Here is a 70,930-nt window from a genome sequence, read left to right on the forward strand (position 1 = left end):
ATGAATTGGTTGAATATATATATTTTAGTTGAATTATATGTTTGTAAGACGAGTTGATTGGAATAAAATGATTGAGAGCTTGGCTGAAGTTTATGTTCATTGATGAGTATGAGATAGTTGCATTTTGGTTATATGTGTTTGGTTGTAATGACAAAAAATTCATTTAAGTCATAAATGGTTAGTTTCATAAGTGGATTATTGCATGGTATTAGAATAAATAAGTGTTCGGCATTATTATGTGACTTATGTGGTTGTTTTGATATAGATATTCAGTACTATATTAATTAGTATCACTCTCTCTATATATAAATATTTGTATGGTGTATTGACGTGTGATATTAAGTATGAACTTAATTGATATTTTCATTTTAAAATTTTTTAAAGTGAAATGGTAATTTTTTAAAGGAAAATTTCTGTCTTGAAGAATTAGATGTTAAGTATATATATGCATATATGCTCATATATCATAAATGTTAATGAATTCATTTGTTATTATAAAATTAAATGTATACTTATGTATTACAATTGGCTAGATATTCATTTAGGTCTATAGCTCATTTTTGTTAAAATCGCTATATGCTTTAATGTATAATATGACATACTTCATATTTTTTGCATACGAATTATGTGACTGTAAATATGTACGATATGATATGATTTGAAATAAAAGAGTTGTGTTAGTTTATGAATTAAATTTTGACTGGTTTAAGAATCTTGTTCATGTGTACATATATAATTTTTCGGATATGGTGTTTTGTTTGGTAATACCTCTAACCCTATTCCGGCAACGGATACAGGTTAGAGGTGTTACATGCTTCGTAACCCTATTCCGACGATGGATAATGTAACACCCTAAACTCGGTCTAGAAGTTTGGAACGAATCTCGGATGTTACATTGATCACCAAAGTGATTGTAGGAAAGTTTTACAAATAAAATCATCTTAAATACCATTTCAAACATATTTATCATTTTACGAACCAAGAACGTTTAGTCATCTGGATCTTAATCAGAAAAATTATAGATAAATTTAATCTATGAACAAAGCAAGATTTACGAGAGAAATTCAAAAACAGAACTTGTACCACAGTTTTCATAAAAACCCTACAGATCAAAACTGCAAATCAAAATGAAAACTAAAAAGAAAACTGATAAATTATTTTCAATTGGTACTTTCTGAGACCTCCTCATACTGAGTCCAGCTACAGAAACCGAAAGTGTACCTGCAAGGGGAAACACTAAAGGGAGTAAGCTACACAAGCTCAATGTGAGTTCAAACGGCTAACAACAGATTTCAGAAGTGAACCCCAAATGACAGTTCAATAGAAAAACATATTACAGACATATGTAGACAAAAATCAAACACAGAACCAACACCTCAACATACATAACAATCAGAGCACACCAAGTACAAACGGAATACTCAACACCAGTTTGTTATTCAAACAAACAGAATACAATTATATAGTCTTACACCCCAAACAGATGCACATGAATGCAGTCAAGTACTAAAACCCACCCATCTAGTCAACACACCTCTCTGTCCCCCGATTACACCCCATAAGAGCAGTTAGAGCTCAGCCAACCAAACACACCAATTAGGACCTCGAAAGGTCCATCCAACCCTACACACCATGAATGTGTACTAAGCCACTCAGATAATAATACGCAGCAGAGCTAGCGTATATGCAGTACAATGCAATGCAGTAGTCCGCTGTACAGGCATGTTGCAGTTTAAACTGTCAGATCAAATAATAGTACACAGCAAAACTGACATACATACTGTACAGTGCGGTAAACCGTTGTACAAAAAGTTGCAGTAGAGCTGCAAAATCAGATCAGAATCAGTCTCCTTTCTATTCGCAACCAACCCAAAAATTTACTTTATGCAATTGTATGTATGCATGCAATCTCACAGAAACAATGAACACATTAACAATTAGTTAAACAAAACAAATATGCACACACACTCAGCTAACCGAGTTTAGAACCAAACATCTCACACAATCAGTCACAAATAACACATAAGCTGAAGCCTAGATTAGAGCCTTAACTACCCTCACTAAAGCTTAGCCCCGAGTTGAAACATACACCACATTTTCAGATCAAAAACACACACAGAACCAAAATAAGTGCCTTAGGACCACACGGCCGTGTTGGAAAACCTAGACCTTATGGGGGTCAAAATGCCCGTATGGCAGAGGCACATGCCCTTGTGAGCCAGGGACACGGCTGTGTGAACAAATCGTGTAACTCTCTGTCCATTTGTGCTAAAAAAGAGCACAAGGCATACATGACCGTGTGAGGGTCTCACACACCTGTGTGCCCACCAGACATAGTCGTATGTCCAAAACATACGCCCATGTTGGATCCCTAAATCCCCAAATTGGCCACACGGCCGTATGGCACCAAATCACTAAATCCCTAATTCCCAAACACACACGCCCGTATGCCTAAGGGACACGGTTGTGGGACACGGTCTTATGGAAATCGACAAAAATCCCCAAATCGGCCATACGACCGTGTGGTACCAAATTTTACCCGGAAACCTTAATTCCTAACTGCACACGACCGTGTGATCCGTCACACACCCGTGTGCCCACCCCTGTGGTCATGAAACCACCCTAAAATAGCCTCAAAAAATGTGCTTCCACCTTCGTAGCACTTCCCAGCCCTTGAAACTTGATTTTATACCAAATCAAACAAATTCTAAGTGTAAAACAGCGGTACAAAATCATAAACAAACCCTTTGTGAACCCACACATAATTTGTCGATTTTCACAGAGTTCAATAGAGAATTCGCAAATAAGCTAGAAACTCACACCTGATTTGATCAAAAATGTTTAGACACTGACTTGGCGACGAGCAAATGACTCTCCAAAATCCACAAGCAACACCGTTTTCAAAAAGAAAATGAAGAATAACAAAAGAGGAAGAATGAAAAAAAATGTCCAGTCCAATAAAAATAAAATAAATAATTATAAATATTAACTGAAAACAAAACTGCTACTAACCAAAACAAAACAACAAAGAAGATTGATTCTCCAAAGCGCCCACACAAAGACTCGAACTTAGAACCCTCAGGTATACTCGCACTCACTTAACCACTAGACCAGTAAGGCCATTCTGACACCTTAACATGCAACTAACCACAATAGCATACCCTACACTCAAACCCTAACTACAAAACTCAAAACTTCTAACCCCAAATTCGGGGTATTACATCTTTAAACTTTGAAAGATGCTGATATTGTGAAAATATGAAAGTTGATCTATGAAGATCAATTCATTTAAAGCAACTTATCTTGAATATTGGATTGGACAGATCAAACAATCAGTTTCCTTAAATTATGGATCAGGATAGCACAAATCTCCAACAATCCATTTAATATTGGTTTAAAATCTTATTTATGATATTTATTTGGAAAGTTTTAATTTTTAATTTCAAACCCTTATTTTATTTTTACTTTAAGTAAAAAAAATAAAATTATCTATCAATGTTTGTGAATTCGACCATACTTGCTACTATAAATAAAAATTATATTTTTGAGTTGGACACCCATCAATATATCTTTCCATGTCCACCTACTTTTCTTCTTCTTTTTTGAGTAATAAAGTTGGGATGAAACCTCTATAGTCGTTTTCTTTGACCTCTAGCCATTAGGATGATTTTTTAATTAATGTCAATTTCCCATATATGTTTCTCTTTATTCCTTGGACCATGACACCAAAGGTGTGCTGCCACAGAGCATACGACTGAGAGATGAAGTAATCTGAGCTCGAGGGGGTAAGTTGAATGTCTTTAATGGAAATTGTACACGGGGAAGACCGTCGATGGAGTGGTACAAAGTTAATACGAATGGAACCATATTTGATTTATAACTACTTTTACTAATAATTTAAGGTTAAATATAAAATTAGTATTTGAACTTGTCCACTTCTCTCAGATTGATACTTATAGCTTTTTTTCCCAAATTGGTACCTAAACATTTTTTCCGTCAACTAAATCTATACCTGAGTCTAACGCCGTTAAATTTAGGACGTATGGATGAATAATATTGTGACACGTAATGTAAATGACATCATGGTGATGCCATAATCTAAAAAAAATTTAAAATCACTAAAAAAGTATTTTTAAAATTATTTCTTTTTTTTCTCTTTCTTTTTCCAGGTGATGTTTCTTTTTCCCTATTTCCCTTTTTTTCTTTCTTTTTCCGGGTGATGTTTCTTCTTCCCTATTTCCATTTTTCTTTCTTTTTTGTCCTAGTGATGTTTCTTCTCCACAATTTCCTTTTCTCTTCTTTTTCCCTGTGACCTTTCTTTTTCTCTGCTAAACATGTTTGCTTTCAATAGTTGATTTCAATTCCTCTCATTCATCTTCTACTACTATTGTTGCTTCTTTGTTTGATGTAGAAGGTACTAGGTTTGATTCTTGAGCATGGAGGAAGTAGGTTCAAATTTGGATTACAAAAGTCCAGATTACCCAATAAAGTTTCTGGGTAATTGAATTTTTCTATTTGTTTCCTGAAAAAATATGAGAAAGAACAAAAAAAAAAGATTTTTTTTCGTTTACATTACTTTCTTTTTAGCTTTTGGCTTATGGGTTTATTTCTATTTTACATTTTGAGTCTTGGGCTTTCTTTTTTGGATTTCCGCATTCAATTTTTTTTTTCTCTTTTTTCAATTTTTCTCTTTGTTTCTTGAGAAAATATGAGAAAGAAGGAAAAAAATGATAATTGGATTAGGATTTGTAAACTATTAAGACATAATCCAAGTTCCCTACACATTTTTTTCAATAATGCTAACCCTAAATTAAGCTCTTTAGTAGCTTTTGTTATTGGCATATAAAAATATTGTGAAATAATTTTTACATTATTGAAATGTTTAGCCTTCTTCTCCTTTATTAATCTCTGGTATCCGCAGTGTCTGCCATTGTTAACTTTTAAAAACTTTTGATTTTCTAGTTCAAATAATGTTCCCACTTCATTCCAAAAACCATTCTCTACAAAAAAGAAGAAGAAGAAGAATTATATATAAACATATATAATTTAAAAAAAATAGTTTATGGGCATAAAATATATATTGCACTCTGGGTTAAGCTTCGATGTTGCTCAGCATCAACATATAACCAGAAATTATTCATCAACGGAATAGTATTGTAAAAGCTCATGTCTTGCACGGGAAACTCATCGTCCACCATTAAATTATAAAATAAACTAAAAAATTAAATCATGATTGAGGATATAACAAATATGAAGTTAAAATTTAATAGGAGAGGGTTGGTTGATGGTGGCGGGAGAGGAAAACCAAAGGGATTTAAGAGATGTAGGGGTTGGTTGATGGTGGTGATTAGATGATGAGAAAGTGAGGAAAAAATTGGGAGGGGTTTGACAAAAGAAAGAAAGAAGAAAGATGAAGAAGGGTAAAAACAGGCCGAGAAAAAAGAAAAAGAAAGAAAAAGGAAAATAAAAATTAAAACAAAAAGAAAAATAAGTATAAGAGGACGTCACGTGGAGACGTGTGATTGGCCAACACTGTCATGTTAGCAAAAAATTAATGACATTAGACTTGGGTACCAATTTAGTTGACGGGAAAAAAAGATCGAGTATTAATCTGGACAAAAAAATCATAGGTACCAATTTAGGAGAAATGGACAAGTTCGAATACTAATTTTATATTTAACCCAATAATTTATTAACTTAATACAAATTTTAATCTAGTGTTTGGTTTTCTCATTTTAGTATATACTTCACTTCATTACTATAATTTTTATTATACTATTTAATTTAATTATAGATTCGATAATTTATGTATTCATATCATATTTACATATTTTATTGTATCATAATTACATTTGCAATATTTTTCTTTATATATATTTTTTCGATCATATTTTAATCATTATTTGAGTAAATTATATTTAAGGTCATTAAATTATTAGTAAGTTTATGTTTTGGTCGCTCAATTTTAAAAAGTTACAAAATGACCACTGAACTATTTGAATAATTGAGTGACCATTTTATAACTTTTTTAAGCTAAGTAACCAATACATAAACTTATTAATTGTCAGTGACCTTGAATGTAGTTTATCCTTATTATTCTTTGTTCCATCTAAATTTTGTGGCTAATATACTAAAAAGCCCTTAAACTATTACACTTTATTTAAACAAGCTCTTATGCAATATTTGTAATTAAATAAACCCTAACTTATATTTTTACTCATGAAAGACCTTAATTTTAATATTAAAATAAAAATATTTTGAAATTTTAAACTAATTTGCATTTTATGTGAATGTGAATTTGATAGAATAACTTATTAAATAAAAATAAAATAATACTCTTTGAAAGTAAAACAAAAAAATATTTCAAAATTTCTTGAAAGTACATGTATATATAAAACACTTAATCACGTATTTGAAAATTTTGATGACTCTTTTAAATTTTATGTTGATGTTAAAAATGCATAGAATTTCTATTGAATCAACAAGAAAATTTTGATTACTCTTAATCACGGTTGAGAGCTTTTTTCGCCGTATCTAGCCAAATGCACCATCTCATCTCTTCTCAGGTCACCTTTATTTCTTCTTTTTCTTTTTATTCTTCTTCTACTATTAACTAGCCACGTCAATAGCTCGGATCATAAAGCATTTGTTTTAGATGCTTTGGACATAGAATCTACCATGGTTTAGGGATAAAATGGTGCGATTGTTACTCTTGCAGTCGAGTTCGAACCAATGGTCATCGCATTTGGGAGGCTAGGTTGGTAATTGAAAAGGGTAGCTCATTGTGACATTTCCAAAAATAGTTGGGTTGCAATATTTGTTTCTGGTTTTGGGAACACAAGATTGGAAGCTGTGGTTTGGCGACACAACAATGGCAACAATGATGGCATAGATTGAAAGTTGTGGTTTGGATTTTGGCACGGTAAAATCTGGATGAGGAGAGATTGAAAGGTAGGGAAGGAGACAAAAAGAGGTTGATGGTAGAATGAAACATATCACTATCTTTGAAAACAAAGATTGCTGGGATAAAGAGAAAGAAGTATAAATATATTAGGTTATTTATGCAAAATGTAAAAATACTGGGCTATTTATTTAAAAATAGAAAAGGAAGGATGAAAAAAATACTCACACAACTTCTATTTTCCGATAATGTCAATACTTAATTTTTTATTTTTCGAAAATTAGATGACGGAATTGAAATGAGAGTGATAACCATAACCATCCTGGTTATCCCATTCTCACTCTCCCTATTGAAATGGATCTAAAATTTTTCACTTCATTCCTTTTGTTCTCCATTGATTCATAGCTAGTTTACTCCCCCAATCAAACTCTTTTTTTTCTCTTTTCTTTTCTTTTTTCCCTTTGATTTGGGTCTAATTTTCCTCTCAAATTCCTCATTTTCAGCCATGATTTCACTTAAACCTCGTTCGATTCTTCTCATATCAGCCATTTTCCGTGTGGGTTTAATCCTAGTTGGTGAATGGCAAGATACTCATATGGAAGTTCGATACACAGATGTGGATTACCTCGTCTTCTCCGATGCTGCTTCTTTAATGGCTTCCGGTCAATCTCCTTATAAAAGAACCACTTATCGTTATTCACCTTTACTTGCTTTCTTATTAATCCCCAATTCTTTTATTTCTCGTTGTTGGGGCAAATTTCTCTTCTCAGCTTCAGGTATTTTTATTATTATTAATTTTCAGTTTTAATTTTTACCCATTTTTTAGAAATAAGTTTCCGCTAAAACCCATGGTCTTGATCCTCATTTTGTTCCTCAATTTGCAGATTTGTTTGTTGGGTTGTTTATTCGTATCATATTGAAGCAACGCAAGGTGCCTGATGATCTATGCACGTATTCCATGTTGATTTGGCTTTTCAATCCATTTACCTTCACAATTGGAACTCGAGGAAACTGTGAACCTATTGTTTGTGCTATAATTTTGTGGATTATTATCTGTCTTATTAATGGTATATTTATTTTGCTTTTGATACTTTATGTATTAGTTTCCTATAAAATGCTTCTAAAAATTGGGTCCTGTCATCAATGGTGCCTTTGCATTATAGAAAAGATAACTCTTAGGTAAAAGACTTTATTGGTTGCTTGTTAGTGTATTTGGGATAGCTATACTCAGGTTAGTCCGACTTCGAGCTTTTTGGGAAGTTTGGTGTTTGAAAAAGATGATATTTTTATTTGAATTATGTGTCTCTAATGGGTAAAGTACCACAAGACCCCCTGATGAGTATAATGCTCAAAGTATATACAAGGCAGGCTGGAGCCTAAGAAAGAAGAGAAGGTTGGACTACCAGAAGCCATAACCAGTAGCATTCTTTCAACTGGTAGGTTTGTATACTGCTAATTTAGCATGTTTGAATAGGCTATAATTCAATTCCAATCTAACTTATTACCTTTGTTCAATTGACAGGTAGCTTTCTGCAATTTAACATTTGTGTCTTGGAAAGGCAGAGCTGTAAGTCATCTCCCATCCTTTTTCTTCTTCCATGTTTGGGTTTCTTTTGTTTTTGGTACAATGTAAATGCATTTGTTCATTGAATTTGCTTATACAATATCTTCATAAGGGTGAGTTTTTAAACATTTACATCGATAAGTACCAGACTGGAATTACTGTTTTTATAAGTAACTACCGTCAGAGACTAGGTTAAATGTTGACATCAGGTGAAGCTAAAGCAGATGTCTGAAAATGCATAATATGTATAAAGTGGAATTCTTCTTTTACGAAGTGAGATTGAATGGTTAAATCAGTCCGTATTTGTGCTTTTGTATCGAGTGGAATTCTTCTTTTACCATTGTTGATAAATGAGATAGTGGAAGGTGCTTTTGTATGTGTGCACTGTGCAGTTAGGTTCTGTCCACTTTGTACTTTATATCAGTAATGCTCCATAGTTTAGTTTACAGCCTTTATACCAGTTCCTTCTTGTGTTATCTTTAGCAATTGTAGATTAAGGTTACTTCAAATGTTTGCTTATACCATGACTATTATTACAGATCTTTGGAGTCCTAGATTTTGGTCGGGATGCTTGGGTACAGCGAGAGGACTGGATCTGCAATGGAATGATATTTTTTTTTGAATTATGTGTCTCTAAAATGCAATCCAGGGTATAGTACAGGGGGTTTTGTGGTACTTTTACCGTCTCTAATGCAACCTACCCCGTAATTTCAATTGTGGGAAGAATTTACTGAGATAATATTTATATTGGACTGCCTGCTTGATTTCAATTGAGAAAGTTACGAGTTGGGGTATTGAAAGGGAAAGCTTTTATTTTGGTAGGTTTCGTATTTGTTGTTTCTTTATAAGAAATGCAAGTACTGTTTGATTGTTGATGATTCAGCACTATATTAAGACAACTTGCTTTATATCTGTTGGCTTTATTGATTTTCATCTTTGTTTTTACTAGGTAATGTAGTACAAGCTGCGTTTTGGTACGGTCTTATAGTTCACTTCAGAATTTATCCTATAATCTATGCGCTTCCCATCGTTATTTTTCTCGATCCACGCTTTTTTCGATCTGGAACGAAACCATTGCTTAGTGATTGGACTTCCGATCCAGGGAAAGCTCGTCAAATCAATTCAGAATTGATTGATAAATGCGCTGTATGTGATGTATGGAAAAGCACATTCACGAGGTCAAGGATTTTGTTTGGTCTCATTTCCGGGACTGTTTTCCTCTTATGTACTGGTTTCTTCTTCCATTTATACGGATGGGAATTTCTACATGAGGCATTGCTCTACCATCTTACTCGCACGGATGCAAGACATAATTTTTCCATCTATTTCTACCATATCTATCTTAACTATGAACGTGAGCTTTCGGTTCTTGAAAAGCTCGTCTCCTTTTTGCCTCAGTTTATAGTGCAGCTAGTCCTCATTTTATGTTTCGCAAAGGATCTTGTATTCTGCTTCTTTGTACAGACAGTGGCATTTGTAGCATTCAATAAGGTACAGTACGCGAATTTAACTTCCCTAGCTTCATTGCATTGACATTGTCGTTTCATTGTCGATTTGAATCTGCATTTGTATATTTATTCTTGATTTACTTCTTGAACAGGTAATCACGGCACAGTACTTCGTCTGGTTCTTTTGTGTCTTGCCTCTTATTTTGCCATGGAGCAATATGAAGCTTAAATGGAAAGGCCTATGTTGCATTCTTTTGTGGATGGGAGCTCAAACCCATTGGTTATTATGGGGTTACCTGCTTGAGTTTAAAGGCAAAAACGTCTTTCTACAGCTCTGGATGGCGAGTTTATTGTTCCTGGCTGCTAATACTTTCATATTGATCGTGCTTATTCGGCACCATAACTACGGTCCTGTATTTAGACAACATACAGACTTGAAGACAACAAAGACAACATGAAAAAAGTGCGAGTGACTGGAGAGCTTAGATTTCATAACTTTCTTGTAGCATAGCTTGTAAAAACCATCACTGGAGCATCAAATTGAACCATCACTGTAGTATCAAATTGAACATATCCCAATTCCATTTTTTGCATATTTTTGGTGTTTTGAAGGGTTTTCATGAACTATTTTCCTTACAGAAATTGTTGATCAAGTTCTTCCTTAAATTAGTAGTACATTTGCTTACTAATAACACTATGCTAAATTTTGTATTATACTTTTATTTCAAGGAATACATACAATTATGCAAATTTTGGATGAAATGGTTAAATGCTGGTTGAGCCAATTGAAATGAATCAGATTTGCTGGGTTAAGAACTTGTTGGTTTGGATAGAAAGTTAAATTGAATTTGATTTTGATGTTTTAAAGTTTCGATTTTTTTAATCTTGCAGATAGAGAACACAATATCACATTATTCGAAGACATCTACCAAATACAGGAATATTGACTGTAATAATAAGATTCATCAAATTCAAATCGACCAGTCTAATTCACTGTCTACAAAACTGCCCAATTCAATTAATTTGCTTTTAATCTTGGCCGGAGCTAACCGAAGTAACACCGGCGACCCAAACTAATACAATCAAGGCGATGCAAAGTCTCAGCATCAGGATCCCTTTCAATAACAACATCAGAAACAGTGACCTGCAAATCACCTCTATAGCTACTAACCCTCCACGAACTCTAGCTACTTTCCCAAACTGGATATCATCGGCGAAGCATTTAGCCAAATCAGAAATAACTCGAAGCGTAGCGGGTTGACGGGAAGCGAAGAAAGGGGAAGTGAGGTGGTTAAGCCAGAGAATGCAAGTAATAGAATGGGTGCCGTCGTCGAGGGTGAATCTAAGGAATTTGTTGGGTTTATAGTCACGGGAAGTGACTACACCAAGGATTTCAACGCGTGAGATTCGTTTGCCGTTGAGGTAGAAAATGGAGGGGTTATTGGGCCAAGGAGTGATGGAGTGGAGGCTGAAACCTAGGAGCTTTACATGGATGTGCAGCAGTGATAGTGGTTGTTGATCCATAGCAAGAAAAAATAAAAGGGATTTTTGTGGATTGTGGAATATGCTTTCAGCAGGGTTCAAATATAGGGTTAAAAAGTTGGGACTGAGGTTACGTTTGTAAATTGACTTTTTTTTAAATTTTATTACTTTTTATTATTAAAAATTAGTATAATTAACAGAATGATCAAATAGTAATATATAATTTATAAAATTAAATGATCGATTTTTATCAACTTTATACTTTTCGAGCTTTTGAATTTTTAAATTCTTAATCTTGAATTTAAATACAATAAAAGATTATAATTATAATTTAATTTAAAATAATTTGGATAAAATATTAACCCTTTGTCATTAAAAAGTGACATATAGATTGTTTTAAATTAAATTGGTCTTGATAATAATTTTTTTTCTTGAAATGAAGTAGGATAATAAATTAATATCAATCTAATAAAATAATAATTAGATGTTTAGAATTATATTAATCGATTGAATTGATAGGAAAAATAATTATGATATTAATATAAAATTAAAAATTAAATTAATTACCTCACGAATAGATTGAATATGTTAAATCAGTTAGATTAAAAATTGATCCAATTTTTATTTTTAATAATTATTCAATTAAATTGAATAAATCAATCACACTGAAATTCAATAATCTGACCGATTCGACAATCGGCTCAGTTTTGAAACAGAAGCTACTTGGCGTTGGGGATAGCAAGATCCCAAGTGGAGACAAGTTATCCAAACAAACAAACACCACCTAAAGTAACAAAATTTTAGTTTAGGGTATGAATGTCAAACATATAACATCTTCCGGCGTCGTTTATCCCATTGTGTCTCCCCCCCCCAATCTTTCTCACTCTCCTCACACTCTTCAGCTCCCATTTATTTCAATTGGGATTTTGTTAAATTCAATGGAAAATATGAACATGGCATTAGTTTCATCGTCTTCTTCACCTCCAAAGCTTAATCTTTTACCGTACAATAACACTCTGAAAACCCCTACCAAAATCTTCACTTTTCCATCTTCCAAGGTTACCCCTCGCCGTTCCCGAATCTCCAGCTCCACCCACTCTACTCCTCCACGAAGTCTTCACCAAATTGGTATTTTTCTATTTTTCCCTCTTTTTTTGTTTTTTTTTCTTATGGTAAAAATTTGATCCTTTTTTGGGGGTTAATGCAGTTTTCAGAAAATCTATAGACGAAAGGTTTGCGAGCATTTCTTCTTCAAGTAATCAACAAACTTCATCAGTTGGAGTTAACCCTTATCCAACTGTGCCACCGCCGTCCTCTCAAATGTAAATTTTTGTTAATTTCTGCTTTTGAAAATGGAAAAAAAAATGTACTTTTCATTTTGGAATTAAAAAAGTAGTAGTCTTTATGAGGATTGTTTGTTTCATTTTAGTCATTTATCCATTTTTAATCATTTTCATGGATAATGGAATGCTATATTGTTTTTCTCGTATATGAAACTACCGTATTTGAATTTATATCAAACTTTAACAATCAAACTAATTTTTATTGAAATAATGATAATTTATTTACTTGTACTTGAAAGCTAAGAGAAAGTAATGATAAGTCAAATATATTTGCGGGAGTGTTTATGTTTTGTGAACATAATGTTTGTATTTCACAGAGGGTCGCCGCTTTTCTGGATTGGAGTAGGTGTTGGGCTCTCAGCACTCTTTACATGGGTGAGCATAATACCTTTTTTTCCCCTTTTCCTAGTGGTTCTTTTAATGTTATTTTATTAATAATGGAAATGTGTGTGTGTGCTCGCGCTTTTCTTTTGTATATATCATAATGAAGTTAATTGAAATGACAGGTAGCTTCAAGCTTAAAGGTGAGGGTTTTTTCTCATATGAGGTATGGTTGTATCGTTTTGCCTATAAGTTGTATAATCAAGTCTTATGTTATAGTTTTGGAAGTATAATTGCGTATGAAGCAATGAAAATTGGCATGGTGGTTGTTGTCGAGAACAAAGTTGTTTTTAAATTATGGATTCAAGATGTAGAATACAATCCAGTAAGTAAAGAGCTAGTTGTATAAGTTGTGACTTAACTTTTGTGTTATGGCTCGACTCTAAGAGCCCTTTAATGGCGTGATACATAAATTTTGTGCTATAGTAAGTTTCTTGGCTGTCATAAATATAATGAGAGCCTATCACGGTTTGCTACATATCTCTTTCATGGCCTTCGAGTTGTTACTAAGTCGTGCCTTGATATCTCTTTATGTGCTTAAGATGATGAAAATGGCTTAAACTTTGGCACTCAATGAGGCAGGTTGTTGAATAGCTCTTTTATTCATTGATTTATGATATCTAACTTTCGGTTATTCAGAAATATGCAATGCAGCAAGCTTTCAAAACTATGATGGGCCAAATGAATACACAAAATAACCAATTTGCCAATGCTGCTTTTCCTTCGGGATCCCCGTTTCCTTTTCCAACACCTCCGTCACCAGGACCTGTCACGTCCCCTTCTCCATCTTCTTCTCAAAAAAATAGCGTTACGGTTGATGTACCTGCAACAAAAGTTGAAGCAGCCCCAGTGATTGATCCATCAACCAAAGGAAAAAGTGAAACAGAAAAAGCAGAACCAAAGAAATATGGTAAAATAGAACTTTTATTGTTGCCACGTGATATTGTATGATGTGCAACTCTTCCCTTTTTGCGGTAAAATGGAACATTATATGGTCCATTCATGTACATGAAACAATTATAAAACTAACAAAACTGAAGTCTAGTATCAACGAAATTTTCTACTTCAAATAAACCACCCAATTCATTCTAATTGCTAATGTTTTTCTTGAGATTGTTTCGAGACTGATTCAAAGTTCTATTTGCAGCTTTTGTAGATGTTTCTCCAGAAGAAACTGTGCAGAAGAGTGCGTTTGAAGATGTGGCTGAGACAAGTTCATCAAACAATGCTCAAATTCCCAAGGATGTAAGTTTTTTATTAAGCTCTTGCTATGAGACTGTCCTAGTTTTGATTAATTTCTTTAATTTCAAAGCATCTATTGTGGAAAATTAAAATTTTGAATGATGTCTGAAGGTCTCTGATAATGGAACTGCATCAAAGCAGGATGCCAGTGCTTTTGGTGGTTATCAGTCAACTGGTATGTAAAGAGCCAATTGTAACTCTGATCAAATGATAATTTGAAACGAAAGTGTGATGCATTTTGGTTTGTAGTCGTTGTAATAACTGTCTATAGGGAAGGATGAAAAACAGGGAGATTTATGGGTTAATCACAACACTTTTATCTCTTGTTGTTTTCCCATTTTCTAGAAGGGTTAAATCACTTTTTGGGGCTTAAACTTGGCAACTATTTTCATTTTGGGGTGTGGACTTGTTTTTTTGTCCAAATTAGGCCCTAAACTTGGCAATTGTTTTCACATTGGGGCCTGAACTCTTTTTGCCCAAGTTAGACCTTGAACTTGGCAATTATTTTCACATTGGGGCTTGAACTTTTATTTGTCCAAGTTAGTCCTTGATGTTTCCTTGAAAACCCTAAAGTGTAAGTTCCAATGTGAGAACAATTGTCAAGTTCAGGCCCCAATTTTGAAACAATTGCCATGTTCAAGGACTAAATTGGACAAAAAAAGTTTAAGCCCCAATGTGGGAACAATTGCCGAGTTTAGGGCCTTCCTTGGACTCAAAAAAAAGAGCTCAGGTCCCAATATGAGAATAGTTGCCAAGTTCGGGCCCCAAACAGTTATTTAACCATTTCTAAAAATTTTACTAGGACTATGGAGGTAATAAGTAATAACATAATGACTTGAGCATAAAGGGAAAAATGTGTTTTCTCAACATGTTACAGATCAATAAATTTTATAACAATGGGGGATAAAATCAATTGAGTTATGCTATGTATGATAAAATAAAAGAAACATTAATAGGAGGCACCGAGCAGTGTAGGATTTAAGTAACTGCTTAAAGCTACTTGATTGCGTTATGCATATAATTTAATAATGCATGTGCATATTTTGGGAGTGCTTTCTAGTTTCTTTGTACTCTCTCCGTAATATTTAATAAAGCATTTTGTTACATTTGCAGGAAAAGCAGGTCCGGGTTTATCTGTGGATGCTTTAGAGAAAATGTTGGAAGATCCAACGGTGCAGAAGATGGTTTATCCGTAATATAAGCTTCTTTTCCTCGACAATTTTTTTTTATTGCAACCTGTGCTATTTATTACTCTTAAGGAAATATAATCATTTATTTATTCATATACAGATATTTGCCCGAAGAAATGAGGAACCCTGAGACATTTAAATGTAAGTCCATGCTAATGGATTTGGTGCTTGTATGCTTATTATATTAAGGGATAGATTTTTAGTATGTACGTATCAATTGTCTTTCTGTTACGCATATCTTTTGCAGGGATGCTACAAAATCCTCAGTACCGTCAACAACTGCAAGACATGCTGTAAGCTTTGTTCCGACTTCTGCATTTGATTATTTTTTATCAGCTTGTCTTTCTCTTGATTTAGAGTTACAAGAATTGCCTCCAAAAGAATCCGTTCACATGCTTATATGCATGTCTGATTTTTTTTTTTTTTTAAATTAGAAATAATATGGGTGGAAGTTCCGAATGGGACAATAGGATGATGGATTCCTTGAAAAACTTTGATCTCAACAGTCCTGAGGTGAAGCAGCAATTCGGTAAGTGAACCATTTACTGTTCAAATGCTCGAGATAATGTATTAATTGCTCGGCATATGATTTAACTTTTTCTATTCTTTATATGTGAGATATATATAGTTATTAGAGGTAAAAGTACCATAGAGACCCATACTAGGAGTTAGGTTGTATTTTGCTCTTGCCCAAAAACTGGGCAAATTAGTTCTTTTACGTTAATTCAAAAAGCAAATTGGTTTTTTCTGTTAAAAGTTCCATCCATTTGTACTGTTAAAAATTGTGATACGTGACGGGTTATGTGTACCTCATGCTGACGTGCAATGATCAGTTTTTTGAACATTACAAATGGATGAAATTTTTAATAGAAGGACGAGTTTTTTCTTTGATCTAACCTACAGAGATTAATTTGCCCATTTTTTGAATAGAGGGGACAAAATATAATCTGACTCTTAATACAGGGGCCTCCATGGTAGTTTCACTGTTATTAGATGCTCAAATTCTGTCATGCTCGAATATGATCTATTTCTTGAATAGAAGTTTTAATCTCTTCCTTTCCAATTTTCAGACCAGATTGGCCTTACACCTGAAGAAGTAATATCCAAAATCATGGCCAATCCTGAAGTTGCTATGGCATTTCAAAATCCTAGAGTTCAAGCAGCTATCATGGATGTATGTTATCTGGTTTATTATTGATGAATTGTTAATAATCTTGGTCAATGGCATTTCGTTAGAATTAACGTCTTTTCCATTTGCTGCTTTTATAGTGTTCACAAAACCCACTGAGCATTGCAAAATACCAAAATGACAAGGAGGTAATCTAGGCCTTTTTAGTCGCATTTTATGTTGTCCATGTTTATAAGAAGTTCCAATTAATTTGAGCATTGCAAAAATTCCATATTATTATTTAGTTTTTGCTGCCATTTTCTGGTTCTTGATTGTATCTCTCGATATAATTCGTTTTATAAGATATGTTTACGTATTTCAGGTTATGGATGTATTCAACAAAATATCGGAACTCTTCCCTGGAGTGACAGGGCCACCTTGATTTCTGTTGTTCATCGAAGTTACTATTTCCGGAGCATAATGTGCACATTATATTTCAGATGGTCGAGGTGATCAGATCCTAGGGTATAGGAGGAGTCCAAGGCCGAACGTAGATCGTATTTTAGTTTTAGAAGGAACAAATATCGAATGGGGTTGTTCTGATTATTGACCCTTTACTGTAATTTATCAGTTTTGATTACCTGTAGTTGTAGTTGAATGTTTACATTCACAACTGGGCTTATACAGAAAAAGAACTGTACATGTTGCCCTTCATAAATAAAGTTAGTTTCTACATATAGCTAGCACATTGCCTTATAGGATATTATCATTTAAAGATAATTGCATCCTCACGAACATGAAATAAGCTTAAATTATAAAAAACACTAAAATGCTTTCAAAAGTTTAAAATTTGAATATAATCTTTTTACTTTAATTCTGTACTTTTTAAGCCTTAAAATTTTAGTAATTAATTAAGTTAAGCTCGGTTATTTTCAAAATTTTATGTGTGTTATTTTTCACATTATGTTCAGTAAAAATACAATTAATGATCATTTCTATAATTGTATGGATAGTATAGGATTAGTAATCGAATTTAACCAAGCAGATTTAGATATTACCATTTAGGTTAAAATTAAGGTTTCAAAATTTGAAAAAGTACATGTATTAAAATTGACTAACTCTAGAGGTATAATGATTAAAATTGATCAAATTAAAGAAGAGGGACTAATAACAGAATTTAACCTAAACTTGATCATAGTTCTGACAAAATTTCATTGAGAGCCAAAACAATCTTATCGTAACACTGCAAAACTTTAGGTTCATCTTCATCCCTTGCTGCATAATCCAACTGCAAAATTTTAAAAAAACTTATCAAAATCAAAATCAAAAGGATTAAAATAGGAAAAAAAGAAGATTTACAATGGGAAAAAACACAATTTTACCTTACTAACACTATTAAAAAGATTAAAATACAATTTCCTAAGATTTTGCCTTTGATTTCCAGGTTTCGCTTGAATAATAGTATAAATATCTTGTTTCAACAATGACGAACTCTTCCTTAATTCCTTTTGAGCTTCACGCCATGCTTTTAATTCAATCAAATCCTTCACTTGTAATAAACCCTTTGCATGATTTTGAATCCCATTTTTTGCTTCTTCAATTGTTTGGTCTGGTGCCACCATTCTTAAGTCAAGTCCACAAGCAATATTATTTAAAGAAGAAGAAAAAGAAGCAGCCATTGTTGTTATGACCAAGATTCCAACCCTTCTGTTCTTGTAGACAAGCTTTTTTTCAGACATTTCATTGCTTTGTTTCATCATCAGGGTGGGTTTTCCATGGCTGGTGAGTAAGGTTTGTGAAGTGTATGGAACTAGAACTGGTCTTAATGCTATCATTTCTTCAAACTATACCTGCAAATATATACATAAATGTACATACATATATATATGTATATATATTTGCAGATGAGAGCTTTAAGTTATGGATTTGTAAAGGCAAAAATGGGGAAAAGTGAAATAGGAAGAAGCAATAGTTGTAGGGAAGACGGTGGAGGTGACTCTCTTATCCTTTCATGCTTTTGTTTTTGGGTAAATTGCATTTGAGGTCATTAAATTATTAGTAAGATTATATTTTGATTACTTAATTTTAAAAAGTTATAAGATGATCACTGTATAATCATTTAAAAAAAATTTAAAAGTCTAGTTATTTAAATAAAAACTCTCGAATAATTTATTGAACATTTTGTAATTTTTTTAAATTGAGTGAGCAGAATTTAAACTTATTAATAATTTAATTTAATGACCGTGGATGTAGTTAACTATTTTATTTTTAGAAGTTTAACGCGTATATGAATTAATTTCAACAAACATCCTTAAATAATATTATCCAGACTTCAAAAAGTATTTATATAGTATCAATTGGATCATATCATTTCAATAGCTTTATCATTAGCTCGAGAATTAAATGCGAACTCAAATTTAGGTTGGAGTATATTTAGATCACATGAGTTAAAGTTAAAAACAAATTATGTAAATTTGCTTAATTTTGATGCCTTGGAAAAGAAATAGATGATAGAAGAACCTAAACGAGGAATTAGCTAATACAAGGACCCTAATAGATATATAGCATTCGTACTTTAAAAATTCAATTAAACTTTTTTTTTTGAAATTTAAAATCTGAATAATAGTTTAGAGGCATTTGGTTTAATAATTATGTTCTGGTTAAATTGAGACAAATAATTGATTTTAATATTTTAAAAATAATAAAAAAATAATAATAGTTGTAGGGGAGGGGATAGTTTTAAACAGTTTTGTAATTATTTATATAATTAATATTTTAATAATTTAATCGTTATATTTTATGGTCTATTTATATAAATGATGTATGTCAAATTTAATGTAAATTTTAAATTTCTAACCATTTAATTTTATGTAAAAAATTTCAATAGTTAAATATATAATAATATATGAAGTATTTAATTCAATATTCATATAATAGAGATATCGAATTGGTTTAAAAATTTACATGACAATCATATAAATAATTACAGAAATGTGTAAAATTATTTTAATTTTTACACCTATAAATAAATCTCCCCATATTTTTATAATTAAATTTAAATAATTTTTTTACAAATAAATTAATTTAAATTCATTTACTTAAACTTAATTCGGATTAAGTGAGGTGAGATTTATCGAGCGGAACCGATTTTCAATCTGATTCGTCTAATTGCGTCCGTATAGTACAGTAGATACACCTGCACGTAGCATATCACCCAAATCCACCCCACCCCCCCCCCAAAAAAAACACAAAACCCTGTCGACAGGTTTTTTCGCGGGACTCCTCTTTTCTCTATTCTCTTCCGTTTTTTTTTCTTTTTTTCTTTTTAAATTCTCAATACAAGAAAAAAAATGAGAAACAGAGACAAGTCTAAAAGCCAAACCCAATATTCTGGTAAAAATTTCTTCTTTTTTTCTTTTTCAATTTTATTTATATAAAAATTTCAAGCTTCTTATGTTCATTTATTTGGGTATTTGTTAGATTTCACAATTTTTTTTAATAAAAGACCCATCTTTTGGTTATCATAGAATGTTTCATGTTGTTATACAAATTAAGATGGAAAATGGGTTTACTTTTGTAGGGAGGTAACTGAATTTAAAGCTTTTTTTTAAATTCTACTGTTATTTAGGAAAGGTAGAGAATTTAGATGTATTGAAATGTTAATGGTGATTGGAAAAGAAAATTAGGGACCTTTTAGTTTAATTTATTTATTATTAGCTGTTTATTTCTGGTGCTAGTTTGTCAATAAAAATATTGGGAAATTAGAATTTTTGAGCTTAATGAGTGTTATCATTTGATACATTTGTAGTGAGTTTTATTAAAAGGAAGGCTGCATGTGAATCAGTCAATTCATGATGCTGGTTTGTTCAATTATATGTATGAGTATGTAAATGTGTATGTCTATGTTTATTTTGGGTCGTAGAGGGTTGATGGAAACTAAAGAAGAGTTTTTGAATATAGGAACACTTGCTAGGAAATCACAGGAGGGAGTGAACAAACTTCTAAGACGATCCAGTAGACTCAGCTCTTCGGGGAAGAAGGAACAAGATGGATTTTCCCTGGAAAACGATCCAAAAACAAATGAACAAGAAGTTGTACATACAATGGATGTGTGCAATGCTTCAACGGTTGAAGGTTGTCATAGAGATGCCATAGAAAATTCTCAAGCAAAGGAACAAGAAGTTGTACATTCAATGGATGTGTGCAATGCTTCAATGGTTGAAGATTGTCATAGAGAAGCCATAGAAAATTCTCAAGCAAAGGAACAAGAAGTTGTACATTCAATGGATGCACACAATGCTTCACCGGGTGATGATTGTCATAAAGATACTCTTCTCGATGATAGTGAAGAAATGAATGATTCAGATTGGGAAGATGGTCCGATTCTTAAACCAGATCCTGTAGACCGTTCTCCAAATGAACGGATGAAGGGGTTAACTATTGAATTTGATGAGCCATCAGGTTCAACTGGAGGACGGAAGCCTGTTCGTCGAGCCTCTGCTGAAGACAAGGTGAATTACGTTTCTTGTAATGACTTATTAGATGACGGTTCTCTTTGAACTCAAAATATTTCTGCTTTTCCTTATAGGAATTGGCTGAATTTGTCCATAAGGTTCATTTGCTTTGTTTACTTGCGAGGGGCAGATTAATAGACAATGCCTGCGATGATTCTCTTATTCAGGTTGATTTTTCTATGTCTTGTATTATGCCCCCGAGACGATTGTGTGCGTAACAGATTACTATTTCTAAAAATATCTGATCACCTTTACAGGCTTCTTTACTTTCTCTTCTACCTACACACTTACTGAAGATATCGGAAGTCTCGAATATCACTGCAAACGCTTTGACTCCTCTTGTTGCTTGGGTACGTGTATTTTGAGTTGTGTCTAGAGATTACTTATGTAATTAGCTATTTATGTGATTTAGTTGAGACTGATATAAAACTTGCAGTTCCATGATAACTTTCATGTGAGAAACTTAGCTCGTGCGGAAAGATCATTTCGTACTGCTTTGGCTACAGCTCTTGAAACTCATGAGGGAACTCCAGAAGAGGTAGTTTCATGATATCTTGTACTATAATCCATGAGATGACATGGGTTGAATTTCTTTATTATTTGTCATTGTAGGTAAGAAAGTGTGGATAAAGAGTTACCTATCTGGGGATCTTGTTGGTTTTGTTGTATGTTATAGTGTCTCATTTAATTTATGTATGATGGAACCGAATTGCCTGGTGATATTAACTTTGTTTCTGGAGATACGACTGGTCAATTTATGATAAATCTATGTGCTACATGTCACATAAGTGACCCTTACGTGAGCTATGTTGACTAGTACTCACAGGTTGTTTTCTTGTAGATTGCAGCTTTATCGGTGGCATTATTTAGAGCTTTGAAGTTTACGGCACGGTATGATGTCACTATCAAACTTTGTTGTTTTATTTAGCTCAAATGCGTCTGTTTGGTCTTAGATGGTGTTCTCTCTTCCAAGTTGTCGTGCAGTCATTTGTAAAGTTGTTTCAAGTGATGGTTTTTTTTCGTCCGAACTCTTTTCAGGTTTGTGTCCATTTTGGACGTTGCCTCCTTAAAACCCGAGGCTGATAAATATGAACCTTCAAACCAAGCGGCAGAAAGAGTGAGTGGAGGGATATTCAGTACTTCAACACTAATGGTGGATAACCTGAAAAGAGCTTCTATTGCTCCATCTCCATTTCAAACATCCCCATGCAACGAGAAAGATGATTATGGCAAAAGTTCACACAAAAGTAAAGGTGGCTGCTCAACGAGCAACATTGCTCAATCCAGGGGCTCTACTTCTGTTAATGAATCAACTGATGGAAAATCAACCTGTCAGGTGCAACTGGATACATCTCAACAATGTGTTCCTAAAAATTCTCAAGGGTTGAAGAGGAAAGGGGATCTCGAGTTTGAGATGCAGTTGGCAATGGCTATTTCTGCTACTAGTGTTGAGACTCATGAAAACATTCATGACTCATCCAATGGTAATAACTCATTAGAAGCATCTATTCCTACGAAAAGATGGAAAAGGATCGAAAGAGTAGAATCTGCTTCTTGTTCCCAAGGATTTTCTACTGCACTTGGGTCAAGAAAAGTAGGATCACCATTGTTTTGGGCAGAAGTGTACTGTGATGGAGAGAACTTGACCGGGAAATGGGTGCATGTCGATGCTGTGAATGCGATTATAGATGGAGAACAGAAAGTAGAAGACGCAGCTGCTGCATGCAAAACATTGTTGAGATATGTAGTTGCTTTTGCAGGTCATGGTGCTAAAGATGTGACCCGCAGGTTTCAATTCTTTGTCGATCACGTGTTTGTTTTTAACATTCGTATGATGTATGTGACATTTTTAAGAGATCCAGTTTTGAACATTCTTATGATGCATTTATCGTATAGGTATTGCATGAAGTGGTACAAAATAGCACCGAAACGAGTTAATTCAACTTGGTGGGATTCCGTATTAGCACCTTTGAGGCAGTTAGAGTCAGGAGGAACGGGGGGTACAATTAAAGTATCTGAACATCCAGGTGAAAATAGTAGTTTGAACCATGTTATCTTACCCGAGAAGTCAGGTCAAGAAGCTTCCAAAGAGTATGGTAGTAAGATCGAAGTTGAATCTTCTGTGAAGGACTCTTTCGTTGCCACCAGGAACTCTCTTGAAGATATGGAACTGGAAACTCGGGCATTAACTGAGCCCCTTCCTACTAATCAGCAGGTATAGTGATCAGTTGGTCCAATCAATGCAATTCTTGATCTTTCTTTTTTAACTTTTGTCCGATTTTTACAGGCCTATAAAAACCATGCATTGTATGCACTTGAAAGGTGGCTTACAAAGTATCAGATTCTACATCCAAAAGGTCCAATTCTTGGTTTCTGCTCTGGTCATCCGGTATATCCTCGCTCTTGTGTGCAAACTCTCAAGACACGAGAAAGATGGTTGCGCGAAGGACTGCAGATCAAAGGCACCGAGACTCCCATAAAGGTCTGAATCTATGGTTGTAACTGCCCCTACGTAAACTTTCCGATAGTTTAATTTTGTTATTTCAGTTAAATCTGAATAAATCACGATTCGCAATTGATTGTCCTCAGGTATTGGAACAATCTTCAAAACTAAAGAAAGTTCAAGTTTCCGAAGATGTTTGTGATGAAATTGATTCTAAAGAAACTATTGAACTTTACGGGAAGTGGCAGCTCGAGCCACTGCTTCTCCCTCGTGCTGTTAATGGAATTGTGCCAAAGGTGATTGCTAACTGCTATATTTCCGTGATCGGTTTTCTAGGGTGCTTGGATACGTAACGTGAAGCTTTCCTCTTGTTCTAACAATGGATCTTGTTGTTTGATTCTAGAACGAGCATGGACAAGTTGATGTATGGTCCGAGAAGTGCCTTCCACCAGGGACTGTTCATTTAAGATTGCCAAGGGTATTTGTTGTTGCCAAGAGGCTGGAAATTGATTATGCACCGGCTATGGTTGGTTTTGAGTTTAGAAATGGTCGTGCTGTTCCCGTCTATGATGGAATCGTGGTCTGTACAGAGTTCAAGGATGCAATATTAGAGGTAACCACATCGAACTTGCTAAATTCCAAACTCGATCCCCAACTAAAAGTTCTGCTTGCTCCCTTTTTCTCTTAGGCCTATGCCGAAGAAGAAGAAAGAAGAGCAGCCGTAGAGAAGAAACGAACCGAAGCACAAGCTATCTCAAGATGGTATCAACTTCTCTCATCCGTCATAACCAGACAAAAGTTGAACAGCTATTACCGAGACAGTTCGTCATCACAACCATCCGGAAACATCCAAGATAAAAATATTGAGACCAAAACTCCAGTTCAAAGCAGCAAGGACAGTAAACAACCTACAGCCCATCGGAAAGCAAATAACCAAGATACCACGCATACCACTTCATTGGTAGCACTAGAGGTAGGCCACGAACATGTCTTTTTAACCAAAAACGAAAGTTTCGACCCAGAGAACTCAATCCGAACCAAGCGATGCGAGTGTGGATTTTCTATCCAAGTGGAAGAATTATAGCATGTTGGTTTTCACATACAAGTCGACCGGGAAGCTCCCTATTTTGACAACCTTAAAAAACCCGGTATCACTTTCTTATACCGGGCCAATTATGTACTTTGAATGTAGAAATTAGAAATACCAGATTGAAAACTTTAATTGTTTCCTTTAGCTAAGCTGTTGTAAATAAATCATGCAAGGTTTTGGTAGGATTAAGGTATAGTAAAAGTATCATGAAAGACCCTATACGAAAAGTTAAATTATATTTTATTTTTTCTATTAAAAAATAGACAAATCAATCCCAAATTTAAGAACAATCTAATTTTATTAAAAATTTCATCAATTTTTACTATTAAAAATTAATTTTTACTATTAAAAATCAATCTCATGTGTTGGAATGAAACACACAAATGCAACTATCTGATTATTTTGTCAATCACGTCAATTTTTAACATTAAAATAAATAAAATTTTGAACCGATTATTTTGTAAAAAATGGATGAAATATCTATTTTTTACTTGCATCCGTTTTTCAACATGAAGTTTGGAATATTTGTGACAGTATACCTTACCATAGATACCTAGTATGATCAGTTTGAAATTTTGACCCAAATGAAATAAAAGATCACTCACAATCAGTGATTGTTACTAATCAATGGAATGTGGGCCAAAAAGGATGTTCTTGCTCTTTATTGACAAAGACGACCAGACATAACAGGATCAATAAACCAAGACCAGGACTTCGGTCAAAAGCCAACATGTACAAGGTTTCGAAGACAAAAGTTGAAACAACCCAACAACACTAATCATCATTAAACACTAATCATCACATCATCATCATCATCATCATCATCATCCTCAATAACAAGTGGAACAAACTACAATTAATCCTACAACACACACACACACAATAGACAAAGCTAAACAAGCACCATGCAAAGTTCTACATAGTCAAACAGTAAGCACCACTCATAAAAACACACTCTTCTTAATGTCCAACACTCACTTCAGTCAATGGTGAAGTCTTCACCTTAGGAGGACGACCCCGAGGCCTTCCGGAACCGGTCGACAATAACGTTGAATTCCCGGTTATTCCACCTTCAGGTCGAGCCATTTTCCGTGGCCTACCGCGTGGTTTCCCAGTCCCCGGTTTTGAAGAAGTAATGGGAGCATTGGGGTCTTTTGGAGGTCGACCTCTAGGCCTAGCAGGGGTTAAAACCACACCTGGTGGTAATGGAACCTTGGGTTTAGGTGGTCTACCACGACCACGTTTAGGTGGTGCATTAGGGTCAGCTTTCATGTAATTGTTTTTCAAGAAGACAAGTTCCCCTGTTTGTTTCATACGATTAAGGTGGTGTGAAAGGAGAGTAGTGTGACCAGCAGGCAAATCTCCATACTTGGATTCAATGTATTTGGATATTGATGTCTTGTTAGAACCATTCTTGTCGTTCAATGCTTCGATGGCGTTCATAATCAGCTGCATGAACAAAAAATACATTAAGATTTATATCAGTTTTAAGATACAAAGCTCACCATTTTGTGCTAAAAAAAAATCAAAATTTCAAAGTAAAACTACAAATTAAAAAAAAACACAACAAAACCCATTTTTTTAACACAAGAAATCAGAAAAATAATCAGTGAAAAACGAAGAAATTCATGCAAAGAAAATGAATATATATTAAATATGACAGTTTATAAACAAAAAAGAAAAGTATAGTAATCTAAAGTTAGTAAAAGAAGAACAAATAAGGACCAAAATTGATCAAAATCTAACAATTTTGGCGGTTGTATAAAAACGGGTTTCTTTCATTTTTCTTTAAAAAAAAGAGTAAACTTTCATCAAATTTAAAAAAAAAAACACTAAAAACGAAAATTAAAGATAAATTTTTTATCATGGTTAAAAATTTAAGAAACAAAATATAAAAAACTGTTGAGTGAGAGTAGATGAATGTACCTGTGGGTATGAAGGAAGTGAAGGAGGCTTATTGACCTCTTCAGTAGCCATTAATTTTGCCTGCTTTTGCAATTTGCACCTCAAAAAACCCCAAAAAAAAATCAAAGAAGAAAAGGGAAAAAAAAAAAGACGATAATTCCTTCAACGAAGCTTCAAAATTTTAGAAATTTTTCAGAGAGAACAGAAAATAAAGATAAAGATTTAAGCTTTACTACTCTTTCATCACTTTGCCAAAATAAATTAAGTAAAGTTGTAATTTTTTATTTTTGGAAAGAAATGAACGGATAGGATTTGTTTGATAGATGATGATCGAACGGTTTAAAATGATGTCGTTTTGCAAGTATGGTTTTTAATATTTTTAACAACAAAGTGGAGGGAAAAAAATGAAAAAAATTCTAAAATTGGTTTGGGTTTTAAGTTAAAAAAGTTTGGGAAAAATATTGTGAAAGTTCTGGATTATTAGTTAAATTGTATTTTATATCTTTTATTTAAAAAATAAATAAATTAATTTCTGTAAATTAAATTAAAAAATAAATAAATTATTTTATTAAAAAAATTATTTATTTTTAGTTTTCTATTATTAAAGAGCTGATTCTTATACTTCAGTATAATGTACATATGATACATCATGTGTTATTGTATAGTTATTATGTTAGTCACAATAGTTTTTAATTGTACAAATAAATAAAATTTTTCTTTGATCTGGCATACATAAACTACATTACTTATTTTTAAGTAAAGAAAGCAAAATGTAATTTAACTTTTAGTACAAAAGCTTCTGTAATATTTTTATCTTCGAAAGTTTAATTATTTAATTTTAAATTAAAATATTTTTAATCTTCGAAATAAACACTAGTTGGAGTGAAATTAAATGGAAAAAAAATATAATTAGAAATTAGAAAAGAGATAGTGATTTTTTGGGGGAAAAAGAAAATTGTGGTCCCATATCCAAAAATAGAAAGATTATAAATAAGATAATGAATATGAAAATAATATAGTATTTAATACATTTAACAATTTATATATTTTATCATATGATTGATTACAAGTTATGAAATATAATACGATAGATTAATTAAATGTCATTAAAATTTATTCTTTTTAGATTGAATTAAAGGAAAAATAATAATAAAAAGGAGATTTGAATCTATATTTATTGAGTAATAAAATTATAGCCAAATATGTGATTTTGAAATCTTCTACTTTGATTATGAATTAAATGTAATTTAAGAATATATCAATGACTTTTTCCTACCACATTTTATCTTAGAATAAAAATTTTAGGTTTGAAATTAAATTTGAAAAAAAATCATTAAAATGAGAGATTTTTAAGTGATAATAATTAATCATATGTACAAATGAGACATCGATACTCACAAATTATTTAAATTAAACTAAAAAAAATCGAGCTCGAATTAATAATATGAAGTTGAATTTAAACTCAAGTAGCTTAAGCTTTCGTTTGAACCAAATTTAAATTTAATAATACTCGATTTGAACGGCTCTCAAACTTATCAAGCCTTTTATCTTTAATATATATTTTGAAACCAAAATTTCAAAATTAAATATGAAAATTAATAATTAAACTTAATTGAACTCAAAACTTAAAAGTAGAAATCGGATTCACAAGCCCTAAATTTCTAGGTAGTCCTCTTAACTTCATATTACTGACTCAATTACAACCTCAATACCTTTACATAGCAGGATCTTTATAAGCTCTCCAATTCAACTCTTGGGGGAAGAGCATTACCTTATTCAGAAATCCGACAAACTCAACTTTAAGTTTAATCGAACTTCAATATAACGCAGAAAAATAAGATTTCCATTAAGAAAAAGAAGTCTGTTCTTACATAAACTACAACACAAATTCTAATGGTTTTTACTTCTTCAGGAAGTAAGGAAATCTAACATCAAACATCATATGGATCCATCACTTGCCTGCAACCAGTTAAAAACCGTATGTGTAGATATCTACAGTATGAATTTCCACTTTCTTTTTAAAATTATTTCTTCTTAATTAGTTATCTTCATCATCTCCATCTATGTCCTCCGATGGCTTCATATTCATCATAAACCTCCAGCTATCCCCTTCTTCTATTTCCCATTGTTTCTTTAGTTCGTAAATCGCTTTAGATGCTGCCGCCGCAATCGCCGGGTTGTCGTCTTCTGCCAGCCTCTACATCGAAGAAGAAGAAAACATTAACAATTTTGTTTTTTGGGACAACTTTTAAAATTGATATAATAACAACTTTAATCCCTCAATATTTACAAATTATATCAATTTAGTCTTAATTTTAAAAAAAATTAAACTTTCAACATTTCCAGATTGTGTAATTCGATTTTCTTTTTATATTTTTGTTTTTCTTTGTAATATTGAGGGTTAATTTTAAAAGAATGAAAACAATAGGAAAATTATCATATTAGATTTTTGGTTGTTTCCATTTTTTTATATATTCAATCAAATTTAGTTGATAATTTTGTTTTTTTACCTTTTCAGGTGAAAGGGTCACAAAATAAAGCAAAACCGCAAAAAGATCAAATTATACAAAACATGTAAATGTTTAGATTTTTTTAAAAATCAAGATTAAATTGACACAATGTATAAATGTTGTGGGGTAAAGTTACTATTATGTTAATTTTAAAAGCTGCTACCATTGGCAGGCTGGTAACAAGAAAAGAAAAAATTGAATAGTGGAGTGACTAGTGGAGTGACTAACTTTTCATTGTTGGGTAACTAAAAATGAAATTTACTGATAGTTGCCTAATTACTAGTGTAATTTACCCTTTAAAAAATAAACCAAAGGTACCTGTAATGCGCCCATGCCGGCGTTTCCGAGTGTCCACATAGACGGAGCCGCTGCTAGTGCATTAGCCAATGCTTGTCTGCACCAATACGAAAGGTGAAGAAGATTACATAACATGGGAAACATTCCCTAAATAAAAAATTATAAGGGCGTACCTCGTATTGACATCGGGGGAACTCGAACACTCTTGCAACAACGATACACTGCTCTTACCATCCATGGCATCAAGATCTATAAGTGTCATTACTAACAACTCGAGCTGATCCAGAAAGGAAAGAGCGAGTAAATAAACAAACAATAAAGCTTTGCTCAAATCACCAGACGAAGTAATATGAATACGAATACTTAGTTTTGGACCTCTTCGGGGTCGGTGTAGTCGATTCCATCGGCTTCGGAAAGTGCGGATGCTATACTCCAGTAAGCTTCCTATATGTCATGAACATAAATGGTTTTCGATGTTGTGAAAATGCAACTAGTAAAGGAAACAATGGGGAAAGAGCAATTCACAAAAGGACCTGAATAGCACTAATGCGATCGGTAGACACTTCACCATTAAAGAAATCGAGAGTCTTCCCGTTTTTCTCGAGCATCAAATCATTAGCTGATAGTGAACCTTTTTCCCATCGCAATGGGCTGGATAAGACATACACAAACAAAAAAGGGTCAAAATTTAACACTTTAATGCTCAATAATCATTCAATGCAGGGAACTTACAATTTGTACACCTTGCTCACCATCATGTCATGAATGTTTTTCACAAACTGCAGACAACCAACAAACGCATACAAATGTAGAATAGATTACATTCTTTGTCGCAAATACAGGATTTCAGATATAATCCTATAAGATCGAACCTCACCTCCAAAGCCATTAGAGCATCCTCCATAGCACGTTGCTTAGCACGGAAATCGGCACGGCGCAGATCAGCCTGGATGGAAACACCTCATATATTTTATTGCTATAAGTGGAATACTATATTTTTCGAGACATTAAAACTATGTATCAATATTTGAAAAGTACCTCTAATGCACCGTCACTCCAATGTTTATCAGCGGCCTTTTTCAATCTAGATTCGGCCTTGGCTTTTAAGATCTAAAAAGATACAAGGTTCTTTACAACATTAGATCCAAGGATACTGTGATATCTGTCTTAATCCCACGAAAAAGGAATTTACTAACTAAATACACATACAGTGGCAATATGGTGAAGACGTTCGGCCTTTTTCTTCACACCTCGGTCGATTTTTTCTGTATCTTCTCTTGCCCTAGCTACATAGCATAGTCCGTCTCGGTTAAAATGTTAGCTAAATGCATTTCGTGCACTAATTCATTAAGAGCTTACCATCGAGTTTAAGAAATCCTGACCCGAGAATAGCGACATCCTGACGAGCACGAGCATCCAGCCTCATTATTCCACTGAAGGAAACAGGACAATAGCACAACAATAAGCTACCGAATGACCACAAATATTATACCAACATATGATTATCACGGCAAGCTATTTCGACAGATATTAGGGATTGCTTAATACCGAGAAAGCAAAACAATGTCGTTACGAGCCCTTTCATTTACAAATTTTGCATCATTACAAGCGAATCTACAAGCTTCAGCCAAGCCGGGACTTGAATGTATAGTTCTCCCATGCATGCTTGAATGACCAACTTCGCCTTCGGCAATCTGTGCACTGGCTCGAAACAGTACCATACAATAAGTTTAAGATGAACTCGAAAAAGTATCACTATGTTCAAGCATCGAGAATTACGATCTTACCTAGATGCATCCGAGCAATCGGTTTCAGACTTTTGAGTTCTTGAGGACAAGCATATCAGGGAAGATCCTCGAGTGACACCGAAACCACCAGGTTTTTCATATATGTTTCCCAAACGTTCGTTTGGAAACCTCAACTTTGCCATCAAAAGACCTGTATTTCTCAGTCTCCGATGATCAAACCCTCGAGTTATAGGATAGATTTTACCACGATGGTTAGTGTTACCAATAGTCTTAGTCACAACTGACCCATTTGGGACCTTGCTTGAAGTAAATGCCATGGAAGGGATCAACAATGAAAATAAGCCCACCACCAATGAAACACCCTTTGAACAGCTCAAAGCTATAGGCAAAACACAAAATCTAAATCAAGGCCACACAAAAATAATCTTTAAATAGTCTATTCAGCATTAGCTCAATTGACACCATTGGTATTGTAATAATCTTGAAGATATAGATTCAAGGTGCTTAAATGCATGTTTTCCTATTAGTAAAAGTAGGGGGTAAAAGTACCATAAATGCGCCTGTACTAGTACTCAGATTACATTTTATCTTCTCTACTAAAAAAAAATGAACAAATTAATCCATGTTTGTTCGATTAAAGAGTAAACTATCCCTTCTGTTATGTCCATTTCTACTATTAAAAATTGCTCTATGTTTGTCAATACAAGATACACATGATACACCATGTTTCACTTTTTGGTTATTCTGTCAATCATGTAAAAATCAATTTTCTATTTGATCTAATTTGTCATTTTTTAAGTAGAAGGGACAAAATACACTATCACTCTTAGGGCCATTATGTTACTTGTACCGGGAATACTGTAATTGTATCATTTGGCAAATGTCCCAACAGCTCAAGACGAAGATTGAATGAAGCAATCAATAGATCAGAAACAATTAATTTCAATTCTCTAATAATTCAGTTCCAACTATTGTCATCAAGCAATAAAAACACACAAACACATAGAGAAGTCCACAAATTCACTGGAAAAATGAACTCTGTTTTACCAAAAAGGGGAGAAAATTATAAAACAATGAAAACCCACCAAGAAAAAAAAGTATAAAACAGCCATAAATGGACTAAAATGAACTAAAAATAAACAATCAAACCAATAATACAAAGAAAAAAAAGGGTTAATACTGACCTGTTGAAACAAACTGATTTTCACAGGCTGAAACAAAGAGAGAGACAAGCGAAGCACAAAAGTTGGGTTTAAATGTGCGAGAGAGATGAGCAAATGGGCAAGGAATTGGGAAATGAAATGGTAACCACAAGTAAAGCATGTGGCCCCAAAAGATCCAACGATTGCAGCTATTGTGAGATCTTAAAGGAAAAGGACAAATTGTTTATGGTCTTTTTCTGACAATTATTATGGCCTTAGCCAGATGTTATGGATATTGGGTTGCTGGAGCTGGAGGTGCCATTATTAATTTTTTCAATTTTTTAACTTCGCTTATTTTGGGTCAAATTATTTTGCTTTGTTGGTCCAAATGAGAGCATGTTTATCCACACTGGATAAAACACATTGTTTCTCTGGCCACCGTTTTTTTTTCTTCTTCTCCTTCTTCTGCACTATTTTTTTTCCGATTAAAATGTGTTTCTGTAATTTGGTAGTAGCAAATTTAAAATCCAGTTCATCTTTACCTAGATTTTTTTTTATCCTATCCCCTATAACAAAAGTATTATCTTGTAAGCATAAAGATTTGAAGTAGATACTCCAATTATTAAAAATCGAGATAAATAGATTGTTCAATTTTTTAATGGTCGGTATTCAATACATTAGAAATAGATTTAGATAAGCATTTACTTTTTAATTTTGAGTAAATTATACTTATACTCACCTAATTATTAATAAATTTTTTTTTCTCAATCACTAAACTATTTGATTTTTTTTCTTTTTTAGTTATCAACTTTTAAATTATTAACGAAAATATAACTTGTCAACTTTTAAAATTGATGTAATTAGAATTTTAATCTTCAACATTTATATATTATGTTACTTTAGTATTAATTCTTAAAAGTTTAATCCTCAATATTTATACATTATATAATTTGATTTTTTTTACAATTTTATTTTTATTTATAACATTAAGGGTTAATTTTAAAATTTTAATTTTAAAAAGTTTGATTCACGTTTCCACACATATTATTAGCATATCCTAAAATTGCTCCTGATAAGATTTGAAAAATGATGACTCATCATTTTTGCTGAGTTGTAGAATTGATTAGTTTTAGAATTTGTTATTTCAAGTTTCTCCGTACATTCGGGTGTCTTTGTTTCCCATTTTTGAGGCCTTATCATGCTCACAAGCTGCAATTTCATTATGCCCCATATGTGTTCTTGGGATACTCTCCAAAACACAAGGGATATCGCTGCCAAGATGCCAACGGTCGTGTATATGTTTCATGGCATGTTCGATTTGAGGAACATGTATTTTCCTTTAGTCAACCACAGTCCCCATTCCTACCCAAATCACACTCCCATATTGACTCCATCCTCAAACCACACATTCCCCCGCTTACTCTAATTACTACATCATCTCAACCATTCCCTACACCTTCACCTTGGCCAAATATAGACACCAATGGTTCCACCACACCGGATTACTCTACTACTCCCTTTTTGCCTTCTAACTCACCAGATTCACACCTTCGATACCTTCCAACTCACCTCTCCTACCCCCTCATCCTCCACAAAACACTCATCCCATGGTGACTGAAGGGAAAGCTAGAATCTTTAAACTAAAATCATTTCTGAAAGAAGCTTCTAGTGTTCCTAAAGACCCCATAAATATACATGAATCTGTGAAATTTCCTGAGTGGCGTCATGCTATTGAGGAGGAGCTATGTGCTCTCTCGAAAAACCAAACATGGTCTCTCTCAACTCTTCCACCATATCGTAGGCAGTCAGGTGCAAATGGCTTTTCAAAGTAAAAAGAAACCCAGAAGGTTCAGTTGCTCGTTACAAGGTCCGATTGGTTGCTAAAGGATGTTCAAAAAAGATAGGTAATGATTATTCTGAAACATAGAACCCTGTGGTTCACTCTTGCACAATTTGAATAGTACTTGCATTGGCTATGAAGGAAGGTTGGTCTCTATGCCAAGTTGACATTAACAATGCTTTTTTAAACGATGACTTACAAGAGGAGATATACATGACACAACCTCCCGGGTTCGAAATTATTTATGGTAAAGGACAACCTCTTGTGTGTCGTTTGAATAAACTGTTGTATAGCCTTCAAAAAGCCCCTCAAGCATGGTCTGATTAATTACATTGGTACCTCACTAGTCAACTCTGCTCTGTTTCTTTACAGGCTGACAACTCATTACATATTCATAACATATCTACATCACAAACAATACTAATAATATATGTTGATGACACCATTGTTACTAGGTCATGTGCCACTGAAATTGGTGAAGTAATTTCTCATCTGAACCATCAAATTTCTTTAAAAGATCTGGGATCGACTCAATTTTTTCTTAGCATGAAAATCACACAACTCCACAAAGGTGTATTACTTAGTCAAAAAAAATATATTAGTGAGTTATTGCACAGGTTATCCATGGATAATGCATCTTTGGTACCTACTTCTATGACTGTCACTACCAAACTTACTGCTACTAGTGGACTGTTGAGAAGTTAATGTAGTTAGTAGTTAGCAAAATTAGGCAGTTACAAGATTAGTTAGTTAGTTAAACAAATAGTCTATAAATGTAAACATACTCTGTGTATTAAACAAGTAAGTGAGAATTTTTTTCAACATGGTATCAGATGCTATGGTAGTCGTTTTTTCTGGTAGTTTTTGGTTTGTTCTCTAGGGCACTTTTCATTTGTGTCTTCGACGTTTTTTGGATTGCTGGTTATCTTTGTTTTCTTTTTGGGTTCTTTCAGTAACAAAGAAGATGAGTCTCTCTGATTCTGTTCTTGATTTCAATCACCCGTGTTATCTTCATCCATCAGATACTCCGGGTACATTGCTCGTCGCTCATCAGTTGACAGGTGTTGAGAATTACACTGTTTGGAGTCGGACGATGAGAATTGCGTTATTGGCAAAAATAAATTGGGATTTGTGGATGGCACCTGTTCTAAAACCATGGTACCGGAGGATATGGGTCATCAGTGGGAGCGCTGCAATGCGATTGTCCTTTCTTGGATTCTAAATACTGTTAGTAAAGAACTCTCGGCGGGGATTGTTTTTGCGTCCAGTGCGGCAGCAGTTTGGAACGATCTTAGTGAACGATTTCACAAAATTGACGGTTCAAGAATTTATTTCTTGCATCGTGAAATTACTACCTATTCTCAAGGTACGGTCTCAATCTCTGCCTATTTTACCAGATTGAAGTTACTTTGGGACGAATATGATGCCCTTGTACCACCGGTTTCTTGTGATTGTGGTCAGCCTCGACAGAATGATGTTCATGTTGGACAGCAGTGTTTATTCCAGTTTCTTATGGGATTGAATGAGTCATATAGTGCTGTGCGTAGTCAGATTTTATTGATGAGTCCTTTACCGTCTGTTAATCATGCGTACTCGATGATTATGCAAGAAGAGTCGCAGAGAAAGCATAGTTCTAGTAATGTTGGGGATGACTTGGTTCCTTTTTCTTCAGTTCAGATGGTACAGAAAAAACGATTTAATGGTATTTGTGACCACTGCAAAGTTAAGGGACATAAAAGAGAGACTTGTTATAAACTCATCGGTTATCCTGCAGATTTTAAGTTTACAAAGAGGAAAATGAATGTTTCTTCTTCTTCGGCAGTGAATAATGTTTCTACCCCTGACTCTGCTTGTAGTAGTGAAGTACTAGACTCTAGTGGGTCATGTCCGACAGCACCTATGTTTACACAAGATCAATATAACCAGATCATGCGTTTGTTGAATAAAGACCCTGTTGTCGTTGAAGCTGCTACCAGTATAGCAGGTATGGTGGATCTTGGTAACAAATGGATCATTGACAATGGGGCCACTGACCATATACTGTCGGATCTTCATTTCTTGGAATCTCCTGTTGCATGTCCATTAGGGTCACCAAGTGTTAGGCTTCCAAATGGGTCTTCAGTCTCCGTTACTCATACTGGCACTTGCACAATTTTACCTAACCTTTCATTGACAAAAGTTCTTTATGTTCCGAATTTTCGTTACAATTTACTTTCTGTTTCCAAACTTACCACCGATCTTCATTGTATGGTTTCTTTTTATCCTCATTTTTGCCTTATACAGGATCTCTCCAGTGGAAGGATGAGGGGGATTGGTAAAGCACGAGGTAGTCTTTATATCCTGGATCCGTCTCAACAGACTATGGTTTTACCTCCTTCTTTTGTTACAATGGCTTCTACAGATTCATCCATGGCTTCTACAGATTCATCCATTCTTTGGCACCATAGACTTGGTCATGCGTAGGTTTCGAGACTGAACAAGGTTCCTATTTTTTCTTGTACAAAATCTGCTGTTGACAGTATTCATAAGTGTCCTGTTTGTCCACTAGCTAAACAAACCAGACTTCCATTTCCTATTCATAAGTCTCGTGCTAATACTGCTTTTTCTCTTGTGCACATTGATTTGTGGGGACCTTATCGAGTTTCTACTCATAGTGGTCATAGGTTTTTTTTAACGATTGTTGATGATTACACACGAATGACTTGGGTTTATTTGTTGCGCTCTAAGAGTGATGCTCTTATATGTCTCAAACAATTTTTTGTGTTGGTTAAAAATCAATTTTCTACTGTAATCAAAACTGTTCGTAGTGATAATGGGTATGAATTCTTTAAAAATGAATGTACTGAATTTTTTAATATGTCTGGAATTGTTCATCAAAGTTCATGTGTTTATACTCCTCAACAAAATGGAGTTGCTGAACGAAAGCACAGACATTTACTAGAAGTCGCCCGATCCTTAAAATTTCAGTCTCACGTGCCTAGCAAATTTTGGGGTGAGTGCGTTTTAACTGCCTGTTTTTTGATTAATCGTCTTTCTACGCCTATTTTAAGCTGGAAATGTCCTTTTGAGCTATTGTATCATAAGTCACCTGATTTTTCTCGATTAAAGGTCTTTGGTTGTCTAGCTTATGCTACTAATCCTAGCTACCATGATAAATTTTCTCATAAGGCTATTCCATCTGTATTCATGGGTTACTCTCTTGTACAAAAAGGATACTTGCTGTTTAGTCTTGAAACCAAAACCTTTTTTGTTAACCGAGATGTTGTTTTTCATGAAACCATATTTCCTTTTAAGATTCCCACCAAACCGGTTTTGCCTTTTCCTGATGTTGATCCTTCTATTTTTCTACAACTTGAACCTTCCTCTTCCTTGTTTATTCCATCTTCTTCATCCTCTTCATCTTGTGTACCCGAGCCATCTTTTAACCCTTCTATGCCTACTGCTGTTCCTTTACGACGTACTACGAGGTCTGTTAAGCAGCCTCCTTGGATGAAGGACTACGTCTGCTCTAACCAATCGTCCACTTCTTGTGCCACAAGTTTGTTTCCTATAGTTGCTGTTTATTCTTCTTCTCATTTGCCTATTCATACTCAATTGTTTGCTGCTCATGTTTCTTCTTTACTTGAACCCCGTACTTATGATGAGGCCCTTTTGGATCCTCGGTGGGTTGATGCCATGCAAAAAGAGATTCAAGCTTTGGAGGCTAATGGTACATGGGAGATTGTTCCTTTACCGCCTGGCGTTGTTCCCATTGGCTGCAGTGGGTTTACAAAATTAAATATGCTTCTGATGGTTCGGTGGAACGTTTTAAAGCACGACTTGTTGCTAAGGGATATAATCAAAAGGCTGGTATTGACTTTCATGACACTTTTTCTCCGGTCGTTAAACATGTCACGGTTCGGACGGTGATAAGCATGACAGCCATTCATAACTGGCCTCTTTTTCAGATGGACGTATACAATGCGTTCCTTCAAGGAGACCTATTCGAAGAAGTTTATATGGAAATTCCAGTTGGTTTTCGCAGCCAGGGGGAGTCTCATGTATGTCGTCTGCGTAAATCGTTGTATGGTCTGAAGCAAGCGTCCAGGCAGTGGAACTCGAAGCTTACAGAGGCTTTAATACGAGGAGGATATGTACAAAGTAAATACGACTATTCCTTGTTCACAAAGAGGGATGGAGGTAACATGGTTGTTCTACTCATATATGTGGATGATTTATTAATTACAGGCAGCAGTGCTAACATGATAGATGAATTGAAGCAGTTTCTGCATTTGAATTTTAAGATGAAAGACTTGGGTGTATTGAAGTTTTTTCTTGGAATTGAAATAATGAGATCAAATAAAGGGATTATATTGAATCAAAGGAAATATGCTTTGGAGTTGATAGCTGATTTGGGATTAGGAGAAGCGAAGTCAGTATGTACACCGCTGGAACAGAATTTGAAACTCACATCAATTGAGTATGATGAGTCGGTACAAACAAAGGTGGATGGAGATGATTTAGTCACGGATGTTACAATGTATCAAAGGTTATTGAGAAGATTGATATATTTGACAAATACACGACCAGACATAACGTTTGCGGTTCAACATTTGAGTCAGTTCATGCACAGACCAAAAAAATCGCATTTAGAAGCTGCTTTTCGGGTGGTACGATACATAAGGAAAAATCCTGGTCAAGGTATTCTATTATCTGCAGCAAGCAATACACAGTTGATTGCTTTTTGTGACTCTGATTGGGCTTCATGCCCCATGTCTAGGAGATCGGTGACTGGTTTCTGTATAAAAATTGGAGAATTCCTTGTTTCGTGGAAGTCAAAGAAACAGACCACAGTTTCCCGATCATCGGCAGAAGCGGAGTATAGAAGTATGGCAGTGGTTGTAGCAGAGGTTGTATGGTTGAACGGTTTATTGAAAGAAGTTAGTCCCAATCAATTTGATAAATCATTGGTTCTTTCAGACAGTAAAGCAGCGTTGCAAATTGCTGCTAATCCCGTTTTTCATGAGCGGACAAAGCATATAGAGATTGACTGCCATTTTGTAAGAGATAAAATCAAGGATGGAACGATTCAGATGCAGCACATTAGAACAACCGAGCAACTTGCTGATTTGATGACAAAGGCCTTGAGCATCAAACAACATGAGTTTTTAGTATCCAAGTTAGGGGTTAAAGATATATATCAACCCTCAACTTGAGGGGGAGTGTTGAGAAGTTAATGTAGTTAGTAGTTAGCAAAATTAGGCAGTTACAAGATTAGTTAGTTAGTTAAACAAATAGTCTATAAATGTAAACATACTCTGTGTATTAAACAAGTAAGTGAGAATTTTTTTCAACATGGACACTCTTTCACCAATGTTCACATATATCGACAAGCTGTTGATACGCTTCAATATATCTGTTTTGCACGACTTGATATTGCATATATCGTAAATAAAGTTAGTCAATTCATGAATTCACCACGGGATATCCATTGGAAAGCTGCCAAACGAATACTCTGATGTCTCAAAGGCATAATCACTCATGGACTTTACTTTTGCACATCTGGGGTCATGAGTTTAGAGTGCTTTGTTAATGCAGATTGGGCCTCATGTCGTGAGGATTGATGATCCATTTCTGGTTATTCCATTTTTCTGGGGGGAAATCTAGTGAGTTGGTTTTCTAAGAAGCAACAAGTAGTCTCTCACTCGACATCCGAAGCAAAATATCGTAGCTTAGCAAATTTTGTCTCTGAACTTGTGTGGGTGCAGCAACTTCTACATGAATTGAGAGTCATACTAGACGGAAAACCTACTGTTTGGTGTGATAACATCTCCGCCATTTCAATGGCTGCCAATCCTACGCATCATGCTAATGTTAAACATGTGGAAATTGATCTTCACTTTGTTAAGGAGAAAGTCTCAAATGGTCAGCTGGTTGTTAACTTTGTTCCCTCAGAAGAACAACTAGCTGATATTCTGACAAAACCTTTTCCTCCTTTTGTTTTCAGTCAAATCTGCAAGAAACTTGGACTTGCAGATCTGAATGAAATCCTCTGTTAATTTTCTAAAGATGAAAAAACCAGAAGAATGTGAGCAAATTCTAGAATTGCTCCTGATAAGATTTGAGAAAGGATGACTCATCATTTTTGCTTAGTTGTAGAACTGATTAACTGTAAATTTGTTATTTCAGCTAACCAACTTTGTCCTCTTTATCACCAACTAATGTATAAATCTACTACCCTTACTATTAAACAAAACAAACTGCTTAATTGAAATTGAAGCTTTCTCCTTAGGTTTTGCTGTATTATTCTTATTATCCTTGGTTTCTAACTCAAACGAATCTAATAAAATTTCTGATAGTAAATTTCAAAGAATTTTTTAATATTTGAGCCTATCTTATCTTAAAAGTAATTAATTTATAATGTCATTTTCTATTTAACCTTACTTGGATGGAAACTTTATTGCTTTTGTTTGGTGGTAAAACTGTCCTTTTGAATGATGATCTAATTGGTTTATAGATGACAAATGACACTAATACGTGTGTCCATTTTATTCGATAAGGTTATATTGATTTTTAACCTACTATTTTTTTTTTTGCATTGATAGATTAAAAGAAATACAAATGAATGAATGCTATTTTTGGGGTTGAGATTCAACCCTCAATTGTTTTTTTTTCTTTCTCAAAAAATTTGATGGATCGATAAGGCGAGAGTGCTTCGAAATGCATGAATAAGCATAAGTTATGGTCACCAAAGAGCGAACGCATGCATGGTTCCGTGTTACTGAAAAGCAAGCTTATGGCAAGGCTTGGATTAAGGTACCAGCTAGCCCATGGCGTCATGTGCTTGCAATTTACCAACCACTATAAATCTGTCGATAGAGTCGAAAAATAAAATTGATTTCAACCCTCAATAGCTATAACAGTATACAAATATATATAATGCATATATATATATAAAAACCTCACTTTTTAAAAAAATTAAAACAATTTAATCTCAGTTAATGTCGAAAGTAGACAATTAGTAACCATTAATTATGAAATTATTGTTTTCCATCAACCGCATATGATTTTATTAATATAATAAATTTAGATCTCAAAGTTTATACATTCTACCAATTTGGTTCTAATTTAACAAATTTTTCTTATAACATTAGTATAAATATTGAGGTTGGATTTATTGAATGTATTAGAATTAATGTCAAAATAATAAAATATGTAAATATCAAAGGTTAAATTTATTATTATATAAATCAAAATTATGTACAATTGATGGAAGACATTAACATCGTGCTTAATTGTCCTTAATTGCTTACTTTCGGAATCGATAGAGATTAAATTACTCCAATATTTTTTAAAAGAGATGATGCTCAATTTCGAAATTGAAAATGTCTGAAAAATATTTTTACCAGAAAAAAATATAAGTATTTTAAAGAAAAAACAAAATAAAATCTAAATAATATGATGCCCCTTCCCTAGTTCAAAAAATTGAAAGAAAAATACAGTGATAGAGCCAAAAACTTCCAATAGATGGATAAGATTCACTTTTTTTTAGGAATCTATACCCTAGACTAAAAATACAATGAAAGTACATCATATAATTCTTAATTGAAGTAACCTTATTTAAGACAACAATAATAGAAAAAAAATTAAGAAAAATGGGAAATTGTCAAGGGCATTTGGGACCTCCGTCGTTGGTCTTCCAATTGTTATAACAAGGGCAAATTTGCTTGTTGCCATAAGTACCAGGCGGCACACATAGGCACTTAGAACAGCATTTTAAACAAAAGAACATGCATGGCTTCTTATGCGACGTCGCCGAGCATCGGTAACTGCATCTTGGCTTGCAATCTATCCGTCCATGCATACGTAATTTCAGCGAATTAAAACGAGACCCGCTTATGCAGTTCCTTATGGCCCTACGCCCTGAGTTCGAGCAGCTCAGGGGTTCTCTGCTTCATCGATCTCCCCTTCCGACAGTTGATGCTGCTTTAGCTGAGTTGATTACGGAAGAGACCCGGTTAGCCTCGCAGGTGCCTGCATTCAAATTTGTATTTCAAATAAATCATATAACAATAAATTTAACTTTCAATATTTACATCTTTTTGTTAGTGTAATCCTTATTCTTACTTTTAGTTAAATTTGATTATTAAATTTTTTTTAAATTAAATAATTTTTAATGCTAAAATAATAATTTTTTTAACAATGTTTGCTTGAGCAGTCTACTTACGTCTTGCATACCACGTTAATAAATAATTTAATAATTATAAAAATATTTAAAAATAAAAATTCAAGCTTCCATGTTGAAAAAAAATTAACCTTTTAGTCAATATTTTGTTAAAAAACAATAATTCTTTTTGAAAGATTAATGTTTAACTTCAGTTCTTTTTAAAAGGTATGGTTATGCATTAAGTTATTAATCTTTTTCTTTTTATGATACTAGTTAAATGATAAGTATTGTGATTTTTTACCCATTTGAACAAGCATAAGATAATATTCGTTTGAATAAAAGATTGACATTTTAAGTTAACCCTAAATGTGAAATGATTCTTCTAGAAAATTTTTTGAAATATCATCTGTCAAGAGTCGATAAACCTCTCGATAGATCGATATTATTTTCAGTTGGAGTTTTGTCTCCTAACTCTATGGAGAGTTCAAGTGCTAATAGTTGCATGAAGAGATGTCAAGTTCAATAGTGTGAAAACCCGAACGAACATTTATACTTGGTAGGGTTTGAACCCATACACTTATATATGGACATTATTGGGCATACATGCTACAATTTAACAAACCCTACCAACGGCAAATGTGCGCATTTTCTTTATAAGCATGTAGATGCCCAACAATACTATATAAGAGCATGGATTCAAGTCTTACTAATGTAAATATTTATATTTCCATGAACCACGTACAATCCAACCCCACAAGATGCTACCGTTTAATTTTTTTAAACTACCACCTTATCATACAAGAAGAATTTGAAGGCAGAACTCAGACGACATTTCCTAATTTTCTCTAAAAGAAGTCGATCTCTTCTCAACAATAATATACGAGAATTCAAAGTTTTCTCCACAAGCAAAGCTTCTAGTGTATATGTGCATAGGAAATTGGAGGGAAAGAATATATATGGTTTACCTGAAGGACCCAGAAGCCTGCAAAGAAATTTTCAAATTAATGAAATGAAAAAAAAAAGTGATCAATGAGCAAATTGGAAAAAAAAAATGTAGAAATGAAATTTCCTACTCGGTACGTACCTCAGTCATATGGGATAGAGTAATTAAAAGAAGCATAGAAAATAGAAGAATAAATGAACTTCGTGAAGAATCTGCCATTTCTTCTTCTTCTTCTTTTTTCCCACTCAAAAACTCTTTTTAAATCTTAAAAAGAATAATCTTATAATGGAAGGAAAATGAAGTAGAATAATGCTGATATTTATAGGCAAAAAATGTAATTATAAAAAAAAGTTTAATCACGAATTTCAGCCCTTTATTTTATAAGAACTAAAAAATTAATTATTTTACTATAATTTGTCAGAATTCGATTCTCGCGTTTTATAGAAACTAAAAAGTTAATCCAAATTTTTAGTCCTCTCTCATGTGCTTACGGACAATAAGATTAATTTTTTTTTAAAATTTTCATAAAATAAAAGGATTAAAGTAAAAACCTACTTTTTAATTTTTATAAAGTAAAGGTATGAAATTGATAATTAAATAAAAAAGAGAAATTACATTGTTTATGGCGTTAAGTATGGGGTATCTTTCACATGGGAGTTTCATCAAAGCGATATCAGCGGCGTGGCTTTCGTATATTGTTTTTGTTGTTACAAACAGAAACTAGTAATTTTTTTTCTTTGTTTTCCAAATTGACTTATGTTTTTTTCCCATAAAGTTGTTGAAGGTTTACACATTTGGTTATGTATGGACCACTTCGTACTAAGAGTGGTATTGAGTTTTATTCCGTTTCCTTAAAAAAATAATTTTTATATCTTAAATTTAAGAGTAAATTAATTATTTTGTTAAAGGTTTATCTATTTTTATTATTAAAAATCAGTTCTTATATGTTAATATAATGTACACACAATATGTCATATATTACTGTCTAATTATTTCTTCGATCACATTAATTTTTAACAGTATAAATAAATAAATTTTTAATAAATACAACCAATATACTCTTTAAACTGATATACATAAATTAATTTACTTATTTCTTAAAATTATATACAAGTACCTGTTAGTGTTACTCATAGATTTGGATATATTTATAGATTTATCTTTTGTTACAAGCTTTCTCTCGTACAAAGAAATATGATAGAAAAATAATTATAGATTTATCTCTTCTAGTTCCTCACGTCATACATTTATCCATTCATTGGGGGCCCAAAATCATGAGATGATCCAACAAGTTTTGATTAAATAGGAGTTTTGACTAAAAATAGTAATAACAATATTAAGAAAAGTATTTGATATTTTATCAATAAAATTTTTAAATTTTATAAATAATATTTAAAAGATCCTATATAGAACTGTTCATGAATTGGGTTATCCATCTAAGTTTAAATGTTTACCCCAAAATTTGAGAGGGTTTGAAAAAAATGTTAGGCCTAAAAAGTGACTTGAAAAAGAATTAGGTCAGTTTAAAAAGTTTGTCTTGGACTCGAACGTCCAAGGCTTGAGCTCGGCCTAATTTCGCATGTTTATAATATATTGTATTATGTTATATATATTATATAATTTATAACACTTAAACTAAATTTATAATAATATATAATACTATAATGTTAATATTAAAAAAAATCTTAAGATGCCTACATATAAAATTTTAATAAATGAAAAATATATAAATTTATTAAATATTAAATAAAAACATATAAATATTTTTTAAAAAAAATTAAAAAATATAAGCAAACTTAAAATGAGCTTTAGTTAACTATTTACAAATATGAATGAGCTTGCTAAAAATTTAGGCATATATTTCAAGTCGAATTGAGCTTGGACAAGCATAAAGTGTGTAAATATCATGCTTTAAGCTTGACTTGACCTAGTCTATGAACAACTCTAGCGACTTACATTTCATTTAAAATATTAATATTTGAAATCTACTTATGGAGTTAAAATATTCTATTTGTACGATATCAAATGTTAACCTAATTATTATATAAATGATCTATCTAATATTTAAGGTTCTTATTAAGTTGGTGTCACTTTCAACCGGACTTAACTCATTGAGAAATTTACCAAAGACTCTTTATTTTTATAAAGGAATATAAATTATTTTGAGGATAATTTTGTCTTTTATATAAAATTTAGAAAAATTTTAGTATATCATGAGATTCAAACCCAAAATATTATAATTTTTAAAAAGTCAAATTTATCATTTCAACTAAAATGAATGTTAGAGTAACTGATTAAGTCAGTTAATCTATTAGTTGTTAGTTTGTCGACAGTTAGGTTTTTAGCTGTTAATAGCAGACTTTGTTATCATGTATAAAAGTAATAACAACTACTGTACATATTAGATGAATTCAATGATCATCTTTGATTCTTAAAATCTTTGTTATTTTCATTCTTTATATTAGTTTAACATAGTATCAGAGCTCCATTTTCTTTTGGAGTTAATTCTTTGAGTGCATGTGGTTTTCATGGCTCTTCCATCTAGTCTGTTTGTTGTTTAGTTTGCTACACCAGTGATGGCTTCCAACCTTAGTGGTGGGTTTCTTTAAAAATCGATTCTTTTCTACCAAGAAGATCATTATTCTTCTTGATGACAATAATTACCTACTGTGGCATCAAGACTTTTAAGCTTAACCACTTTCTTGATTATCGTATTGTTCCTCCTCCTAAACTAATTCCAGATGCAAATGGTGTGCCTAAAGAGAATCTTGAATTTGCTCTATTTGAGTAACAAGATAGCGATTTTGTCTCATGGCTCTTACTATCGATGAGTCAATGGGTTCTTCCACATCTTAATGGTATGGGTACTAGTGCTCAAATCTGTGCTAACTTGTATGGTAGTATGACTACCTCTCGATCGATGTTTTATAGAAGGGCCTTGCACTCTTAGTGCAAGGGTGATCTTTCAATGAAAGAATTCTTAATGAAAGTCAAGGGTTATTATGACAATCTTTCTAGTTGTGGAAAAGTTATTAGTGAGCATGAACATGTCACTACAATTCTTAATGGATTATCACCTGAGTATGAATATGTTATTACAGTCATAATAACAAGTCAGATACCCTACAATATTCAGGGTGTCACCACCATGCTTCTTGATGTTGAAACACGCTAAGAAGCTACAATAGTTGAGGCTACTAGTTCAACTAATATGGTCACTCATCAACAACACATGGAGTCTTTGTTCACTTCTTGCTGATCATAGGGTCATAGGTTACAAATGGCTGTTTAAGGTGAAAAATAAAGCTGATGGGACTGTAGAAAGGTATAAAGCATGATTGGTAGCTAAAGGGTTTTTTCAACATGCTGGATCTAATTTCCGAAACACCTTTAATCCATTGGTTAGAGCAACAACCATTCGGACTGTACTTGCTATCGTCGTCATGAATAGATAGTCGTTAAGGCAAATTGATGTCAATAATGCATTCCTCAATGGGAATTAAATTGATGAGGTATATATAGATCAACCACCTAGGTTTTAAGTGCTAGTTAACAATGGATAGGGGCTTATTTGCAGGTTGAACAAGGCACTGTATGATCTTCACCAAGCTCATCGTGCATGGTTTCACATTCTAAGATAGTACCTAGTTGATCAACTTGGATTTCATGCTTCGAAAGTTGATCCTTCATTATTCATTTGAGCATCTTCAGGAACTTTCTTGCTGCTCATGGCTTATGTAGATGATATAGTTATCATAGACAATGCAAATGGTGATATAGACAAAGTGGTACATCAGCTTCACAGTAAGTTTGCTTTTAAAGACATAGGGAGACAAATTTTTCTTAGGTGTTGAAGTTCAGCACACATCTCGTGGGTTGTTACTTACTCAGAAGAAGTATATCTCTGATTTACTTCACAAAACAAGAATGGCAGGAGCAACGGCTACACTTACACCTACACCTGTGGTGAGCAATCCTAAACTGTCTGCTTCAGATGGTAGTCCACCATTTTCTAATGTTCATCTTTATCGTAGTGTGGCTGGAATACTTCAGTATATGTGTATTGTATTCGTTGATCTGTCATTTTGTGTTAACAAGCTTAGCCAATGCATGAATTCTCCAAGTGACACTCATTGGACGACAGTTAAACAAGTGTCGAGATATCTCATTGGAACCATGGATCATGGTTTGTACTTCACAAAAGGTTAGTTTGAGTTAGTCTGTTACTCTAACACTGATTGGGCCTCTTCTATTAAAGATCGACATTCCACTACAGGGTATTATGTCTATTTAAGACCTAATCTTGTTGCATAGTGTTCCAAGAAGTAATCAATGGTGTCCAAGTCATCATCAGAAGCAAAATATCACAGTTTGGACAACTATGTCTCTAAGTTGTTGTGGGTAAAACAACAGCTAGCTGAAGTTGGTACGCCAATCTATCAGCACTTCCACAGTCTCAATGGCCCAAACCTTACATATCATGTTAGGGTAAAACATGTAGAAATCAATCATCATTTTGTTCGTGAAAAAGTGCTTGATGGTGTACTGCAGGTTAACTTTGTTCCCTCAATAGAACTAGTGGTTGATGTTCTCACAGATCCCATCACACCCAAATAGTTTGCCTCATTTCGCAATGCTCTTTGAGTTTTATCAGCTGTTGATGACCATGATGTTCAAGTTTCAGAAAACCGAAAGAATGTTAGAGTAATAAATTAAGCTAGTTAACCTGTTAGCTGTTAATTAGTTGACAATTAGGTTGTTAGCTATTGATAACAAACTTTGTTATCATGTATAAAAACAATAGCAGCAACTCTATATATTAGATGAATTCAATGATCATCTTTGATTCTTAAAATTTTTGTTATTTTCATTTTTTGTATTAATTTAACATTGTATACAGAGGCGGATACATGCCAGCCCTAAAATGAAAATTTTCAATTTAAGCCCTTGAATTTTTTTAAAATTTAAATTATTAAAGGTAAAATTGTACTTTGGCCCCCTTAAAATTATAAAAATTTGATTTAATTCTTTAAAAATTATAAAAATATAGACTATAAAAAATTAAAATTTTATTTAGCCCCCTAAAAATTTGTTCTGGCTTCGCCCCTGATTGTATACTATAATTATTGTATTGAAACATATGAAATGATAACTTTTAAAGCTATTAATAGAATTATTATAGCTAATTAATTATCTTCGAAAAAGTTCAATGAACTAATCTTCCATACCTGCAAGTTTTTTAATGGAACGAGTTTATCCTTTTATCTTCTTTATTCCATCTTTTATTTTTTAAGGTTAAATTATAATTTTCATCCTTTTACCGTATTCATTATAATTAATTTAATTAATTAATAGGTATATAATAAATATATATTATTACTAATTAAATTAAATTAATTAAGTGATGATAGCAAAGGGTAATCTATAAAAATAGTCACTTTTGTTTGCCTCAAGTTACATTTTAGTCACTTATGTTTGAAATGTTACGTTTCAGTCACTTATGTTATTATTTTATTACGAAGTGATCACTCTACCATTAAGTTCCGTTATCTCTCTAACGATAATCCTACGTGGTAGTCTAACTAGATTTTAGGTGCCAACTTGGATTTCTAAATGGGATGAAAATAGATTTTTAATTAAAAAATTTAATTAATTAAAATTTTTAAACCTCAACCTTAACTAAAAAAACTGTTCATCTCGTCTTTTTAACTTGCACATTTCATGCCAAACCCAGAAGAAGAATGCACTAATTAAAGAGAGGAAAACATAAAATAAATTCGAATAAAGCCATGCGGGAGATAACCAATATAAATAATATTATAGAAATGATCTTAAAATGGAAGGAATTGCTTTTTTAGGAACTATTAGACAAAAGGGCAGCAATGGAAGTGAAGTGCATCCTTGCAGGAGCTAGTAGGAATTTGTTACAAAGTTTTCAAGTGACAGAAATCAATAACATGCATTATGAATGGTACAAACACAAACTATTTCCAAAATAATACCCAAGATAGGAATAGGATAAATACGCAATGGGTGAGCTGATAACTATTTAAACAAAGGTTTCAAGTTGTACCTATTAGAGTGTCTTAAAGGAATAAGAGAAGGCAAGCAAAGAACAAGGTATTTTTAGGACAGATAACAACACAGCTAACATGATACTCATAGCATTCAGCAAAGCCCCAAAGGTGCATCTTAGCATTCTCTAACTCCAAGGTTTTACATGGCCAAAAAGAATCCAAGGTTTTACCAGCAAAATAAACAAGAAATAGTAGCTCAGTTCTAAATTTCGAATGCATACATTTATTGGGCTTGGTCATTATGTCATAAGCTTTTAGGTCAAGAAAATCACATTTGATTACCAATGGTTATTAGTCACGTCACTACAACTTCCTGCCATTGTTCTTACCTTATTCATCATTTTGTCTCTCAAGAAGGTATGTGAACTGCCATTGTTAACAAAAGAATTGCAACAAAAAAATAAAGGAGAGATTTCCGTCAAAAAATTTTCAGAAACAAAGACAGGAATGGGTGGCAAGGTCTCATATGACCATGGAACAGAAGTGAATAGCTGGCAAATAAGTATAAAGTATCCTAGCAAGAAACTATCATAAAATGATAGCTTGTGCAGAGAAAGAAAATTACCAGAACAAGTCCAATTATATTTGTTGGGTTTCCATAATACACTAGAACTCTGCTATGACCCACTACCATTACTTTTATTTCAATGAAAAAAAAACCATTACATAAAAGAAGAGACGAAAGAAAAATTAAAAAGAGGAGATGAAGAGTTTTTTTAGTTAATGTTTAGGTTTAAAAATTTTAATTAATTAAATTTTTTTAATTAAAAATCTATTTTCATCCCATTTAGAAATCCAAGTTGGCACCTAAAATCTAGTTGGATGCTACGTAGGATTACTGTTAGAGAGATAACGAAACTTAATGGTAGAGTGATCACTTCGTAACAAAATAATAACATAAGCGACTAAAACGTAACATTTCAAATATAAGTGACTAAAATGTAACCTGAGACAAACAAAAGTGACTATTTTTATAGATTACCCTTAACAAATTATTATTTTACCTTTAATTAATTAAATTAAGTTTAAAAGTTAATAAATCCAAATTTGAAGAAAAAATTTGAAAATTAGACATTTTCTTTAAAATTCTAAGAAACCGTCTTTCAAGAAATTCAAAAATTCTAAAGAGCATTATATTAGTTCTAAAATGCAGAATATCAATCCAAGATAAAATCTCGAAGACTTTTGGATCAAAACTCTCTCCAATTTGGTTGAATCAACTCAGTAAAGATAAAATTTGTTTTCTAAGATTAAGTCTAAAACACCCTTTTAAGTAGAATCATTCATCCAATATCAAGCCTCTAAGAGCCTTGGACTTGAATTCTCTTCAAACATTTTCAAAATAAAGTCTCAAATATCTTTGAGTCCAAATCAAATTAAATTCTTGAACAAATATCTCTCCAAACCTATTTTGAATATCAAGTCTCAACCGTATTGACTTTGAAGTCATTAATTTAAGGTTAAGCCTTGAAGACCCTTGAATCCAAATAAAATTAAATTCTTGATCAAACATCTCTCCAAACACATTTTTAAAATCAATTCTCAATAACTCTTGAAAAGAATTACACTCATCCAAGATCAAGTATAATGATCCTTAAACCAAACCTCCATTAAAGAGAAGAATCAAATAATTTATCCAAAAATTAAAACTCAAAATTTATAAATAATAATTTTTTATTCGCTCCAAATCTCCTGAATTGATTTCTTTACTTTACTACTTTCCTTTTATAACGTTAACTAAAAAAAAATCTAATTTGAATTTATCACGATGAAATGAAGTTTTTATATTAACTGTTTTTTAAGAAAAAAATTGCATGGATGATCAAAATTGGCAAGCAGTAGCGGAGCGGGGTGGCAGCGTGCCGGCCCTAAAATGGAATTTTTATTATATATATTCTTTTATCATTTATAAAATTTTAAATTAATAACAATATAAATTATATTTTTATCTCTCAAAAAATAATAAAAATTTAATTTAATTAAAAAATTACAAATATATAAACTATTAAAATAGTAAAATAGTAAAAATATATAATTTAATTCTGACCACTCATTTTTTTTTCTCACTCCTATCACTTTTGACAAGAATAATGGTAGAACATCAGGATAAAGGGTTACTCTGGAGCAATCTAGTGCAGTTTTTAGTGATAATGTCCTTGTGGTGATTAGAGCCATCTTAGAAGTATCATTGAGCTATATATATTGAAGGGCATGATATAATGGTTAGGCCTGCAAGCTCCGATGGAAAATATTCCGTTAAGACTGGATATTTTGTGTTACAAAAGGAAAGAATGGTACATGGGGTTGTTAATTAGGATTCAAAACTTTGGAAGCTTTTTTGGTGTATGCAGCTCCCTCCTAAAATTAAGAATTTTTTGTAGAAGAAGAAAAATTATTGAATCTCTATCTCTAGAATTAGTGAACTTACATCTGCTTGAGTATATTCTTTTTTATTGTTGTTGGGCAGTGAACTTGTTGACACTTGACACATAATGAAGCTGCTATCTGGGTGTCTATTTCTACTCCTAGGATGATGTGTCCTTTTAATTGGGTTCATCATATCTCGCATTCATATTCAATAAAGATGGCTTACCTGCGCCACACCTTGATTGAGGTTTGGGCGTGATGCTACGTTTGTCTAGAGATTTGAGTTCTTTTTTTTATATCATCTCTTTCTTTAATTATACCCGTGTCTTTTCTTTCTTTTTGCTCTTCTGCATGCTTTGTAGTTAACATTTGTGCACTGCTGTCTGGGACTTTGTATTTTAGTTTCTTCATAAATGAATTTTTACTTTTATTTTAATTACCATTACTATTACCCAATAGAAAAATATAACTTAAATTCAATTCGATTTGACTGTCAGTATTTAGATCAAAGAAGAAAACTGTTTAAATTTTAGTTTAAAAATTCATAATATTTAAAACTATTTCATGAAAAAAAACTAAATTGTAAGAGAAGAGAAAGGAAAGCATTCAATTAGTACAAATAAAGAAGACCATATAATCAATGGCGAATCCAGATATATAACTTAGCATTGTCGGCTACATATTTTTTTACTATTAATTTTCATGTATAGTTTTTCAGTAATTAAAGTATACATATATATTTATGATTTGAAATATGAATAAAATTAACCTTTTAACCTTAATAATTATGTTGCGCTTCTAATTTCTAATAAGTAATACCAACATCTCAAAATCCAAAAACTAGTATGGTCTTCTATCATTTGCAGAAGAAGAAACTAAAATTAAAATATAATTTTTACATATAGAAATCATATGATCTAAAATACAAGTAAATAAAAGAGAGAAATTATATATTCTTTTTGGGGATAGAATTTAAATTTTTAAGGAATTTAATGTAATAAAATTCATCTTAAAAGGGGTGCTATGTAAATTTCTAAAAGGTTAGGGGTAGTGGCCTTTGCCTACCCCTTGTATCTGTTATTGCATATAATATCAACTTTAAACAACTCAATGAATTAAATAAAAATTTTAGAATAATTTAATAAATATTTTATAATTTTTTGAAATTAATTTACTTAAATATAATTTTTTTAATAGCTTGATAACCATGAATAAAATTTACCCTAAAGATAAAGTACTGTTTCTAGAACTAGAAGAGCATTAACGTATACGCTTACGTCTAGTTGATATTGATAGCGTGCCAAATGCGCACTTCACTTTTTGTCATTTTCTTTTGACTAAATTTTTTAAAGACTTTTGAAAATCATTAAGCATATCCTTCATTTAAAGGTTTTTTACTTTAATAATATAAAATAAATAAATAAATATTAGAGAAGAAAAATAATATTCACGAAATTAGATAAACACTACGATAAATAATTTGTGTTATAAGATCAATCTGCAGTACCCCTTTCTATTTTAAAGAAAATTATTAGCTATACTTGTATTTTAAACTCAAAATATAATTTTTATAATATACATATAAAAATAAAAAATATATTTTTTACACTTGCCACAGATGTGACCTGTTGATCACGGGCTTGGGTTTTAAAACCCAAAAATTTTTATATCAAACTTTTTTTCAGCTTAAAAAATATATATATATTATTAAAAATGATAGAGTGCCACCTAATATATCAGTGACACCAATAAATAATATTTTTTTATGCGTATACTATTTAAAAAACACATATTTTAAATTTCAAATACTTTGAAATACAGGTGTCGCCGACTGATCCTGCACCTAAAAAGAAATTCCTTTTTAAAGAGGAAAGGGGTGTCGTCGATTGGCTAGGCGACACTAGTTATTTACTGTAGTATTTACCTAGTTTCGTGAATATTAATGCTCTTATCTTATTCTAGTATTTATTTATTTATTTTATATTATTTATGTAAAACCCCTTCATTTAATATTAAGAATATCATATATTTAATTTTAAATAAATTTGTTTCAATATTATTAACTAAAGTCAAGATGGAGTATATACTTTCTAATTTGTTTTAATATTTATTAATCATTTTATATATTTATATTTCCTAATGTATTAAACAATGATGTTTTCACACTTAATGATAAACTTAAAGAAATTTGAAATCTTGAGTTTGAGATACACGTGGATTTTCATTTATATTAATCCTACAGTAATCATTAAGAATTTCAGCAATAGCTATTAGTTTGTTTACTAAAGTTGTAAGTTCAGTATTTATATTTTAAATTGGTAAAATTTGAAAGATTTTTTAAATTTTAAAATTTTAGTTATCAAATGATAATTATTAAGTTAAATTCTATTAGTTCTAAAATTTGATACGATAAATATATTAATATAATATCATGTTAATTTATTATTTTCATATATTACTCATTAAGAATTTAATTAATAGATTAATAGTTATTATTTGTCTCAAGATTAAAATTTTAAAATTTTAAAAAGTACATAAACTTAGAATAATCTAATTGAAAAATATAAATTGTGTTTATAATTATACACATAATATAAAACTAACAGATTTAGCGAGTTAAAACTAAATTTTTAAAACTTAAAAAGTACAACTTTTATAAAATATTGGCACTACTAGCATAAATTAACCTTGAATGAAATGCAATTAGAAATTGGTGGACAAATTCATCACTATCTTTAATTCTCTCTATATAAAAAAACAAAACACCGTGAATTAATGAATAAACCATAATCAAAATGGAAGAAACAACAATTGTGTATGCATCTCTTTCACTGATCTTTCTCCTACTTTGTTCAAAATTATTATTTCAATCCAAAAAATATCCCCAAAACCTCCCCCCATCCCCACCTTCACTCCCCATAATCGGCCACCTCCACCTCCTTAAAACTCCTATCCACCGTTTCTACCACCATCTTTCTCAAAAATACGGCCCTGTCTTCTCCCTCCGCCTTGGATCTCGGCTCTTTGTGGTGGTTTCGTCTTCAGCCGTTGCCGAGGAATGCTTCACCGTAAACGACATAGTTTTAGCCAACCGTCCCAAGTTGATCGCAGGGAAGTACCTCGGCTACAACTACACCACAGTTTCCACCTCGTCTTACGGTGACCATTGGCGCAACTTACGTCGCATCGGCGCTATTGAAATCTTCTCCTCGAGTCGTCTCAACGCCTTTGCCGCTGTTCGGAAAGACGAGGTCCGGCGGTTGTTGGTGAGTTTGTCGCGTGATTCGCGTCGGGAGTTTGTGAAAGTGAAGCTGAAATCCATGCTTAATGACTTGACGTTTAATAACATAATGAGGATGGTTGCCGGGAAAAGGTATTTTGGGGAAGAAGTGACGAATGAAAACGAAGCGAGGGAGTTCAGGGAGGTTATAGAAGGGACGTTTAAGAACGGCGGTACGGCGAATCGTGCGGATTTCTTGCCGGTTTTGAATTGGTTTGGAGGGTACGAAAAGAAGGTAAAAAAGATTGGGAAAAAGTTGGATGGATTGCTGCAAAAGTTGGTCGATGAGCATCGATGGATGAAGCAGGAAAATAACGGTAATGGTAGTATGGTAGATCACCTTCTTAACTTGCAACAATCTGATCCTGATTACTACACTGATGAAATCATCAAAGGGCTTATGCTGGTTAGTTCACTCTTCTTTCTCTTCAAGTTTCATTGTTTTCGAAAGGGTATGAGGCAAAAAATAAATTAAGTCGGAAATAGTTGGTCAAACGGTCTAGTTTTTGTATGGACTTAATTAAGTAGGTTTTTCTCAAATTTCAAGGGCTTTTCAAAGATTAAAAAAAAACCGTTAAATGGGAATTTTGAACTTATAAATTAAAATTGTACTTTATCCCCTCAAAAATGATAAAATTTTAAATTAATCATTTAAAAAAATGATAAAGATATAAGCTATTAAAACGGTAAATTTACATTTTAACTCTTATAATCTTATATAGCTTAATTCTAGGCTATTCTTCGAAAAATTCTCTAGCCTTGTCCCTAATAACATACATGGTGATCATGCAGGTCCTATTACTAGCAGGATCTGATACAACATCAGTGACCTTAGAATGGACAATGACCAATTTATTGAACCACCCAGAAGTATTGAAGAAGGCTCAAGCTGAAATAGACACTGAAATAGGACAAGAAAATTTGATTGATGAAATAGATGTTTCAAAGTTAAAGTATCTTCAAAGTATTATACTAGAGGCTCAAAGATTATACCCTGCAGTCCCTCTTCTACTTCCTCATGTGGCATCTATTGGTTGCACTATAGGTGGATACAATGTGCCGCATGGCACAATCGTGTTAATGAATGCATGGTCCATTCATAGGGACACTCAATTATGGGATGATCCGACAAGTTTTAAGCCAGAAAGGTTTGAGAATGATGATTCTCAGTCTCACAAGATAATGCCATTTGGGTTAGGAAGGAGGGCATGTCCAGGGTCAGGGCTTGCTCAACGAGTAATAGGATTAACCCTTGGCTCATTGATTCAATGTTTTGACTGGGAAAGGGTTGATGGTAAGCAAATTGATATGAATGAAGGTATTGGAGGCACAATGCCTAAAGCTCATCCATTGGAGGCTCTGTGCAAAGCTCGACCGATTGTGGATAAAGCTTTGAAACTTCTATAAATAATTCTTATGTTAGGATTTTGTGCCCTTAGTAAAGTAATGTTTCAAACTTATTGGTTTGATAAAATCTTAAGAGTTAATTATCATCTTTTGTATTGTTGTGCTCAATGGTTTTTGCATGAAAAATAAAAAGAATAAGAAAATATTGACTCATTGATTACTTGAGATTTACCTAATACTAAGTTGCATCATAAAAGTGAATTATGCAAGATAATTTACACTGCAACAATTTTAGGCAATAGCAACATTTTTTTAAAGATATAGTAGCGTTTACAAGTGCCTCTAAAAATGTTAGAGGCAAAAGATAAGCCACTCTGAAAAACGCCGCTAAAATGATCGTCCATAAAAGTCGTGACGTTTGACAAAAATATGTCGCTATCATAGCGACGATGTAACACTTTTTGTGGCATTTCCAGCAGCCACAAAATGCCATAATTAGTGGCCTTTATACTATATTTGTCGCTAAAAATAAGATATTACTTTAATGGCTCTATTTATGTATAGCTTTGTTTTTCTATGTAACGTCACAAAGTCACTTATTTTTGTGGCATTTTTCTCACAAAACACCTATGTAGTGCTACTTTTTAATGGCGCTCTCATCTACAATTTTCGCTAATTGTCTACTTTTTAATGGTATTTTTTTGGTTTAAATGCTACTGATTTACAATATTTTACTTGTAACGTCCCACAAATATATGGGTCTCTGTTTGTTAACCTTGTCATAATCAAGTATATGTTTTAGTGGTTAAGTGTTGGAGTTGTGTCTTTGAGGTTTTGGGTTTGGGTCCCTGTGTAAGTAAAAATATTCTTTTGTTGGTTTTAGTATTGGTCTACCATTTTGTGTGATTTTGGTCAAATTTAAATTCTTGAAAGTTGTTGGATACGAAATGGTTAGTGGATGGATAGGTTTGGATTTTTTTATTGTTTTTATTTTGATTTTATTTAAAAATAATAGGAAGATATTTCAAAAAAAAAAAAAACTTTCCCTAGTCTCACGTTACTTTTGTTTTCCTATTCTATACACAAAATCAATTTGATTTTCTTTCTTTTCACGTGGGTTCTTATAAAGAGGGTAGTAGATTATTCCTTTCGATTCTTGATTTTTATGCCCAATTTCTCATTGTTTTGCTATTCAAGATCGATAGTGGTGTTTGACTGAATGGATTTCAACGCGGTTCGTGAGTAAGTCTTGTCTCTTTTTTCGTTGTGGGTCTTTGTTGTCTTCGTCGTTAGTTTTCAATTATGTTGAGGTGTAGTTGGTGTGGTGTACCATTGTTAACTGATTGATTTGTGTTAGGTGAGGTCTACGAGGCAACTAACTTATCGACAAATTAAGATTCGTGTGGGTGTTGTTCTCGTTCAAGGGTAAGTGATCAATTGTTTTTGGGGACTGCTGATTGGATAAAATAGTTTCAATTAACATTATTTTTGCCAATCGGTCGTTTGGGTTGATAAATCTCGATTATTAATTGGTATTAGTTGTCAATTTAGGTCTTGGAATACGTGGATTTTGAGCCTTTATTGCAAAATATCTAGGTGTGTAACGAGAAACCCGGAAAACAACGAATGACGAAAGCTGAAATTGGGGCCTGTCGACACTACATGGCCGTATATGGACATAATATTCAAATCATAAAACTTCCAAAATATACCTTATGGACATTTATGGCATATAACCTTCAAGTTCATCCATCAACCTCGAAAACTAGCCACATTTTTTACAAGCATATTTCAAGGTGAAAATGTTCAAATGCATTTCCATTTCATTCACCAATCAAACAAACTACCATTTCTATCTCATTTCATACCATTCCATAAGTTATTCACATAGTTATAAAGCATTACATCTTTAGCATAGAAGAACTTATAAGTCCAACACTATATGTAATCTAACACCAATTCAAACATGATGGGCAAATGTTAAAACAATCTTGCCACAAGTAGGCACATTCATTGTAACAACCCAATTTTCAGTGGTGTCAAAAATAGTGGTTCGAGACAACCAAATCCGGCGAGTGATTAAATTGCTTGATTAATAAAAAAAAGGACTTAAGAAACAATTATACCTAAAATAAAAAGATAAGGCAACATAAGGAGAGAAAATAATAAAATAAAACCATTTAATGGCAAAATGGTAATTTAAGTAAAATTAAAACAAACAAATAGAAAATTCTAAAAGTTTTTATTGAATTCATCTTCAATTTCGATTCAAAAACAGACATAGGAGAGAGCTTAAGTTGGTTCTTCATATTCTTCCTTCATGTGAGTTCAATTCTTACCCGTTTCTTGTAATTTTTATGTTTTTAAGATTGTTACAATTAGGTCTAACTAAATCTTACCTTAGTTTTTGATTTTATTAAAAATTTTGGAAGTTATCATTGATGAATATTAGATGTTTTTGGTGAATAACGTGGATTTACAGCTTTGATTGTATTGTATGATGATTTTATAAAGTGATTTTGTTAAATATTAATTTTAGGATTAAATTGTGAAAAGGTTAAAATATTAGGGTTTGATAGTGGATTTTTTTTGTTTATTAGGGGTTGTATAATGGTTTAGAATATTTGAATAAATTATTGATTGAGGAAAATGAGTTAATTTGATAGATTAACTAATTAAAGGATTAAATTGCAAAAATTGTAAAAGTTTGGGGTAATTGTGTAAATTTTAAAAATAAAAGGGTATTAATTGCGAAATGAATTGGAAGTGAAATATATGCTAATGATTGAGTAATTTTATATTTTAGATCAAGATCCCGTAGAAACTTTTGAAAAAGGAAAAATAGTAGAATAGTCCCTGAACTTCTGCAATTGCTACAATTCAGCCTAGATAAGTTTGTATGGTTAAAAAAATTAATATTTTTTTATAAATTGATGAATGGTATTATTTATTTATTCTATTATTGGAAATGAATTATTGTTGAAATTATAATATTGAATTGGATTTCTGTTTGAATGGAACTCAGGATTTGAGTACATTCGTATTTTGGTGTATAATGGTATTGGAATGAGACAATGGCATTTTTCCCAAGTAAACCAGGGTTCAGCATTTATTGCAAACTGTGTTTTACTTTCTGTTCAACTCTTATGAGTTTCTGTTCAGCTTTAATGAGCTTCTGTTCAGCTTTCGAGGTTCTAATTGGCGTATTTGGGAGGCCCAGCTCTTATGAGCTTCTGTTGACGATGTACTCTTATCCATAAGTCATTCTTCGATTTGAGAAAGATTTGGTAAAGTGATTTATTTATTGAAATTAAAAGACATGTTATTTATTTTTGGTAACGACTTGAAAACGAATGTATTCATTGATTGAAGTTGTGATTGACAGGGAGTTATCATGAATGATTTTTATTATTTGATTTATTATAGTTAGTTCGATAAGATTTTTATTTCTCTCGTCGAACTTACTAAGCTTCATTAAGATTATTTGCGTTGTTTAATGTCCTTGTAGATTTTCGTAAGGTTAGACGATCGGATCAACACTCAAGGCGCACTATCCAACTTATTCCAGTAATTTTTGAAATGTATGGTTTATATGGCATGTATAGGTTTTTGTACGGTTTAGTCAAGGCTTGGCTTGTGAAAATATTAAGATAGATATTTTGTTTAAATAACCAACTTACATATTGGTATGAGAATGAGGTATATTATGATATGAGCATGAGTGTTATATGTATGTATATAATTGAATTATAGTGAACTTTGGCAACTTGGTTGGGTAAATAATTAGGTAAGTTTGGAAATTTTTTTTAAAGTTATCATTTAAGGTACTTAATGGCATATTGGTTGTATGTGGTGATAATACATGTTTAAGATATAATTTTAGCTTGCGTTGAATGCCTTGTTATGGCTTGTTGATGTGCAATTTGTTGAGGCTAGGTTGGTGTCAATTTGAGTGAGAAATGTGGCATAAAAAATGTCCTATTTTTGTCTACACGGGTAGAGACACGGGCATGTATGACACATGAAGTTACATGGCCGTGTGTCCCCTGTATCTTTTAAGAATGCAAGTCATTATGCTCACACGGCCTGACACACGGGCGTGTGACTTGGCTGTGTGACCTAAGTCAAAGAGTTACACGGGTATGGACACGGGCTGGACACGACCATGTGTCCTTATTTCGAATGCCCACACAGCCTGAGACACGGGTGTGTCTTTTGATCGTGTGAGTCACACAGCCTAGCCATACGGCTGTGTGACCCCTGCAGTGTTGAAAATTTTAAATAATTCTAAGAAAAATTCTCTGAGTTTCCGATTTAGTCTCGACTTGTTTCTAATATATATTTCGGGACTTGAGGGCTCGTTTAAGGACAATATATTGGATTTTTGATTGGTTTTATTATGAATATTGATATGTAATGAAACGTATGAAATTTCTGTCTGCTTGATCTGTAAACCCTGGTAATGCTCGATAACCCTATTCTGGCGACGGATACGTATTAAGGGTGTTACATTCACATATCAATATATACACTCCATGTCACTTATATATATGCCACAACCTAGGGGTCAAAACAATCAAACATCTACCGATTCAGTGATAGGAAAATGTGAGCTTCGATTCTATCTGACTTGACGCATTTTGCAAGGTGAAAATCCATAAGGAAAAGGGAAAACAAATGGGGTAAGCATATATGATGCTTAGTAAGTTCATAGAAATTAACAATGACTTACCTTCTCTTTCAATCAAGTTTAGCATAGTTACAAACCACGTATCAATAAGGTGAGTTTTAACTTGTAAATAAAACATATAATACCACCTCTTACATATCATACCAATTCATGTCATTTTGATTAACTAGATTAAAACATAGTCAATCATGGAATGAAACAATTGCATACATGCTAAAGTCTTTTCTTCAATACCTTGTTCAAGTTCAAATTCGACATTTCACAAGTGAATATCAAGATCATTATGTATCATTTCAATTTTTCAATTCATGTAATTTGTTTTGCCTGATGAACCCTAGTAAACAAATTTGGATAAACAGATATCTCAATTACACCAATTGCTTGTTTGAGCTAAATATATTCGTGTTATGTTAGCCGTCCAGGCTAAAAATTTATAACAACACATCCGATTGTTTGTCCAAGCTGAGTATATATACATTTCAAGTTACCTGTCTAGGCTAAACTTTTAAAACGACATCAGGTTACCAGTCCAGGCTAAACATGTGTCACATATATCTTCGAGTCCGTAACAAAGGCTGGATCTCGATAATAATATGCAATCAATTTGTACAAGTTTGCATAAGACCCTACTAGCATGCCAAATCATATCTTATCATTTACAAAGTTCAACCGGATATCCTTAAAACATATATATTTCTTTACAATTTAGTCAAACTCTCACCTTTGTACCAATTTACCACAATCAATTCACAATCTAGCATAAATACACAAATCAAATACATAAAAAATTAAACACATTTATACCATATGAACTTACCTAGTCAAAACAACAAACAAATTGAACCTCCAGGGACTAATCGACAATTTTGGCTTTTCCTCGATTATCTTCGGTTTGATTCAATTCCTTATCTAAACAATTATTTTAAACAATTCATCAATACCAAACATTTTCATGTTATGCCATGATACGCATGAACCAATATAATTTTAGTTTTCTAATACCCTTAAAGTTTTGTATTTTATTCAATTTAATCCCTAAAACTAAAATAGTTATAACTTCCAATTTTAAGCTTTAGTTTGGAACCTGATTTCATTACATCCCTTAGGGACCTTCTACTAGCTATTATTACTAAAATTTCACAATAATTTTGCATTTTATTTACTTTAGTCCTTATGAACAAAACTAACAATTAAACTTTAGAATCTAATCCTTTTTCATATCTAAGCTTAAAATATATCAATTTAACACCAATTTATTTAAGAAATCAACAATGGTAACATTCAAAAGCTTTAACAATTTTACAAATTGGTACATGGGCTAGTTAAATCAAGCTCTCATGACCTAAAAAACATAAAAAATACAATAAATTAACTTACAATTGAGGACCGAAAGTGTTGAAGCTTCAAAACTGGCTTCTTAGGTTTTATTTAGTGTGTTTCAGTGGAGAAGAAGAAATAGGGATGACAATGTGCACAGATTACATTTATATACTTAGATTAAAGACTTAATTAATTAAACCTTAATCAAATTTAACCAAAGTTAGTGGAACATAACATCATTCTCCATTATTTGATAAAGCAAAATGGTTTAATTACTATTTTGAACCCTTTGCTATTTAAAAATCTATAATGATAAGACTTTTACAATTTAATCTTTGTACCTTAATTAAGCAATTAAAAGACAAACTTGAAGAACTAAACTTTAATATATCTTTATACTAACTCTATAAATATTCATATTTAATATTTACGGACCTGATATGCAAAAATGAGGTTCCGAAACCATTTTTTTTGGCACCACTAAAAATTAGGTTGTTACATTTAGTTACTCGTCCGAGCTAAAATTGTGTCACATAGAATTGAGAATCCATAAAAAATGTTGGACCTTAGTAATATTTGTAATCAATCTCATACAAGCGCACACAAAACCCTATTTGCATATCAATCATATCCTAACATTTACTAAGTTCACACGGGCATCTTTTACACATATTAACATCACTTTTCAACTAGTCCAATTCTAACCTAATCATACCAATTCACACACACACACAATTCAAATACATAAAAAACTAAGTAAATAAATACCATATGGAATTACCTGATCAAAACGTCAAACAAGTTTATTTTTCAGGGACTAATTGACAATTTTAGCTTTTCCTCGACTAATTCTACTTTGGCTCGGTTCTTGATCTAAACAATTATTTCACCCAATCCATCAATACCAAAAATTTATAAAATATACCATGACATGAATGAACCTATTTGATCTCATTTTTCGATACCCTTAAAGTTTTACATTTTATCAATTTAGTCTCTAAAATCGAAATAGCCATAACTTTCAATTTTGAGCCTCGGTTTAAAAACTGACTTCAATTACATCCTTTAAGGGACCTCTACTTTCTATTTATACCAAAATTTACAAAAAAATTACATTTTATTCACTTTAGTTCCCATGTACAAAAGTAACAATTAAACTTTATGATCTAGTCCTTTTCATAATCTAAGCTTAAAATCTATCAATTTCATATCAATTTCTTTAAGAAATCAATAATAAAAACTTTCAAAAACTTTAATAGATTTGTAAACTGGTACATGGGCTAGCTAAATTAAGTTCTCATAACCTCAAAAATATAAAAAATTACAAGAAAATGACTTAATTGAGCTTACCAATTAAGGGTCAAATTGTGTAAAATTTTTATAGGTTTTCTTCTCTTCTTTGGACGAAAATGGTGGAAAAGTTGAGATGACTTTGTCATCTACTCATTTTATTAGATATATTAAGATTAATGCTTAATTAAGTTGATTTAATAAACTTAAGCATAATTAATTAACAAAAGCTAATTATTAAACTTATTTTGCAGAAAAATAATCACTATCCACTAACCCTTATTAAAAAATGGTTTAATTACCATTTTAAACATTTGGCTAAATGCAATTTAAGTCCTTAAGTCTTTGGTCAATTAAAAAACCTATAGTGATTGGACTTTTACAATTTAATATTTGTACCTGAATTAACCATTAATTTAGCAAAATTACTGGACTAAACTTAATATAATTTTATACCAACTCTATAAATATTCATATTTAATATTGACGAAATCAATTTATGAAAATAGAGTTTTGAAATCGCTTTCTCTAGTACCATCGAAAATAGGGCTGTTATAACGCTTCATTTCACCAACGTCGATAATTCCTTATTTTAAGATTTTTTTAATATTTTCATAATCTAACTGCATATACATTACCTATTCAAAATCCATTCAACAAGAAAAATTATCCAAATACATATTTTTAATAAAATATGTAACAGCCCGTTTTCAATGAAATCGAAATAGTGGTTTCGGGACCACAAATCCGAGGTTAGAAGAAAATTTATTTTAATATTATTTTATGTTCTATAGTATGATAGAAATATCGTATGAGAATTTCGTTAAGAAATTTTATCGTTTACATGTCTAATTTGATGAAAAGGACCAAATTGTATAAAGAGCAAAAGTTGAATTCTAGTAGCTAAAGGTACCAAATAGCTATAGAATTTAAAATTTTAGGTCCTTATATGACAAATAGACCATTTAGTGTTGTTAGTAGATAAGAATGATTATTCATCATTGGAATTTAGTAAATTAGTAAGGTTAATTTTGGAAAGTAAATGATAAAATGATGATAAATGAATTAAATAATTAAATTATTATCATTTTCACCATCTTTCCTAAAATAAAAACATGGAAACCCTAGCCATGAAAGCTTAAGATAGACATGCTTATTTTTCTTAATTAGGTGAGTATTCTTATCCCGTTTTTAATGATTTTTATGTTTCTAAGATCGTAATAGCTTAATCTAGCTATCTCAGGGATTAATTTGTAAAACTATTAAAATGTTATGGTTTTTCCATGGATGAGTATAGTTGAATTATGAGGTTTAATGGTAGAAAATGAAAGGTTGTTGATAGATAAACAACTTTTGTAAAGAGAATTTTGATGAAATTCTGATTTAGGGACTAAATTGAAAAGATGAAAAATTTATGGAAAATTTTAAATTTTTTGAAATACATGGGCTGCTATCGATATGTATGAAAATCGGTTAGGTTTGAAATAAGGATTAAATTGCATGAATTTCATTTTCCGAGCTTAGGGACAAAATCATAATTAATTAAAAGTATAGGGGTAAAATAGTAATTTTTCCAAAGATGTGTATTGGACTGAATTGAATATGAATTATATTAAATTGATTTAAATTCATTCGTATAGGTCCATATAGACCTAATACAGAGTTAGATCGAGAAAAAGAGAAAGTATTGGATTAGTAGCCTACAAATTTACATACACTTGTCGAGGTAAGTTCGTGTAACTAAATTGTATATTTATATGTTTTAAATTGAATATTATTGTGTGTTATTTGTATAAAATGCCATGTATAATATTGACCACATATTTGACAAGTACCGAGTCCCATTTGAACCTTAAAAATTCGAAGGATACAAATGACATGTCATTAGGGTTCTCGAATTAGTTGTGATCCTGCATGTGTTGCGGATACACACAGCTCTTATGAGCATCCTAATATTTAGCTCTCACGAGCTTCCCGATACTTGGCTCTCACGAGTTTCCTGATTAATGGCTCTCTTCAGCTTTTCGATATTTGGCTCACAAGAGCTTCCCGTTATACAGCTCACATGAGCTTCCCGTTATATGGCTCGGAAGAGCTTCCCATTTACATGTTTGTATAAACATACATGTACATGAATTGATGGATTACATGAATTGATGGATTACAATTTTGTACACTTCGTGTGTATTACTTGTGTATCTGACGATATTTTAAATGGTTCAACGGGCAAAGTTCTGATATGAGTTATCATGAGTTCGAAACGAACTATTACCCGTATATACATGAAGTACATGGAAATGATATTACTTGATATACTGATGCATGAATTGGTTGTTATTGGAATGTGGAACTTGCTTGATGATTTTGTTTATCCATGATTAAGGACTATTATATGTGATTACTTGGCTAACATGGTGAGGATATGTGTTTAGGCTTTTGGCCAAGTTGGATTGGATAATTCTTGTATACTTACCTTATATGTGAAATAATGGTAAGTTAAATTCCATGTTATACGAACTTGCTAAGCTTAAATGCTTACTCTATTTTATTTTTCCTGTTTTTATAGTAATTTGGAAGCTCGATTTGGTTGGAAGCTGGTCGAAGTTACTTCACATTATCCATCAGCTCATTTCGGTATATATAGTAAATCAAATTTGGTTAGAATGGCATGTATAGTTTAATTTGGCCAAATGTTGGCATGTAAGTGTTTTGTTGTGATTAACCATTTGAATGGCTTGTGTTGATATGTAACGCCCAAAATTTCTTATGTTGGCTTTTGTAAAGTTTTGACAAAAGTGTGTATCTGTTTCAGTGGTTAAGTGTTCTGGGTATGTGTGAGAGGTCCCAAGTTCAAGCCTTGCATTTGGAAAATTTTTGTATTTTTCTGAACCAAGCCCTATTTTTTCTTAGTGGGCTTATATTTGATTACTTGTAATTTCATATTAGAATGGGCCTGTTGGTCTGGTGGTTAGGTGGAGTGTGAGTTTACCGGAGGTCTTGTGTTCGAATCTTTGTGCAAGCGTGATTGTTAATATTTTTGCTCCATTGGTTTATAGAGTTTCAGTTTTATCAGGAAACCTGAGTAGTGGGGAGTTAGGGGATATAGGAGTTTATTTTTATTTTATTTTATTTTCCCAAAATCTCTTTTTTTTTTACGTTTCTGTGCTCCCATCTTTCCCGTCTATTTTTTTTTTATTTTCTTTCTTCCCCTTTTCCTTTTCGGTTTCAATTCGTTTCCCTTTTAGCGCAATTTCCTACTGATTTCATTCGTTAAGCTTTATTTTATTAATCTTTTCAGTTGTTGACTAAGTGGTTTTGAAGGGGAAATGTTTGTTCTTTTGGTTTAAGAGAAGATCAAGATTTGGCTAGGGTTCCAACAGCATTCTGAGTGTTCGAAGTTTAATTTGTCGACGGTAAGATTTTTGTATGCGCTTTTGGTGTTGTAGGGTTTTCGTTTGTGAATTAATTTCGGTAAAATGTTTGTAAGTAATGCTAAATCTGGGCTCTATAATGTTGATGTTTAGGTTTTGGTGGGCTCGGGGTTGCTGAGTGTCTTAAACGAACCAAGTGTGTACCGAAAACGCAGAAAATGAAGTTTCGACAAAAGTTAAAAAAGGCCACTGTCGACGCCATACGGACGTGTTGTAGGCCATCTGATACGGGGTTGCGCGCGGACCAAGATCGAGTTGCCAAGTCACGGGAAACTCCTACAAAAACCCTAAACAATTAGATCTGAAACGAAACAGAAAATTAAAAGATTAGATTTTTTAATTTTCAGATCTGAAATAAAATCCCCAAATCAGCAAAGAATCAAATTGAGAATAGAAATAAGTGTTAGGGTTCTTGAAACCCTCAAGGAGATTGTGATTCTGCCCAATTGAACACCAAGATAGTTTTCCCCAAATTTCGACAATCTAATTTCACCCAAAAAGAGTATGGAAAAACCCTAAAAATTGGGGATTTCTGGGCTGATTCCTTAAGATAGAAAAAGGCTGAAAACACAATAAGAACAGAAAATAGATTAGATAATGATTCAGCACAAGTAGAAATAAAGAAAGAATTGACAGTAAGAAATTAAAAGATAAGTCCTAAGAAGCCTTGAAATCTCGAAAGATCTCACAACTCCCTTCAAACGGCTCTAATCTCCCCTCCAAAGAATATCAATGGCAAGAAGAAGGTTGAAGATGGCTCCCACAATCACAAGATTGTTAAAACAACTTCTAAAGAAAACTCAAGAGAGAAATCTTGGAGAAAACTCAAAGAAAATTCTGCTCTCAACAAATCTGAAATTTTAATAATAATGATAAGTGTTTAACAAGGTGGACAGTCATGCCTTTAAATAGGCCTTATAACTAGCCCTAATCTAATTAGAAAACTAAAATAAAAAAAACTCCTAATTATTTTAATATGGAAATTCGGTCAAAGGTCATTTTATCTGGGACTCTTGGACTGAATATTGACATAAAAATTTAAACTAAGTAAATAAATAAATAAATAAATAAAAATAAAAATAAAACTTTACAACTTGGGCCACTTTGACAATTTGGCCTGATTTTCAACTAAGTATGGATGGATTTCTTGATTGGGCTGGGAATTTGCTTATTGGGCCTCGCCTTCAAGAATTTGGGCTTTTGTGACTCGTATCATTCCCCCCTTCCTCAAAAGATTCATCCTCGAATCTGAAAAATCAAATGAACTCGACTTTCCTCTATCGAACGGGACTAATGGCAATTGAGTCCACTGAAAAGAATAGCCATGAGATAGTAAATAGTAACGGAAATAAGCTTGTAGTCCAATCATAAGCATAATAGAACAGGTATAACGCATGTGAATGGACAGATTCAGATTACCATGCAAACAATCTAATTTACTCACCACTGCCTCGTCAAATATTTGAAACAAAGATGGACATGTTTTAAGGCATTCAGTCGTCTCACATTGTTCCCACAAACCATGAATAAATTGCGAGTAATAAATCAAATGGTAAACATAATCGTCACAAGTAGGTATTTGAAAAGATTCACATGGTTCACAGAGTTGCATAATCATACCATGCATTAATCGACGGTCTATAGATTCACTCACACATGCATTATCAAAAACAAGAATCTTTTTATCAACCATCAAAACAGATAGATCATCAATAAATAAAATAGGACAGTCAAGCACGTTTCGATCTAAGTGTTCATCAACACGATCTTTATCACTATCCGAGTTGTACAAAAGTGTTTCAAAGGTTTCAAGCATCTTACCTCGATAAGCAGAAGAATAAGGGTCGATTTTACCTTTTCATTTAAAACAAACCTTCGCTCATCGGGGGCATAGTGTAGTCGAATCTCTGTTGTTGAGTTAACCTTTGTCAAATGGAACTCAAACTTCATGTACAACCACATAAACTGTTTAAGGCACGAATATAAATTGAAAACAAATTTGGAAAATTTCGTTACCTTATTCTCCAAAACAGATTTGGACAAATTCGAGGATTTTACACAAGGTAAATCAAGAGAATAACAAATCACGCTTCTTTTCGTAATGACTTTATCAACCACAATCGAAGAGTAACAATTAATCGGATCACAATGAGGGGATCTTTTAAGAACTAAGTCACCAAAAGTTTTATTAATAATTTTCAAATCTGCACTGGACTCGGTTTCTAAAATTTCCTTACCTTGCTTACCTTCGGGATCATGTAGTGTGATTTCATCTTTGCCTAAGTTGATCGTATGAAAGCGTCTTTCATTTGAGAGGTATTGAAGTTGAAAGTTATCTTTCGATCTTTCAGGAACCTGAAAAGTAGCAACACAAGAAAATTCATATCTTGGTTAGTGGAAACATTCCTCACTAGCCTTTCCTCGTCTTTTTCTTTTGTTTCTTTTTCTAACTCATTTTCTCTTCTTTCTTCAACTTCTTTTTCAATTTTCTTTTCTGTTTCACATTCCTTTTCACTCTCAATCTCTTTTTGCTCTTTTCATTCTCTTTTTCTTTTTCCTCACTTGTTTTAACAGAATTTTTCAGTTTGATTTGGTCCTCATGGACTTGTTCCAGAGTGAGCGGCACTAAGGTGAGTTTCTTTCCTTGATGCTTGAAAGAATACCTATTGGTACGACCATCGTGAGTGACTTTTCGATCCAGTTGCCACGGTTCTCCTAGCAACAAATGGCAGGCTTGAATAGGCATTACGTTGCACACAACTTCGTCTTGATACTTACCGATAGAAAATGCGATGCGCACTTGTTGAGTGACCCTAAATTGGCCTTCGTTGCTAAGCCCTTGTAGTTGATAAGGTTGTGGATGCTTGGTAGTGGTTAAGCAAAGCTTTTCCACCATCGTCGTGCTGGCTATGTTCGAGCAACTTTCACCATCAATAATAACTCTACAAAGCTTACCTTGTACATGGCAGCGAGTATGAAAGAGATGTTCTCGTTGCTGCTCGCTCTTTGGTTTTGCCAAAGATGATTGTCCACGATCATGAAAATCATCATCCATTCTAGTGACACGTCGAGGGCCGCGCCTCTGGGGTTGGTTATCCCTATCTTCTTTGATTGGATTTCGATATTGAGGTTCTTGATTCAATTGCACCTCATTGATGGTAGCAGTCAAAGCTCGAAGAGCAGCAGCCTGTTCATCCAACTGTTGTTGGAATTTTTAAATATGTCACTATTATTATCACCTGTAGACATTTTTTTTTAAAACCTGCAAAACACTCAACACTCAAAAATAAAAGTTATCAAACCTCACCGTTAATCACTCAAAAAGAAAAAATCAAATTCTCAATGAGGTCGAATTCAATCTTGTGAGTTCTTTATCAGAGTTTATATCAACCAATTAGAGAGTGTGAACCAAACTACCAAAGAATCCTAATTTGCACTAGGATGCCAAAAACTGACGAGACACCAATTGATTCGTGCTGCACCTAGGAAGAAGTTGTGCACACGTTTAAATCCTACTAACACAAGAAACAAGAAGGTGTTAGATAACGTAAAGGAAGAATAAAGGTAAACAAATGAAAACCTACAGCTAAGAATCAATAAAAATTGTTGAAAACAGAAAACCCGAAAAACTGCGGAGTAACTTGACAACTTCGTTCGAGGTGTTCCCGATCTCCAAAAATCACGAAATTAAATCTGGAGTGTCCTTATATATTGAATTTTTGATCTGGAAATTTTGGGCACCAAATTCAACCCACTAAATCTTTTTTTAAATTTTTATTGAATTTCGTATTTTTTGATTTTTTTGACTTTTTTGACTGATTTTTTTGCGGGAATAATTTTTTATATTCAATCACAGTGCCAAAAACATGTATGTAAAATTTCAGATCAATC

The 70,930-nt window shown here is 32.7% G+C and overlaps 8 protein-coding genes and 1 non-coding gene across 10 annotated transcripts; 4 read left to right on the plus strand and 5 right to left on the minus strand.

Moving 5' to 3' along the window:
* The first annotated feature begins 7,108 nt into the window (after positions 1-7,108).
* LOC121232115 (GPI mannosyltransferase 1) lies at positions 7,109-10,506 on the plus strand. The gene is made up of 4 exons (XM_041117568.1): positions 7,109-7,677; positions 7,786-7,968; positions 9,415-9,956; positions 10,066-10,506. The coding sequence occupies exons 1-4, from the start codon at positions 7,407-7,409 to the stop codon at positions 10,369-10,371; spliced, it is 1,302 nt and encodes a 433-aa protein (XP_040973502.1). The 5' UTR covers positions 7,109-7,406; the 3' UTR covers positions 10,372-10,506.
* A 340-nt stretch (positions 10,507-10,846) lies between these two features.
* Positions 10,847-11,473, minus strand: LOC107936804 (CST complex subunit STN1). Its single transcript, XM_016869572.2, is given in 2 exon segments — positions 10,847-11,086; positions 11,089-11,473. Coding segments are annotated over 2 exon segments (477 nt in total). The 5' UTR covers positions 11,438-11,473; the 3' UTR covers positions 10,847-10,958.
* Positions 11,474-12,171: 698 nt separating this feature from the next.
* Positions 12,172-17,394, plus strand: LOC121232116 (protein TIC 40, chloroplastic). Its single transcript, XM_041117569.1, has 14 exons — positions 12,172-12,523; positions 12,603-12,717; positions 13,056-13,113; positions 13,245-13,262; positions 13,759-14,029; positions 14,267-14,364; positions 14,473-14,536; positions 15,475-15,553; positions 15,652-15,692; positions 15,799-15,844; positions 15,986-16,080; positions 16,622-16,725; positions 16,821-16,868; positions 17,042-17,394. Exons 1-14 carry the CDS (start codon positions 12,208-12,210, stop codon positions 17,099-17,101), a joined length of 1,413 nt encoding a protein of 470 aa, XP_040973503.1. The 5' UTR covers positions 12,172-12,207; the 3' UTR covers positions 17,102-17,394.
* A 394-nt stretch (positions 17,395-17,788) lies between these two features.
* LOC107936801 (psbQ-like protein 3, chloroplastic) lies at positions 17,789-18,633 on the minus strand. The gene is made up of 2 exons (XM_016869568.2): positions 18,042-18,633; positions 17,789-17,947 (listed from the first exon to the last, which is right to left on the minus strand). The coding sequence occupies exons 1-2, from the start codon at positions 18,492-18,494 to the stop codon at positions 17,852-17,854; spliced, it is 549 nt and encodes a 182-aa protein (XP_016725057.1). The 5' UTR covers positions 18,495-18,633; the 3' UTR covers positions 17,789-17,851.
* A 1,270-nt stretch (positions 18,634-19,903) lies between these two features.
* Positions 19,904-24,888, plus strand: LOC107936805 (DNA repair protein RAD4). Its single transcript, XM_016869573.2, has 12 exons — positions 19,904-20,052; positions 20,620-21,170; positions 21,248-21,340; positions 21,431-21,523; positions 21,610-21,711; positions 22,015-22,064; positions 22,212-22,961; positions 23,070-23,388; positions 23,461-23,655; positions 23,763-23,912; positions 24,020-24,229; positions 24,305-24,888. The coding sequence occupies exons 1-12, from the start codon at positions 20,010-20,012 to the stop codon at positions 24,698-24,700; spliced, it is 2,952 nt and encodes a 983-aa protein (XP_016725062.2). The 5' UTR covers positions 19,904-20,009; the 3' UTR covers positions 24,701-24,888.
* Positions 24,889-25,341: 453 nt separating this feature from the next.
* LOC107936810 (HMG-Y-related protein A) lies at positions 25,342-26,952 on the minus strand. Its single transcript, XM_041117571.1, has 2 exons — positions 26,633-26,952; positions 25,342-26,155 (listed from the first exon to the last, which is right to left on the minus strand). The coding sequence occupies exons 1-2, from the start codon at positions 26,681-26,683 to the stop codon at positions 25,667-25,669; spliced, it is 540 nt and encodes a 179-aa protein (XP_040973505.1). The 5' UTR covers positions 26,684-26,952; the 3' UTR covers positions 25,342-25,666.
* A 1,481-nt stretch (positions 26,953-28,433) lies between these two features.
* LOC107936808 (senescence-associated protein AAF, chlorolplastic) lies at positions 28,434-32,559 on the minus strand. The gene is made up of 13 exons (XM_016869575.2): positions 32,351-32,559; positions 31,206-31,545; positions 30,967-31,119; positions 30,778-30,851; positions 30,628-30,704; positions 30,457-30,528; positions 30,296-30,364; positions 30,151-30,197; positions 29,952-30,069; positions 29,794-29,862; positions 29,592-29,695; positions 29,440-29,515; positions 28,434-28,808 (listed from the first exon to the last, which is right to left on the minus strand). Exons 1-13 carry the CDS (start codon positions 32,487-32,489, stop codon positions 28,650-28,652), a joined length of 1,497 nt encoding a protein of 498 aa, XP_016725064.2. The 5' UTR covers positions 32,490-32,559; the 3' UTR covers positions 28,434-28,649.
* Positions 32,560-41,570: 9,011 nt separating this feature from the next.
* On the minus strand, positions 41,571-43,701 carry LOC107936795 (uncharacterized). 2 transcript variants are annotated; one of them, XR_005930339.1, is made up of 3 exons: positions 43,379-43,701; positions 43,260-43,276; positions 41,571-42,161 (listed from the first exon to the last, which is right to left on the minus strand). It is a non-coding gene; the product is annotated as an uncharacterized protein (transcript). The 2 variants fall into 2 exon arrangements; XR_005930338.1 differs by having other exon boundaries at positions 41,571-43,276.
* Positions 43,702-54,276: 10,575 nt separating this feature from the next.
* Positions 54,277-56,521, plus strand: LOC107936806 (cytochrome P450 81Q32). The gene is made up of 2 exons (XM_016869574.2): positions 54,277-55,367; positions 55,754-56,521. Exons 1-2 carry the CDS (start codon positions 54,477-54,479, stop codon positions 56,366-56,368), a joined length of 1,506 nt encoding a protein of 501 aa, XP_016725063.1. The 5' UTR covers positions 54,277-54,476; the 3' UTR covers positions 56,369-56,521.
* Positions 56,522-70,930: the final 14,409 nt, after the last annotated feature.

The sequence above is a fragment of the Gossypium hirsutum genome, chromosome A07 (assembly GCF_007990345.1).
Source record: "Gossypium hirsutum isolate 1008001.06 chromosome A07, Gossypium_hirsutum_v2.1, whole genome shotgun sequence".
NCBI classification, from domain to species: Eukaryota; Viridiplantae; Streptophyta; class Magnoliopsida; order Malvales; family Malvaceae; genus Gossypium; species Gossypium hirsutum.

Excerpts from the sequence above, each read along its gene's own strand:
- LOC107936808 (XM_016869575.2), bottom strand. The coding sequence starts at position 32,489 with ATGCTTTACTTGTGGTTACCATTTCATTTCCCAATTCCTTGCCCATTT. Across the intron at positions 31,120-31,205 it reads GATTGCTCGGATGCATCTAG|TGCACAGATTGCCGAAGGCG; the intron begins GTAAGATCGTAA and ends GTTTCGAGCCAG. Across the intron at positions 29,696-29,793 it reads ACTACACCGACCCCGAAGAG|CTCGAGTTGTTAGTAATGAC; the intron begins GTCCAAAACTAA and ends TTTCTGGATCAG.
- LOC107936805 (XM_016869573.2), top strand. The coding sequence starts at position 20,010 with ATGAGAAACAGAGACAAGTCTAAAAGCCAAACCCAATATTCTG. Across the intron at positions 22,065-22,211 it reads GCTTTGAAGTTTACGGCACG|GTTTGTGTCCATTTTGGACG; the intron begins GTATGATGTCAC and ends AACTCTTTTCAG. Across the intron at positions 23,389-23,460 it reads CCCTTCCTACTAATCAGCAG|GCCTATAAAAACCATGCATT; the intron begins GTATAGTGATCA and ends CGATTTTTACAG.
- LOC107936806 (XM_016869574.2), top strand. The coding sequence starts at position 54,477 with ATGGAAGAAACAACAATTGTGTATGCATCTCTTTCACTGATCTTTCTC. Across the intron at positions 55,368-55,753 it reads TCATCAAAGGGCTTATGCTG|GTCCTATTACTAGCAGGATC; the intron begins GTTAGTTCACTC and ends GTGATCATGCAG.
- LOC107936801 (XM_016869568.2), bottom strand. The coding sequence starts at position 18,494 with ATGATAGCATTAAGACCAGTTCTAGTTCCATACACTTCACAAACCTTA. Across the intron at positions 17,948-18,041 it reads TTTTTAATAGTGTTAGTAAG|TTGGATTATGCAGCAAGGGA; the intron begins GTAAAATTGTGT and ends AAAATTTTGCAG.
- LOC107936810 (XM_041117571.1), bottom strand. The coding sequence starts at position 26,683 with ATGGCTACTGAAGAGGTCAATAAGCCTCCTTCACTTCCTTCATACCCA. Across the intron at positions 26,156-26,632 it reads CACTTCCTTCATACCCACAG|CTGATTATGAACGCCATCGA; the intron begins GTACATTCATCT and ends TTGTTCATGCAG.
- LOC121232116 (XM_041117569.1), top strand. The coding sequence starts at position 12,208 with ATGAATGTCAAACATATAACATCTTCCGGCGTCGTTTATCCCATTGTG. Across the intron at positions 12,718-13,055 it reads CCACCGCCGTCCTCTCAAAT|AGGGTCGCCGCTTTTCTGGA; the intron begins GTAAATTTTTGT and ends TGTATTTCACAG. Across the intron at positions 14,537-15,474 it reads TGGTGGTTATCAGTCAACTG|GAAAAGCAGGTCCGGGTTTA; the intron begins GTATGTAAAGAG and ends TTACATTTGCAG.
- LOC121232115 (XM_041117568.1), top strand. The coding sequence starts at position 7,407 with ATGATTTCACTTAAACCTCGTTCGATTCTTCTCATATCAGCCATTTTC. Across the intron at positions 7,678-7,785 it reads ATTTCTCTTCTCAGCTTCAG|ATTTGTTTGTTGGGTTGTTT; the intron begins GTATTTTTATTA and ends CTCAATTTGCAG. Across the intron at positions 9,957-10,065 it reads CATTTGTAGCATTCAATAAG|GTAATCACGGCACAGTACTT; the intron begins GTACAGTACGCG and ends CTTCTTGAACAG.